The sequence below is a fragment of the Mercenaria mercenaria genome, chromosome 15 (assembly GCF_021730395.1).
Source record: "Mercenaria mercenaria strain notata chromosome 15, MADL_Memer_1, whole genome shotgun sequence".
NCBI lineage: Eukaryota > Metazoa > Mollusca > Bivalvia > Venerida > Veneridae > Mercenaria > Mercenaria mercenaria.
In genome coordinates this window covers 9,772,414-9,832,998 of record NC_069375.1, presented here as the reverse complement: position 1 = coordinate 9,832,998, position 60,585 = coordinate 9,772,414, and the positions used below count along the sequence as shown (strand labels likewise).

At 35.1% G+C, this 60,585-nt stretch overlaps 1 protein-coding gene across 1 annotated transcript; it reads left to right on the top strand.

Annotated features, from left to right (window-relative positions):
- Positions 1-19,203: 19,203 nt before the first annotated feature.
- LOC123546347 (uncharacterized) lies at positions 19,204-34,544 on the top strand. The gene is made up of 4 exons (XM_045332553.2): positions 19,204-19,655; positions 22,199-22,725; positions 25,831-26,028; positions 26,455-34,544. The coding sequence occupies exons 1-4, from the start codon at positions 19,288-19,290 to the stop codon at positions 26,646-26,648; spliced, it is 1,287 nt and encodes a 428-aa protein (XP_045188488.2). The 5' UTR covers positions 19,204-19,287; the 3' UTR covers positions 26,649-34,544.
- The last annotated feature ends 26,041 nt before the right edge of the window (positions 34,545-60,585 follow it).

The window sequence follows — 60,585 nt, the reverse complement described above, 5'->3', positions numbered from 1 at the left end:
AAAGCACTGTGGTGGCTGGAAGAAAAGAGTACTTATAGTAATTACAGGGAGTGAGTATCTGGGTATAGGAGTGGGGATGCACATGTCTTGTTAGACGAGATATGTGTGTGTGTGTGTGTGTGGGGGGGGGGGGGGGGGGGAGGCTGACATAAGGAGGAAGTGGTACAGCAACCAAACCAGTCACAATTTTCTAGAACATAAGGAGGCGGGAATCAGATCTCCTATTTTCGCTATTTTCAAGGGTACGCCATTCTTTAAGTTGATTTAGCATGTTTGTGACACTGCTGTAAGGGGAGTAGTCATATGATTTACCCGCCGCGCTGCCCTCCGCTGAATCATTTCGATCTGGTTGGTTGGATTTAACGTCGCACCGACACATGATAGGTCATATGGCGACTTTCCAGCTTTAATGGTGGAGGAAGATCCCAGGTGCCCCTCCGTGCATTATTTCATCACGAGCGGGCACCTGGGTAGAACCACCGACCTTCCGTAAGCCAGATGGATGGCTTCTTCACATGAAGAATTCAAAGCCCCGAGTGAGGGTCGAACCTACATCGATGGGGGGCAAGTGATTTGAAGTCAGCGACCTTAACCACTCGGCCACGGATGCCTCCCCCCCCCCCCCCCCATTTCGATCTGGTGAATGTTATGTTGGGTATATGGGCTCCAGACGCAGCTAGCATATTCCAGCTGTGGCCTGACTAGAGCTTTATAAGCTAATTCCCGAACCTTTGGGTTTTTGCATGGGATATTTCGCTTAATGAAGTTACGTGTTCGGGAAGCTTTGGAGGTGACTAAATTGATGTGTTTATTCCAGTTAAGATCTGAGGATATAGTGACCCCAAGATACTTTGCATCAGGAACTGTTTCCAAGACTTGGGCATGGAGTATATACTTTGATCTGAAAGGGTTTTTTGACCTTGTTATGTTCATAACTGTGCATTTTGAGGGATTGAACTCCACGTCCCACTTACATTCCAATAACTGTAATCTATTCAAGTCTTGCTGGAGGATGTTTTCTTGGGCAGAACTTTTTACAGTTAAATAGACAGCAGTGTCATCGGCGAATAATCGGACCTGTGAAATCAGATTTTCTGGCAGGTCATTTATGTAGAGTAAGAAATTAAGAGGGCCTAGGACGGAGCCCTGTGGGACTCTGGACGTTACTGGAACTTCGTCTGATGCTTCACTATTCACAAGGACGGATTGGCGCCTGCCAATCAAGAAAGACTTGATCCATAGCAACGTGGTGCCCTGAAGTTTGTACAGAAGTTTTAGATGGTTAACCTTGTCGAATGCTTTAGAGAAGTCCAGAAGGACTAAGTCCGTCTGGTGGCCTTGAATTAAATTTCGAGATAGGTCTTCTACAAGTTCGAGTAACTGAGTTTCGCATGACCTTTTCTCTCTGAACCCATGTTGTAGGTCATAGAGGATATTGTTAACCTGGGATTGCTTGGTAATATAATATTAGAGGCTATAATGTGTTCCAGTAACTTACAAAGAATACAAGTTCGGGAAATAGGCCCGTAATTTGCAGGATTGCTTTTGTAGCCCTTCTTAGATAGAGGAGTGACATTGGCCTTGGACCAGTCAGCTGGGATAGTGCCCGCGTCAAGGGACTTTGGAAGAGCTTAGTGACTGGTGGTGAGATTTATTCACTAAGATTCTTAAGAAGGATCGGCTTTAGACCATCGGGACCACATGATTTGTCTATTTTAAGGGAAGAGAGGAGTTTCTGAACACCAATTATGCCGATAGTGACCTTTGGCATTAGGGGATATTTTGGCTGGTAGTCAGTTGGTATAGAGAGTAGAGACCGCACTTTCATTTTACAGAGTTGGCCTAATTTGAGAGGTGACATAGGGGTGAATACAGACTGGAATTGACGATTGAGGATATTGGCCTTTTTTTTGTCATCAGTATGAAGTTGACCTTTTTCTAGAAGAGGAGGAATGCTGTGGGAATCCTGCTTGGCAGTTTTGGCAAGGGAGAAGAGTTTTTTGCGAGAGAAGTTTTGACCTTGTTTTTTTTTTTTTTTTGGGGGGGGGGGGGGGGGGGGAGGCATCCGGATAGTCTTGACATTCAAGGGCATAATCTATGTAGCTGTCATGGGCTTGTTTGATATTTTTCCTAACAAGATTTTTAAAATTTATGTAATGTTGTTTGACCTTTGGATTAGTGTTATTTTTGACCTTTTGGAACATCTTATTTCGTTTTTTTAATCCGGAAACTGTTTCAACACTGACTACATGTGAAGGTAATGTGTTCCACTGAACAATTATTCTGGGGAAGAATGGATTTTTTTATAATAATCAGCTGTAGCAGATGGTATCTGAAGTGCTAAATGATTTTAGTGTCTTGACTGTTTTGTGTAAGGTGTAACATATTGTTTAGGATCAACATCTCCAGTACATAAAAATAAACCATTTTGTGAAATAAAACTAATCTACTATATTGTCTTCAAAGTATTCCAATTTAAGTCTTTTATGATATTTGAGACTGTGTCCGGGGTCTTGCTATAATTGTTTGTTACAAATCATGCAGCTTGTCTTTGAATGTTCTCTTATTTATCTATATCCTTCTAATGGTAAGGATCCGATATACTAGAACAGTATTCTAAAGTTGGTCTTACAACAGCGTTATAAGCAGTTGCCCTGTAGGAACATTTGGAAGAATGAATGTACCGTTTGAAGAAACCTAAGCTCTGACTAGCATTGTTAGAAATTTTATTTACATGAGGAGGCCAAGATAAATTCGATGTTACTTCCACGCCTAAATAGGTGGCTTGACTGACAACAGACAGAGGCTGAATGTGCAAGGTGTAGACTGTATTTGAAGGCTTTCTAGACCTAGAGACACGCAATATGTGACATATGTTTCATTGAAAGACATCTTTCATTTCTGTTCTCACAATGCTAAATTGTCAAGGTCCCCTAGCAGCTGAGCTGAATCATTATGTGAATTTATAGTTCTATTAATTACTCAGTCATCTGCAAAAAAGACATACGCTGGAGGACACAGACGCAGGTAGTGAATTTATGTAAAGCTGAAACAAATGAGGTCCTAAGACTGACCCTTGAGGGGCGCCTGAAATGACAGCAGCCGAGCTGGATTTTGCCCCTTTGACCACAACTTTTTGAGTTCGATTTCCCAGAAATGCTTTTATCCAAGCCCTGATGCCATAATGGGCTAATTTTAAGAGCAGTCTGCCTCAAATATGGGTCTACTGTGAAATTATTTAATTTCTTTGTCAAGGAAGTTCGTGGTTTGCCCAAAACGACTATTTCGTGGGTATAAGAAGTCGTGGATTTCAAATGTTGATGATAAAATGAATGGGAATGTTATTTCATCCTTGAGATTTCATTTCGTAGTTTGATTCATCAATGAAATCCACTAAAATTGGTCCCCAAAAAATATTAATGATTTCACAGGATACGGAGAACGTCCGATAAAATGCACTTATACATCATATAACGATGTGTCGTATGTAAACATACCTAGCCAATCGAGCGTTGTGATCTTTGGAATGTTCAGCATTTGAGGTCAAAAGATTACATGGAAAATGGAACGCACTCGTTGTGTATAGTTTCAGCAAACAAAAGACATTTTGACTGTGAATATTAAAGGAATGAATTGCAGTTTAGTTGTTTTCATTTGCGTATGAGATACATGGGAGTTTTAAAGTATGTGCCATGTATTGGATGACATAACGTATGTTAAAAGCTTGGCTAACCGGATGTTGTGACCTCTAAAATATTCCGTTTTTGGAGACAATGCATTCCACATAATTCGATATACAATTTGTTATAATTTCATCGGAGGAAACGCATTTAGAATGTAGATATTATATCTTTAAAATAGCTTTTTAATCACCAGGAATAGGAACAAATAGTTTTTATATCTAATACAAAAAGGTTTATCAAAACTAGCTCATTGCTTCTAATAGTACTAAAGAGTCATTTCTCGATTTGATTATCGGTGGATTAAAAGTGTATTCTTTGTTGAGACTTTGAATGAATGGGTTAAGATAAACGGTCTTTACCAAAGTATGTTTATTTTTCAAATAAGTTATGAAAACAACCATGATTGATTTTATTACTTATGTTAGAAAATTGACAAAGTTGAAATAAGTATACTGATTAAACGACATCAGGATAATAAAATTGACGAAATACCCTGCCACACAGTTGAATAGTATACTGATTAAAAGAAATCAGAATACACAAAAATGACGAAATACCTCATTACAAAGCTGAAATCAGGATATAGTGAAACGACATCACAATATAACAGAAACAAGAGTGCCATGAAGGCCCTGTATCGCTCACCTGACCTATTGACCTAAAGATCATCAAGATTAACATTCTGACAAAGTTTCATGAAGATACAGTCATAAATGCGGCCTCTACAGTGTTAACAAGCTTTTCCTTTGATTTGAACTGGTGACATAGTTTTTAACCCCAGATAACCCAATATCGTACTCGTCTAAGACTTTATTGAGGATAATATTCTGACCAAGTTTCATTAAGATTGGGTCAAAATTGTGATCTCTAGAGTGTTAACAAGCTTTTCCTTTGATTTGACCTGGTGATCTAGTTTTTAACTCCAGATGACCCAATATCAAACTCATCCAAGATTTTATTGAGGATAACATTTTGACCAAGTTTCATTAAGATTGGGCCAAAATTGTGACCTCTAGAATGTTAACAAGCTTTTCCTTTGATTTGACCCGATGATCTAGTTTTTGACCCAACATGACCCAGATTTGAACTTGTCCTAAAGATCATCAAGTTTAACATTCTGACTAAGTTTCATGAAGAAACAGTCATAAATATGGCCTCTAGAGTGTTAACAAGCTTTTCCTTTTATTTGTCCTGGTGACTAGTTTTTGCCTCCACCAAACCCAAATTTGCACTTGAGCTATAGATCATCAAGATTAACATTTTGACCAAGTTTCATTAAGATTGGTCATAAATGTGGCCTCTACAGCGTAAACTAGCTTTTCCTTTGATTTGACCGGGTGACCTAGTTTTTATTTCCACATGACCTAGATTCAAACTTGACCTTAAGATCATCAATATTAACATTCTGACAAAGTTTCATGAAGATACAGTCATAAATACGGCCTCTACAGTGTTAACAAGCTTTTCCTTTGATTTGACCTGGTGACCTAGTTTGTGACTCCAGATAACCCAATATCGTACTCGTCTAAGACTTTATTGAGGATAACACTCTGATCAAGTTTCATTAAGATTGGGTCAAAATTGTGACCTCTAGAGTGTTAACAAGCTTTTCCTTTGATTTGACCTGGTGATCTAGTTTTTAACCCCAGATGATCCAATATCAAACTCTTCCAAGATTTTATTGAGGATAACATTTTGACCAAGTTTCATTAAGATTGGGCCAAAAATGTGACCTCTAGAGTGTTAACAAGCTTTTCCTTTGATTTGACCTGGTGACCTAGTTTGTGACTCCAGATAACCCAATATCGTACTCGTCTAAGACTTTATTGAGGATAACACTCTGATCAAGTTTCATTAAGATTGGGTCAAAATTGTGACCTCTAGAGTGTTAACAAGCTTTTCCTTTGATTTGACCTGGTGATCTAGTTTTTAACCCCAGATGATCCAATATCAAACTCTTCCAAGATTTTATTGAGGATAACATTTTGACCAAGTTTCATTAAGATTGGGCCAAAAATGTGACCTCTAGAGTGTTAACAAGCTTTTCCTTTGATTTGACCTGGTGACCTAGTTTTTGACCCCAGGTGACCCAAATAGCAAACTCGTCTAAGATTTTATTAAGGGTAACATTCTAATCAAGTTTCATAAGATTGGGCCAAAATTGTGACCTCTAGTGTTAACAAGCTTTTCCTTTGATTTGATTTGGTGACCTAATTTTTGACCCCAGTTTACCCAATATCAAACTCGTCCAAGATTTTATTGAGGGTGACATTCTGACCAAGTTTCATTAAGATTGGGCCAAAAATGTGACCTCTAGAGTGTTAACAGTCGAATTGTTGACGACGGACGGTCGACGGACGACGGACACAGGTCGGTCACAAAAGCTCACCTTTGAGCACTTCGTGCTCAGGTGAGCTAAAAACTGACTGCTAAAAAATTGAAACTAAAACAACTGGTTAAAACCACTGGAATCCAAGACAACAAAAGATGAAAGGTAAGGGTAGATTTCCTGGATGGACAGAACACCAAAACACAACCATAGAGCCATGCATCGCAAAGTAGGTCCACAACAAAAAGATGCTGTAACGGAAAAATACTGTAGACGGGTTGCTAAAAAATCCAACAAATACATTTTAATTATATGCAAAATACAGAAAAAAGGGGACAGGAAGGGGTAAGGGGTAGATAAAAGGGACGGATGTTGGGGGAAAGTGGAGCAAGGATGAATATTTAAAAATGAAAGTCACACTCCTTAAACGCAGTAACCCTAAAACGTAAACCACAGCAGCGCAGACATCCACATACAAAAGACAAACACAACTAACATACACACAAGTAAGAAAAAACAACACCGAGGGGCACCGCCAAAGACAAAAAATCACGCACGCACGCATGCACAAACAGACAAGCAGGAAAAAAACAACAGTCGGGCAGCGCCTACGAACGGCCGGCGGCCAAATTTATGTTGGGCACGATAACTTTGCTCATAGTAAAAGGAGAGGGGGTACAAATGCAAGGGAGCGAAAATGCAGACGGAGCGATGGGGTTGTGAGGAAAAAGAGGAAAGATACGCCAACAACAAAGGAGACAACATACGCAACACAAAATACGAGACAGACAGAAAACATGTTGAAAATAGGGGCACCGCCTTGGAACGGTCAATAACCTATATAAAGGAAACTGTTGGTTTAAACGCGTTTAGGGCATGTCAACCTGGCATTTGCCCTATTTTCAACAAGTTAGACAAGACAATGTTGATAAAATCACTCCCCACTGAGAAAGGCTCTAACATAGTGACAGAATACCAGATCATATCAAGTTAAACATAAAATAAAGGTCAATCTAAGGTATAATTACACCAATGTACTCATCAACTTGTCTGAAGTCAGAGCACTAAGAGCCTTACTTTTAAGGGCACGACTAAGCAAGCTGCAAGACAACATTCCACTCCCTCCGTCCGTTTGTTATAGGAATTAGGAGAAAAACACCAAGGAGTATTACACTTTATTAGTCATCGCACCATCAAATAGGAAAGCGTAGCGATCAAATGTAGAGGGGTCAGTCATCAAACATACACCGTGCTTAACGATTTTCGCATTGCATCCTCTTTTGATATTTTTTTAAAAACACTTTACAAATATTTGATTAAATAAGCATTATGTTTAGTTTTCCGAATTTTATAAATTACATCTCCATAGTATACTGGGTGTGTAAGACCAAGTTTTAAAAGTGTTTTAAGGTTAGTTTTGTATTTCTTTAAAAGTTCGGACGATCTGTAATAATTTAGCAAAAGCCTTCCGTAGTTTATGATATCGGTAACCCTGTTGTAATAATGTTTTGCTGATATGAAGATTTCTATCATTAAAATCCTCTAACTTTGAGCAAGGTCTTGCAAAACGCATACGTTGTGAAATATAAACACCGTATGTAGTCGCTCGAGGGACATCTCCATCAAGGTGGGGGAAGTTGACAATTTCAAAGTTAAAATCTTTTTTTTTTTTTAAACAAAACACAAACGAAATAGCCCAATGCAAAGTTGAAATTAAGATTCTTCTAATATGAACCTATACTCGCATTGTAATTTTCACAAAATACAAATGTATTCAACTGTACGGAGTACCGTCATATCAACTGTAACTGCTAAATAATAATGAAATGTGATCTTCTGGTAAATATTGATAAATATTTCAAACATTAGTATAATACAAAAATGTATACAATACATTTGTTTTATGGCGCCATGATATGATCACAATAACAGTTACTAACGTTAAAAGGGTCATGCCTCCAGACGCACATCACAATATCATGTTTAAAATATAATACAAAGCCCTGATCGGAGATTATAAGCTAACTTTCAGATTTTGACTGCATGTGTAACGCAGTATTGAGCACTTTTTCATATTCTACGGGCTACGCAAGTAGTTTCTTATATCGAAAAGAAATGACATAAATCTAGAGGCGTGTCCCAAGGGTAAATGAAGTGTAAAAAAGGTATTCTTTTAGGTTGGTCTGATATCATGTTATAGTCAGTAGCTGTTCGCTGTACAAGTGTTCCCTCTGAAAGACGAAGCAGTACGCTACTCGCCAAGTAACGGTCTTCTTCGCACATGACAATTACCTGTAAAAGGAAGGAGATAAATATCTGCAATTTACTACTTGGAAATCTGATAAATCAACGGAACCGTGAGTCGATAAAAGGAAACTGGATTGGAATTTGAAGGAAGTTTAATCCTATGTTAATTTGACATTTGTTTTATCGACTTCCTCGGTCGTCAAGTAATTGAAAAATGATGACTATAGTCTCTTACATAAATTCTAATTTTTCTTCCATCATTCTTATTTGGGTACTCAAGGAATAAAGCATAGTTACACATTTTCTTGGAAGCAAACATTGGTTAACAAAGATATCACTAGTCTTAACGTGTTATCGCAAATGGCAGTATGGTATGTGTTTCGGAAAAAAAGCAAAAATAAACCCACGGCGAGAACGTCGTTCCATAATTTAAACACAGTTACACAGACACATGAGTAGACAGAGACAATATGATTCAATCGCTAGACTAAATGTTTAATCACAAATCAAACAAGATGGTGGTATGATTTACGTTTCAAAAAACAAAACAAAAATTAATGGCGAGTACGTCCTTCCATACTTTAAACAAATACATTGTCTTTGAAGTAAACACGAGTAAACATGAGTGACCAAAAGAGATGCCATCACTAGACTTAGTTTGATCACAAAATGGCAATATCCAGACAAATAAAACATGGCGAGTATGTCGATCCATAATTTAAACACGGAACACGGATACACATTTTTTTTGGAAGTACACATAGTAAATCTGAGACATTATGATGTTGTCTCTAGCTAACATATACATTTTTATATCAGGCAGTTGACTGACATTCATTTCGTACTGACAGATGAAATTTGGGAAAAAAATGAAAAAATGACACTTTGTGTAATACAATGAATACGGTCAAAATTTAAAAAAAATTAATAAAAAAGAGTGTGTGATAACTATTTGGAAGAAATCCATGTATTAACAGATATGCTAGAGACCTGTTTAACCGGAAAAAGTAAAGCTAGACTTCTGCATATGACTTACAAGAAAAATACAACAACAATAACAACAAAACAAGTGTTCACAGAAGGTACTACATGGTGATAACTATTGTATGGCTATAGTATACTGTTCGCGTAAAGTTACGAGAGACCGTGGTTCATTCTGAATGATTCGACGTCGGCCCGAGATTCGAGTCTGTGGACAGATTGACTGTTTGTTTTTTACCGTTATAACGCCATCCTGTGTCCATACACCGCTTACAGACCTGTTTTTCAGCCATAAACGAGCTTGCGAAAACAGATCGGTGCGTGTCCTCGTGAGATTTTCGTTAATGAAAACTCTCCTGTAGCCGACATCTTTCAGTTTGGTTCTAAGTTTATAAACATTGTACCGACTTCGGTATGAGACAAACTTGACTATGATATCCCTCGGACGACTCGAAGACTGAGGTGCAGATTTCTGTCTGGGTCTACCCAGTCTGTGGCAACGATCGATGCCCTCCAGGGATACCTCGGCTTCAATTTTAGAAAATAAATCGAGGACAATTTCGTCAGTAGATTCGCTTTCGCCCTCAGGAACTCCGGTAATTCTCAAACAGTTTCGTCTGGAATACTGATTCGCCCGGTCTTGGTCAACAGACAAAGAATCAATTTTCCGCTCGAGGTGCACTACTTTTTCTTCTAGAGTGTGTACTTTTTCTCGAAGGGTTGAATTTTCGAGTTCCTGGGAAGAAACCTTTTCCTCGACGCCCTTCAGAACACCCGAAACGATGCTTCCAATCATAGACGAAATTTGGTTTTCAAACGACGATTTCAGAACTTCGCCGATCTGTGATATATGCTCAGGACTAAGCTGAATAATATTTTCATTATCACCAGTTTCACTATCGACAGAAAATGTGCGTGACATTTTTAAGTCTGCCTGGTCCAGTTCTTATCGCTGCAGGTTGGAGTATCTTTCGGCATGATGGACATGTAACGTTATTTATTACCTGTAGTATAGATTTGTCACCGTTTTGCGTGGGTGGCTTACCGGTCAGCTGATTTCAGTACTGAAGTTTATATATTGTTACAGGTATGTTAAGCCATCCGTAACACAGGTAAAGCTATGTCAAAAAAAGTATTCATAAAAGTCAGACCTGATTGAAACACTCCTCTAAAATGTTCCAATCATACTGCCGTACACATAGCTCAGAAGAGAAAGTTCCAGTGAAGCAATGCCGTATAAAATCAATTAGCACAAATCCTAATTCAAGTCCAAATTACAAAATTAACGTCCGAGAATTCAAACACGGCTAGTCCGCCATCACTGACCGGAAGTCCCGATATTGATTATATCTAATAAAGTTTTTCCTAATTTTATTTTCTCAAAAGGCACAGAAGATATTAATTTTTGTTTGTAACAACTTAGAAGACATACAGATCAAATTTATACAAAGTAGTGCACCTAAACATTAGATTTACTTGCGAGATACGTAATACACACACGTAGAGGGAAGTAGTCACAATACTAGTTACGGTTTATAAAGGTAGCAGGGTACACTTAGATGCAAAACTTTTGGGCACGGACGGTCTTACATGTAGCGAGTCGCAATATTGCACTTCCCTTATGAGCAGAATCAGGGTGGCCATTTTATAAATTGCGTGCAATTTTTGCACTTTTAATTAATGGCAAGATCAGGATTCTCATACAAGAATAAAGAAAGCTATCAAAACGAAAGTTTTACACCATCCATGAAAAATAGCATGCCAAAATCATCAATTCTGCACTTTTTGAACAGCCTGCAATGATCCCGCTGCAAGAACAATGTCCAATTTTATTGCATTTCTCAATTTAATAGTCCTTCCTGAACGTCAGGATATAAACGGAATGGGGGCCCATCCAGCTCGTTTTTTCACAAAATAGCGAAAATGTTCCAGAGTATCAATCAACAAGCACAGAACCCTTCCGTGATTTGAATTTTTCCGCGAAAAGGTGAATTTTACATGTATCGGCTGTATAAATGTTCTAAAGAATTAATAATCATTATCGCTCACCTTAATTTACAGACATTCAAAATCACTAAGTTCTATTTATAACAAATATTGACGGGGGGCCAAAATTCGAAGTGTACCCTGCTACCTAAAGTATGCGATAATAGAGTAATAGTGAATAAAGTCTAATACAACCCGCAAAGAAGGTAAAACAGAGTATAACGTTCATTTAAGAAATGAAACGATTTTTTCGGTGTTCATGCGAAATTCGCTGGCGCGATTCATGGATTTGACTATCCTATTCTGTCGTTCATTTCGCATGAACACCGAAAAAAATAGGATCGGCAAATCTATGAATCGCGCTAGCGATTCATGTTTAATTTGCCGATCCTATTCTGTCGTTCATTTCGCATGAACACCGAAAAATATAGTTTCATTTCTTATATTTACATTATATTTCCTTTCTATTTGTAAACTATATAATATTATAATTGCATATAATTTGTAGCATTTAACATTAAAATCAGCTTCCCGGCCATTCTGTTCACCAGACGGAACAACTGCGACGTCATCTAAGGAACGTTGTCCCTGACTATACGCGGACGTCGTCAAAACAGCGGTCGGTTATCACTAAGCAGCGATGACGTAACTTTCGCGCCTTTCCTTTTGCTGTTCATACGAAATGAACGTCAAAAATTTCAATGGAAAAGAATAGGGCGAATGTATATATTTATAGGTGTGCCTCCATGCCTTAGAAGTGAATTTCTGTCATGAAAGGAAGTAACACAATTAAATAAAATATAGATTGAATATGTCTGGCACGGAAAATTCCAGACAAATTTATCTTAAACAAAAATGTAAATTCATACAATATTTAAAAGACTAGAAACTAAAAGATTAGAACATAATACTGAATTGATGACAGAAAGTTAGACGGCAAAAAGTTAATACATTAAATAGATAAAAACAATAACATATAAATTAGAAAAAACCCTGGACGGTGGTGGGGTAGAAAAAGTTAAAATAGAAAAACTTCTCTTAAATTTGCATAACCTGGAATTCTTTGATCTGAGAAAGGGGCTAATTAACAATAAACGAAAAGGTATTTATCTACCGGTAAGTAGTAATATGCGGAAAGAGCGAAATGGCGCCCAACTCTTCATCCAGGGTAGTCTTGCATTCGATGTAACATGTTAATAACAAGTAGTAGTATTGCAAATATAAATAGCTTTATATGTTTCACTAAATAAAGTGTGTCTTTTATATCTGTGCCTCAAGTCCTTAGAAGTTAGTTTCTGTCATGAAAGGAAGTAACACAATCAACCAACCAAAAAGGCAGGGAGGCGACAAATTGAGACGGCATATCCAGGCAGTTTCAAAACAAAAATTAAACATATCACAATGCGTCTGACCTGTTGTTACAAACATTAAACTCTTAACTATTGATATATGTCACGAACAAGATCAGTACATCACAATACTAAACCTGAATGCAAATATACATGTTTAAATAAAAAGTGGAACATTCAATTCTCTAGAAGTAACAATAATTAACAGAGAACACACCCAAATGTTCTCAATTTAAAGTTCAACGATATATGTGATATCTAATAATACTAATAGACACAGAAACATCACGTCTAAAATAAGTAAAATTTACAAACATTATAAATGGGAAATATTCAGAACAATGAATGTCATTACTGATGTCAAAACGGTTACCCAAGACTAAATTGACGCCTTCAATATGGAGAAAATTACTTGAGATGGTGAACAATAAAAAATATAGTTAACATATAAAGTTATATACATAGTTAAACTCTTGCAACCATGTCAAATACGTAATAATGCCGGATAAGGAAATATTTACATGCAAAAGTGTTAAAGACAGTACATGACAATTATAAAAAGCATGAAAGTATTATTTGAGCATTCGGAAAAAGTACAAAACAAAATACTAAGCGATTTATCATTATTATTCAATATTAATTATATAGTAAATATTACACCGTACAATAATATTGTAAGGGGTAACAAGTAACGCTAACTTACAACTTTGATATAAATTTGGAGATTTATGGCCACTTCAGGTTTGGACAGGGAATGCCGGAGCAACTGTCCAAACGCAGTCGGCCGAGAGAAGAACCAGCGAGCCTAGTAGAACAGGGAGTGTTGCCTATCGAAGCAACTGTCCATAAAAAACGACCGAATCTGCAGTAGTACGACAGGGAATGGCGAAGCAACGGTCGGAACTTGCAGTAGGCAAATAAGGAAATGGCAGATCCTGTTGCGAATAAGGCAAGCTATTATTGTAATCTGCTAGCAAACACGCAACTTGACATGAAACCAGTCAAGTCAAAAACTTTGCAAGTGCAACAATAAACTACGTAACTAGGCAAATATGGCAAGCGCTAAAGTAAACTCAGCAAGCAAGGATTGCCAGATCACTTGATCTCTTGGGCAAAACCTAGAAACGCAAACAGAATTGCAGACTTACTGATTTATTCTTATACTGTTACGAACGAGATTTCATGCTTAGTTTATCCACTGAGACACAATTTGAAATTATTGAAGCTTTGAATGGAACCTCAAGGTATCTTGATGATATTTTAAATATGGACAACCAATATTTTTCAGAAATGATGAAACATATTTACTCAAAAGAGTTACAGCTTAATCAGGCTAATACTTCAGATTTAGAAGCGTCACGTTTGGATAAAACAAAACCAAAACAAAAACAATTGTGAATAATAACTTGGAAACGAAAATATTTGATAAAAGGGACGATTTTAATTTTGAAATTGTCAACTTGCCCCACCTTGATGGATATGTCCCTCGAGCAACATCATACGGTGTCTATATTTCACAAGTTATACGTTTTGCAAGAGCTTGGTCAAAGATAGAGAATTTTAATGATAGAAGTCTTCATATCACCAAGAAATTATTACAACAGGGTTACCGTTATCATAAGCTACGGAAAGCTTTCAGTAAATTTTACCACAGATCGTCGGAACTGTTAGAAAAATACAAAACCAGCCTAAAAACACTTTTAAAACTTGGACTTACACACCCGGGATACTATGGAGATGTAGTTGATAAAATTTGGACAATTAAACGTAGTCCTTATTTTAATCAAATATTAGTAAATGGGTTAAAAAGTTTATCAAAAGAAGCGATGCGAAAATCGTGAAGCACAGTGCATGTTTAGTGATTGACCCCTCTACTGTTAATCGCTACGCTTTCCTATTTGATGGTGCGATGACTAATAAAGTGTAAGACTCCATGATGCTTTTCTCCTAAATCCTACATACAACGAACGGAGGGAGTTAAATTTTGTCTTACAGTTTTCTTTGTCGTGCCCTTAAAAGTTAGGCTCTTGATGCTCTGACTTCAGACAAGTTGTTGAATTCATTGGTGTAATTATACCTTAGATTTACCTTAATTTTATGTTTAACTTAATTAATCCCGTATTTTTGCGCTAATATTAGAGCCTTTCTCAATCAGCGGGGATTTTATTTACATTGTGTTATCTAACTTGTTGAAAATAGGGTAAGTGCGAGGTTGGCATGCCCTAAAGGCGTTGAAACCACCAGTTTCCTTTATACAGGTTACTGACCGTTCCAAGGCGGTGCCCCTATTTTTTTAACTGGTTTTCTGTCTGTCTTGTATTGTTTGTTGCGTATGTTGTCTTGTTTGTTGTAACTCCTAACTCCACGTATCGCCTCCTGCCCCTTCCCCTTGCATTTTCTCTCCGTTTTGCATCCCCCTCCCCTTTACTTTGAGTTAGTTTTCATGGCTCCCCTTTATTTTGGCTACCGGATTCCTAATGCGGTACACGATTGATTTTTCCTGCTTATAGGGGTGCGTTTGTGTGCTTGTGAGTCTAAAGCGGTGCCCTACTGTGTTCTTGTATCTTAATTGTCTGTTTTTCTATGTTAGTTAGTTGGGTGTGATTGTTTGTTTATCTTTGGTATATGAATGTCTGCGCTATTGTTGTTTACGTTGTAGTGAATATCTGTGATTAAGGAACGTAGTATTCCCTTTGTATATCTATCCTTGTTCTACTTTCCCCTTTAACTTCCTTCCTCCCCCACCCCCACCCCCACCCCCTTTTTACCCCTTACCACTTCCCCCCACCCTCTATCTATATTTGGCATAAATTTATATGTACTTGTTAGATTTTTAAAACAACCCGTCTGTAATATTTTTCTATTACGGCTTCTTTTTGTTGTGGGCCTACTTTGCAAATGCGTGGCTCTGAGACTATGTTTTAGTGCTCTGTGCTTCCGAGAAATCTACCCTTACCTTTTATCTTTTACAGATAAAAATATATCTAACCACGATTTAAATTACGCCGTGTATAATTACTATAATTACACCGGTCGTAAATGTCCCTAAATCGACGGGAATGAGACCGGCCTCAACATCGATATAGGAGAAAATACGACAGGCAGATACAATACAAGACCAAATAATGAAATAATTTTTTGAACAAGCAATAAAGGTTAATGGCTCGCGTGTTCAACCCTCGGCCGACCGAATTTTTCCGGAAATGACATTTAATAAGATGAAGTGTTACAAATAAATATATAAACGATTTTGTTACCAGCCTAAAGTCTTATTTCTACACAATTTCTCAAAGACTGTTATGAACAGTTAAATCACATGAGAAGGTGTTTATCAGTTGTAGAGTCTTTATGCAAAATGCACATCACGAAGAATTCAGAATGACATGAAAGGGAATTCCTATAGTTTTTTATGCGCATCTTTCTGCGCAGCCGACACTTTCTATGGAAAACTGAAATGAAGTCAACATTTGTTGAAACATGTGACAGACAATCTTAAATATGAGGAATCTGGAATGAAATAACATTTTTGATAAGTTTTATCAGTAATCAAATGTTGATACTGGTTTATGTTGTATTGACAAGTATCATGCCTGACAGGTATCTTGCTATTTTTTTGGTTGTGTTTTCACATCGCATTTTAGTACAAAAACAGTGTTGTTCATATAATGTAAGATAATTGACTTAGTACTGATAAAACAATATCACCTTTCATATTATTTAGTATTCAATTATAGAAAGTATTAATAATTTTTAAACATTTTTTTTTAACTTCTAGCAGACATACATGTAATCAATTTGGCCAGGTTCGCGCCATTTTCCGTCCGAACAGGTGTTGTATTCTAGTGGTCTTAACATACAATTAAGCCTGGTGACCCATACATTTTTAGCCATTTTTATGCTCACAATACAATTCTCTATACACAAGAAAAACAGGAAAAAATTCTATGAAAGAGTTTTTGCAAAATTTAAAAAGATATTCTTCACTATGGGTATTTTTCATTGAAAAAAGGTCACAAAAGTGAATATGATACAATATTTATTTTTTATTTGAACCAATTATTGTAAGGATAGAGTATTACAAATATGACTATGATATCAAATAAATATATAATAAAATCTGTAAAAAGAAAAAAACCTTATTGTGCTGTCTTGATGTATATTTTGGTTGGTATTTATAAAAAAGCAGAAAATTATGAAAATGTTGAAAAATCGCTGGCAGTTTCAGCAACAGTGGGTGTGTTCAAAACAATTTTTCACAAAAACAAGCCTGGTGACCCATTGTTTTTATTTGTTCATTGTTTTCAGCACAAATTTTCATATATGTGAATTTAAAAAAATTCTATGAAAGGAAACAACTGTAGGAATTCTTTTTAAGTGCAAGTAAAATCAAAGTAATCCCAGCAGTAGCCCCGTCTCTGCAGTACAATGACTTGGAATGTTGGGTTTGGGAGCGAAAGTTATCATGAAAGGAAGGTTTCAGGATCGTAGAGTGGAGATATTTCTCTGTATGGATAGAACCCCAGAGAACGTTAGATGTCGTCTTAAGTTGGTGTAGTTTTCTGGACCAAACAATCCCATGGTTTGCCAAATTCTGTATAAGGGTCATGCACCTGAACATTGGTGGGCCTCAGATGGGTACTTAGTAGTGTAGACAGCTTCATATACTTGAAATGCATGTGTCCAGGTCAAAATATTATTAATCTGTATAAGGGCTGCCTTGTACAAGGTCTTTATGGTTGCGTTTTGAGTTTTCTTTATGGCTGTTGTTTCGGACATTGAGTGGTCAGCAAAGTATAATTCAGAAAGTTTTATAAATTTCCTACTTAGGATTTCGTTACGAAGGGATTTACTTAACATAGGATATGCAGAAGAAAATGTTCCCAGATCTACATGGTCTTTGCTTTCGTCAGTATCCACGGCAGTAGTTAGAGCCATAAAGGGAGGAAATTAAAACAATAGTTTCAATAAAACGTCGTAGTATGTTCAGCAATATTAATACCTTTGACAAATGTTAAAGAAAGTAATTATCAGAAACAGGATTTAACAAGAAATCAATGTGTTTTATGTTCATAACAGAAAATGTGACGGCCGCATTTTAAACAAAAGCAGTATGAGCCTCTAAGACCTGATTAGATTTATGAGCTCTCTGTTCAAAATATATAAAGATAAAAGGCTTATTAGACCCACGTGAAATTTGATGATCGAGCCGATTTCCAATTCCAGATTTATTTCAATCACACACAATCACACACCCAATCGACTGTCAATGTCTGATGGACTGCACACTTTCTAAACTAAAGTTTTTAAAATGTGTAACCTGTAAATGTAATTAGATTGTTATGTACCCTCATTAATACATTTTACTTGAACATAACAGTAAATGGTTACAGGAACTGTTCAGCAAATAAAAGGGCTCCTCTGACTGAAATACTAGCGCGGCAAACCCATTGCAGGATCCACATGGACACCGTCTCCAGCTACAAAGTCAGAAACAATTTTTTTTTTATTAAAGTTATTTCTGGAATGGGACCGGAAAATTAGATTTGGGTTGTTTGAACATCCACCACGTAGAAGGTGATTAGTAGCATCAGCATTCTGGTTGATAACTGGAAGGTTTTGCCTCTACAAGATCTCTGAAATTATAACAAAAACACAGGCTTTTGTGAGAATGGCCTCTGCCAGGGCAGTAATGTGCTGTGCCACTGCGCTTGGAGAAAGTCACTGATTTCATATATCATTGCTGCTTATATCTGTAAAAGTAACAGCAACACTTAAATCCGTTATTAAAGACAATCGAACCACAGAGCTTTATGGTGAGCTGGATAAGCCACCGTTGAACCTCCTGTACCATGCCAGAAAATATGAATTCTATTAGTATCTAAATTTAGATTATTCAAGCCATTTTGGAAGCACCATTCTTGTAACATTCTCGTAAAGGAATGCCCAATAATCTAAAATTGCCAACTATGATACAGTTGTAAATGACGAATGTATGACCTAAACTTCCTGAAAGACAAAATTCCTCTCGTTCAATTTGATTCAGTCGACATATCACTAATTTGATTTTGAAACAATAGACAAATATGAATTAAAATATCATGCGAGTATTAACAATTTAAAACGGGATGAACAGAAAATTGGGATAAAGTTCTTAAAAAATAAAGGAGCAATTTTGTCAGCCTTGATCTAATTGAGCACGTACAAGACATAAATTCGTCTATATTTTTCAAATTGTTAAAAAAAAACGTTGGCACCACTTGATCTGATAAAGCACTGCCAGTGTGATGACGCTCCCGTTATGCGTGTCGCCTTAGTAAAGGGATTCATGCCTAGGTGCCTCTGATGAGTCAATGCTTAAATTTACATAATGAAATCTATTATGGAAAGCATTACAAATATAATGATAATTAAGTAAATGCATCTTAGTACCCATAATCCGAAAATCGATCCGGTTAATAAACAATCGCTTACGCAGTGACCTCCCCTTTTCAAGTTTAAAATCAATCGCAAAAAGTAATAGATCTAATCTTTGTTCAATTGAAATGTAGATATACACTTTCTCAAACCCTAGTATCAAGATTATTCATTTTATACATATTTCATTTACTGTATTAATATATTACAACTTTCGTTTTAGTAGTATTTTACATTGAAAAAAAAGTTCTAGTTTCATTTTCTTAGTATGGTGAACAGTGCAGTTTAGGTTATTTCCATGAATGGAATGGCTACCAGTAAAATGTTTGGTAGATCACAAATTGATGCATCTGATGCGTTACATGAATTTTCATGCTCTCCATGTTCGGAAGATGGCAAAAACTCGGAGGCATGGTATCATTGCAGCATATGTCAGGCGTTTTATTGCCAAAGATGTGTTGATGTTCACAACAAGTTTACAAAGAATCACAGTGTCAGTGACAAAACTTCGGATACATTCGGACAAGAATTCGGAAAATCGGCGAAACAAAATTCCAACGATTTGCCAACAGATGTATGCGAGGAACACCATGGGGAGGTGGTGAAAATGTTTTGCGGACACCATAATCATGTGTGCTGTACCGTTTGTATCGCTGTGAAACACAGGTAATTATTCATCTTACACTGTTAACTTAAATCTAGAAAAAGAAAAGATCCGAACACATTAGTCATGGTCTTTATAAGTTGCTTCCCGTAAATTAGTTGATGAAAATGAGAACAATTCTAAATGTTGCATTATAACTGTGAACAAAAATTGCTGGTCAGTGAAAAGCAGCTCTGTTTTTATATTATTACAAGATATGCATGAAAGTTTTGATTGAAATGCTAGAAAATCGATAGATTTACAAGTGCGAGAATTTTGTGAGAATATCATCAAAGTGTAGTTTCCCTATTTAAGCCGTTTTTTTCCTTGAAAGTTTGAAAAACGAAGACGTAATTAAATTAGACTTTGATTCAGATCTTAACACGTACGTCGGTGCGTTTCATGAAAGTTTGATATCACTGAACAAAGTATGTCCTTTATGTAGTGTTAGCTAGTTTAAGTGAGGAAAGAAATAATCAGTATTTGTGAATACGAGATAAGCGGGTAAGAAATTGTCTGGCTTTTAATAATTTACGATCAGATTGTGATTCGTCACACGTAAATGGACTATTCCGTGTTTCTTAAAATACAATATTTCCCTTTAAGACTGAATATATTTTTCGCGTTTAACGGATTTAGTATTTATCACCAGTAAAAATGAACTGTAAATTTTCCAAGGTAGCACAAAACACATTACATGAATATATGCCAAGAAATAAATGCACGATTTCTTTTAATTATGATGTATTTTTAAGAATCACTGTTTAACATTACGTTCTTTCAGAAATAACGGCACACAAATCTTCTGTGCAAAATTCAAACCGGCACCTCGCATTAAAGAATAATATCAAAACGTTTTCAAAACCTTGCAGGCCTTTGCAACATAGATAAGCTAAGAAAGGACAGATAATTCACGTGTCCTTTATGTAGCGTTCAGATGGTTAATGTGCTAATGCATTGTTTTCACATTGAACATTCCATCAACAATAGATGTATTTTTTCAAATATCAAATGGTTTAATAATTAATTTACAATATTCTTTTAACGAATATTCTGTTTTAATAGACAATTATTAAATGTTGTTAATTAACTTGAATTTAAAAGGTGTTTCATATTAAAGGGCAATAATATGATTTATTTTGCATTTAACCACTCTTCAGTGAAATGTACCAGTGATACTTTAATGAAATGTTATGGTTTTTTGAGTCGGCTAAAGGCTGAAAGCCTTTTGACGAGTCCTTGCTATCCAACGATTTTCTAAATGGACCAAATAACACAGTGAAGGGATGTAGTTCCATTAGAGTTCTCAAACTTCAAACAGTTCACTGCATGAATGAAGTTAAGTTGTGTCAATTCCCTTTGCTATGACCAATATACGATGTAATCTGTCATATTTATGACTTGTAATTGTGCAATTCTCGAATGTATCTCATTAAGCATAAATGTGCATTTTAAGAATTGCGCAGGCTTACAAAGCTTGGGTATCATCCAGCGAAAGACAAAAAATAGTTCCAGCAGGGCTCCAGATAAGATGCGTATTAGCGTAAATTACGTATAGAAATAATGCAAATACGCATGTCTAGTAATTTCTAAGCGTATAAAAACGTATATAAAATTACAGAAACGCACACAATGCTTTTTTAAAAACAAAATCTGAATCGTCTGGAAGCGTTAGGTAACATAGCCGATCAGCCTTAATTCTCCCACATTGAACGTAAACACGCATCGTATGATTTCTATAAACTTTGCGTGGGTTGAATTTTGCAGTCAGTAAACGGATAAATTATCGGAAGAAGAAGCTCTTACTGGTTTGTTTAGTTACTACTGATATTAAAAATGATTTTAATTCTTATTTTTCGAGAAATAAACAAATCGGCGAAACATTAAATTGTATTTTCTTGTAGTTTTTGAAATCGAAAGTAGATCGTCTATGTCTGGCGAAACGAAACAACTTTTTTTATGAAAAGATTTAAATAAGAGGTAATTTAACCGTAAACTTCAATGTCAGATACTGCCAATTGCTGCTAAAAGTCTTCGTATCATCACAATTTATAAAATATATTGTTCAAACTGGAGAAAAGTGTAATCGTATCCGGATATATAATATTTTGGGTAAATATCGAGCTGTGTTATGAAATTTTAAGAAAAAAAACTAAAAACAAACTGAAACTGGTAGACTATACTGTCAGTACATCAATCATTAGCCGACTCAGGCCATTCAGGCCTTTGATTTGTAAATGTAAAGGCGGAATTTTCTTATTATTCCAGCGCAAACTACAATGTTATTCCACAGGCATATAATCATAGTGTCTGTTTTATTAGAAGTAATATGATTTTAGTCTGGGTGCTTATTTTGAAGTCCATAAAACACGAAAACACGAAATCAGTTATAAAAAACATAAGAGAAAGGTATCCTCTGCAATAAGTATAAGCGAGTTAAAAGTGGCCGATTAGAATTTTTTAAGGGCATTTAACAAACTAATGATAGATTTATATGTCATCTTACACGAATGAATGAATCTAAATATCAAAACTCTTTACAAAATTCATCCATTACATATTGCAGGTCATGCGATGGAGTAGAATACATTCCAAATATTGCAAGTGGATTGATTAAGAGTCAGGAAAAGGATAATATCAAAATTTCTCTTCAAAAAGTAAAGGCCGATCTGAAAAACCTGAAATCCAAAGTGGAGAATGACATAAAACGCTTAGATAAGCAGCGGGATGATATCATTGATAACATACAAGAGTTTAAGAAACGTATTATCGCTAGAGTCGAAGAATTGGAGAGAAAGTCATTACACGAGTTAGAGTCTAAACACAAAGAGCTAACAGAGAACATAAACGCATACAACAAGCAGATTGGTGGCCTTCTGAAAGTTATTGATGTACGACTGCACAAACTCACACATGCTAAGGACGACAATAAAGCCCAGACCTTTGTTGACGTGAAGAATGGAGAGAAAGAGTTATCGGAAGGAAATGATCTCGCGAAACAAACTGCGAGAGATGCGAAATCCATGGCATTTAAGATGAATACAGACATTGAGGAGTACCTAAGTAAGAATCAATCCCTTGGGACCCTACAAGGTAAGCTTATGATGAAATTATACATGCTTATGTGTAATTACAGTTTCCCTATTCATGTAGAGGTTAACTGTTTACGTGTCAAAGACATCCTGTTTGAAAATCATAAATATATACGTGTCAAAGACATCATGTCAAAGACATCCTGTTTGAAAATCATAAATATATACGTGTCAAAGACATCCTGTTTGAAAATCATAGATATACGAGGGGAACTAAGAAAGTACCTATATTTGAACCATGTTTAATGTGAGACATATACACATCCACATGATATATCTGAAAGTGGTGTGTTAACATCGGACATGTTATTTAAAAATTAGAGCTTTTCTCTGTGGCTATCAAGTTAACATTGACATCAGTTGCATTAAAAATCCTTCATCTCTGAAAACAGATAAAATTACATGAGAATATTTTAAGGTAGTTCTGCACGTTTTGACCGAAATTGTTTCTACAATGTAGAATTTGATTAAACTCTGATTTTTCAAAACTTCAGAATATACCTAGAAAAGTCAGCAAATAAAAAAGATAGGGGCGTGTGTTTGATTTTTTGCTAGACTGATTTGAAAAATAGGGACCTCACGCGATACTTCATAACGGGAGTCTATGGGAAAATTATAACATTCATAACATTTTCGTGTATAGAAATTTTTCTACAATGTAGATTTTGATGAAACTTCTCACAATTGTAAATAAAGACATGGCCTATGATTTGATGAAATAAAATGTATAGGTCCATGTGCTTATTTTTGAGATATTTGACCATGATTAAAGTAAACCGGGCATTTCACGCTAATTTTAAGACATTATTTTGAATTATTTGACGAGTGATATGTTTTAATATCATATTTCGACTTTAGAAATATAGCAACAGAACCACTGTAATAAATTTACTCACAGGTTGCGATTAATCCATAAAATGATTTTCATTTCCGTACGCAAAATCCAGTCTTTATCCTACGTTTTCCGGAAAAATGACGTTACGCCATCACTTCCGGTTTATCAAACGTGCAGAAAAACCTTAATCTAAACAAAGTGATGCGAATAATTATAAATATTAATAAATAGTCTCTGACAATTTGAAAAAGCCATGGTTTCACTACATTTACAAGTACCTTACTTAAAGTATCACAAGATGCTAAAAAGAAAATTGGAGGGATGTGTTTAGCTGAACGTGAACATTTAGGATCGTTTAGTGTCCGTCGTCTGTCCGTCGTCCACAATTTCTTCGAAGAACCGCAGGTCCGATTTTATTATAACTTTACAGCAATGTTCTTTGATTAACCATTTAAAATATTTTTGAAGCTGTTGTGATTTGTTGAAAAAACAGGACGAGTGATATGTTTTAATATCATATTTCGACTTTAGAAATATAGCAACAGAACCACTGTAATAAATTTACTCACAGGTTGCGATTAATCCATAAAATGATTTTCATTTCCGTACGCAAAATCCAGTCTTTATCCTACGTTTTCCGGAAAAATGACGTTACGCCATCACTTCCGGTTTATCAAACGTGCAGAAAAACCTTAATCTAAACAAAGTGATGCGAATAATTATAAATATTAATAAATAGTCTCTGACAATTTGAAAAAGCCATGGTTTCACTACATTTACAAGTACCTTACTTAAAGTATCACAAGATGCTAAAAAGAAAATTGGAGGGATGTGTTTAGCTGAACGTGAACATTTAGGATCGTTTAGTGTCCGTCGTCTGTCCGTCGTCCACAATTTCTTCGAAGAACCGCAGGTCCGATTTTATTATAACTTTACAGCAATGTTCTTTGATTAACCATTTAAAATATTTTTGAAGCTGTTGTGATTTGTTGAAAAAACAGGACATCAGGGCTTGGGCTAGTTATCTACGTATGGTTTTATAGGAAACTTTGAATTTTGTCCTGAAACACGCTGGCCAGTTTGTGAAATAATTTGACACAAATGTTGCTTAGATTACCTTCCAAATTCTTTCATGTTGTGCATAACATGGCCACAAGGAAGCGGGTCTATTGCTCTGTGTGTGGCTATATGGAACATTATAAAAATCTGGTTCTTTGTAATCGTTTGCCTCATTTTAAAATAATTTCACACAATAAGTGGGTGACCTTTTTTCAAATCCATTCAGATGAATTTTCTTTATCAAAAAAATATTGCCGCAGGGTGGTGGGGTAGCTTTTACTTATATGGCTATAGTGGTCACTGTGCTTGATTTTAAAATCAACTGAGACAAATGTTCCTTGATTTACCATTCACCAATATTGTTTGAATATTTCCGATTCGATGGAAAACACGGTCACCGGAGCTAAAAGCAGAAAAATATCAAAGAAAGTCTCCTCGTTTAACACCTGATATGATTTAAAAATAATTTTACAGAAATGTTCATTAGATGATTTACCATAACGATCGTTCAAATTAGTTTGATTTCGCCAAAAACATGGCAACCAGACCTAAATCTTTTAAACTGCTGGTCCGATTTTAAAATATTTTCGCAGAATGTTCACCCGGTTGCCTCCACCACGTTTTTTCATATCATTCCAGTTCGTCAAGTGTTTCCTCTTTTTATATTGTAGTTCGTAGACGTATATAGTGGAAAAATCTTTATGTAAAAAAACCACTGGCTCATTTTTAAACTGATTTCACGTATATTTTCCTTACGTGACTCTCAACTAAAATTGTTCAACCCAGCTGTAGAACTGAGGTAAGCGATCTAGGGTCATAATGACCCTCTTTTTATAGGACGTCGGTTTGTTAGAAGTACTTATGGTGAACTCGTAGTATCGTTTTATGTTCGTCGTTTGTCTACACTTTCTTAAAAGAACATTTCTTCCAAGCCAGTTTTAACCAAACTTTACAGGAATGTAACCTAGGTAGACCACTCTTAGAATTCTTCAAATATAGGTCATCCATGCAGAATTCTTGATGCCATGGCAACCACAAGTGGAGACTTTAAAAATCTCCTGGTCCGATTTACGCACTAATTTCACAGGAATGTTTCTTAGGTGAAATTCCTTCAAAGCGTTCTTTTCTTTTTATTGGGTGAAACAATACAAATAGATACATACTAACTATAAAATATATTTAATATGTTTTAACGTAGCTGTTTTGTTTTAGAATACACCAGTGGTGTTAATATTGTATGTCCTGTTGAAACAAGGATAACGAGCGCATTTATAAGTGAGCTTCAATCACAGTTGCAGAGCTATGATATACAGTCAGAATGCACCAAGGCTTCAGAGATAGTTGCAGATCGTTACACAATTGTACTATGTGAGCATGACTCCTCCGATGCAGCAATAAAACATACTACAGGTAAACATTACTTATTTTGAGTTACAATATATGTGGACTTCAAGAACATACAATAGAAATAAAATTGTAAAATACTGGATTGCCTATATATAAACTAGTCATAGGAAGGGCTAATTTGATGAAAGGTATACATTATGTTTAATAGAATATGTTAGAGTCATTTCTTATAATGTACAAGTAAAAACCTTTTAACTGATTTCGTAAACAAGATGCTGCAGAAATAATGTAAGCTTTCCGTAATATAAAATATTTGACCAATGTTAAAGTAGTAACTGATTTGAAGTTCCAAAAACTGTGAAAGGAAATAGATGTTTTGTGGTATTAATTGTAGAATATTTTACTACGTAATACACTGGCAAACATATTTAAAGACAAACATATATCCAGCAGGAAAATGTGATATTAATATTTGCGTGATGTTTTCAGGTATCCAGGAAAATACAATTATACTGATGAGACTGTGTAAAGAATATGTTCCTTATTTATTAACTTGTCTGAAGGCAAAAGTTAAAGGAAACTTTCGGATTGAATATGTAGATAACAAATCTTCTATTTCATTTGCTGAACGCAACAAACGAATATACGAATCAATTTCAAATATTGTGATGGGCCATGATTAAAAACTATTTTTTTTTCAAAATACTTTTTCTGTTTTACAACATACTTTCTATCTGAACATGTAATCATGCAATTCAAAACAAGTAAATACAGAAACGTTACCGTTGGTTTAGTTTTCAAGCTGAACTGGACACGAAATACTTAAAACATCTTTATGAAGACATTAATCGCTACATGTATTACAACTTTTTCATGTTTTTGTACGTAGTATATGCACTGTACAATATTGTCAATATTGTGAATATCAAACTTGAAAAACAATCAAAAATTGGCCAACATGAATTACAAAAACGTCAGGAGACACTAATTGCAAGGCAAGAAACACTGATTGCACGAAAAGCCAGGAAAGCCAGGAAACATCAATTGCACGACAAGCCAGGAAACAGTAATTGCACGGCAATTCAGGAAATAATTATTGCACGATGTGACAAAGTAACCATTTTATTATGGACAGCTAAATGCAGTTGAACGTCATTTTTTAAATGAAATAGAAAATGTTATTGATTAATTCAGGCGCGTCTGACCGAATGTAAGATATGTTTGACTGCTGGACTCCGAGTTTATTAGCTCACCTGAGCCAAAGGCTCAGGGTGAGCTATTGTGATCGCTCACCTTCCGGCGTCCGTCCACACTTTCCGTTAAACACATCTCCTAAACCACCAGTTCAGTTTTGATGAAACTTCAAAATTGTTCAAATAATTAATTCCACACAGTAAAGAAAAACTTAAAAAAATTCTTGTCCAAAACGGCAAGGTGTAGAACCTCGATATTTGGCATGTACATCATCTAATGGTCCACTATGAAAATTATTCAAACTATGCCTCTGGAATGAAAGGATGTCCCGCCCTGGGCAGTGATTTGTTTTGAAAAAAATAATGGTGCCTATGCCCGCTGAATTGGGAAAATAAGCGCGATAATGCCCAAAATTTGGAAAAACAGAAAATTTAATATGTTTAATTTCCATACTAAGTGATATAAATCTCTACATTTCCTAACTGAATGTTGTTTGAAGGGTTTACAATTTTTCAAAACCTTTTTTGGACTTAAAATCGTGAAATTTAAGGGTAGTAAACTTAATTAAGACACCAATACAACTTATAAAAATTGTATTTTTCAATTTTCAGTTCATGTCCTTGAAATTTGAAAACGTCCGAAATCACTGCTGGGGTCCCAGATTTTACATAGACTTGTATAGGAAAAAAACCTTATAAAAATCTTATTGTTTGAAACCACATGACCTAGGCCTTTGATATCTGTTATGTAGCATTGTCTAGTAGTCCTGTACCAAGATTGTTTAAATTATCACCCGGGGGCGAGGGGGGTGGGGGCGCCCTGCCCCGGGGATCCCAAGTGTAACATAGACTTATATAGGAAAACCTTTAAAAATATTCTTGTCTGAAACTGCAAGGCCTAGGCTTTTGAAATTTGGTATGTTGCATTGCCTAGTGGTCTTCTACCAAGATTATTCAAATTATGACCCTGATTTGAAAAGAGGCCCCCACCCAGTGGGTCCGAAGTTTAACATAGGCTTATATAGGAAATAAAATTTAAAAATCTTATTGCCTGAAACTGCAAGGCATAGGCTTTTGATATTTGGTATGTTGCATTGCCTGGTGGTCTTCTACTAAGATTGTTCAAATTATGCCCCTGGGGTGAAAAGAGGCCCTGCCCTGGGGGGTCACAAGTTTTACATAGACTTATATAGGAAACATTTTTAAAAGCCTTGTCTGAAACTTAAAGACCTAGGTCTTTGATATTTGGTATGCAGCATTGCCTAGTGGCTCTCTAACAAGATTGTTCAAATTATGCGCTTTAAATGAAAAGAGGCCCCGCCCCGACGGTCAGGTTTTTATGAGTTATACAGGAAAAAAGTACAAAAATGTACTTCAAAAATTATCAGATCATATTTCCTAGACTGTTTTTTTTTAAGGTACAGCCTCGAAATTTGGATGTCATGTACAGTTTTGCACACCGATCTTAAAACTTACTTTCGGTGACCATGAATGTGACCTACTGGCCTACTTTCTTAATATTTTAGCATCAGTTTGACATTTGAAACATGTAGCTCATATTACTTAGGTGAGCGATCCAGGGTCATCATGACCCTCTTGTAATTGTGTATAGTGTTTATGTTTAATTTATTATCAAGATGTCAACGTTTTCAGTTCTACACGATAATATATGGTGTACCATTTGGGTCGAAAGTGTGCTTTGCGTGCGTGCACATTTTAAATTATACGTGCACGTATGACAATATGCGTGCACGGGTAAATATATATGTCTACCTGTCAATTTTGATACGTGCACGCGTTTATATGTAACTGAACGCTTATATGTACGTGCGCGTGTATATATACGTGCACTTGTAATTACGCGTGCATGTATAGATTTATGCGTGCACGTCCAAATATGCGTGCACCTACATATTTACACGTGCAGGTATTAAAATATACACGTGGACGTATAAATTTACACGTGCACACACATTCTAGTCGCACTTAAAGACACTGATTCTGATATGCGAGCTATGTCGCCTGTGGGGATGATACAGTCTGCGTATTGGCGGTAAGGGCCAATATACAAGACTGGACCATTGATAGACTAGCTTCTGTTCATCATAATAAGCTACTGTATAGCTACTGTATATAGAGTGCATGTGATATTTCTCACCTTTATAGCAAACCAGGGCCCATATTCATAAAACATCTTAAGTATAAGTCTTGACTTAAGTTGAAGATTTTACTCAAGTTTGTGGTGATTTCAGCATAAGTCTAAGTCAAAAACTTAAATCTTATTCATAAAACAGCTTAAAATTAAGATACGTAAAAGTGACGGGCGTGGACGGTAGCATGCATTTTAACTACCGTCCATGAACAGGCTCAATCAAACCGAGCCTGCAACATTTTCGTTTTTGTTGTGTTGAGCGACCTGTGGAGTTTCCACTTTTTCTATTTCAGTAGGGTCAATTGTTTGCTTAAAGTTAAGTCACCTAGCACTCTGTCTTATCTTTTTTAGCTAAGAATTACTTAAGTTGTTTTATAAATAACAAATATACTTAAGTAAAATAAATTTCTTACCTAAGAAATACTTAAGTAAATAATCAATAACTTATACTTATACTTAAGATGCTTTATGAATACGGGTCCAGTTCTCACCTTTATAGAAAGCCTGATTAAATTAGGGCTAAACAAACAAAGTGATAAGATACAATAGTATTTTTTTTAATAAATCAAGTTTTATTACAATAATATCTCATTATTGATGATAGATATAACAACTACGACTTTCTGATTATATCTCTATTCAAACTCTGATCATAAACAAAACATACGGATATGACGTCGCAGACGTTACGTAGAAAATGGCGTCAAAGTATACATAGCGTTAACGTGAATCATTGTACTATAAATTTCCGACACTGGGGGCCTTAAAATGAATACTTACTATGAAATGTAATGATTAAATTATTTCAAAAAACGCAGTTAATAGTAATGTTAATTACTTGAATATCAAAACATTGAGAAATTTCTTCAAATAACATTAAAGTGTCTTTGCATTCCATTTCTGATATGCTTGTTTAGCACAGATCAAATTGACTGAAATTTCATGTTAAAATCTACTTATTTCCCGTCCATGAATAATATCACTAATGAAAATCACTGACTAGTCTCTAAATTTCGCAGATTGTCACACGAAAAAGTCTTTATTTCAGAATTATCTCATTGTGAAATATTAGTCTTTAAATATGTTTGAATGCACGATGAAGTGTCTATTGATTGTCTCTCATTAATCTCGAGTGGGTAAAATTTTACTATTTGTCTGGTAGTAGGCCCATAACTGGTACGGATCTTCGCAGCTCGCACACGCCCATTTCCACCAGGAATAAGTTCCTTAACAACTGCGAGTTTCCACCGTACTCTGGGAACGTCATCATGCACCTGCACAACATCGCCTGCTCGTATCATCTGCTGATTGCTGCCGGTTTGCGTATACATGTCGTTCTCGTAGTGACGTCAAATAATCGTTTCTCCATCTCGACCAGAATCTCTGGAGTAGCTCCTGCTGGATTCGAACCCGTATCTCTGAATGTCTATGGCTGCTTGAACATTCGCCACTGTATGGATACTTTGTTTATCTTTGACAGGGTTTGTCATTGCCATGGTTTCTGCCATCATTGTTAAAACCTTCGTGTCTTGTTTCCAGATAGGCCACTGGTCTTCATTGGTGATCCATGTAGGTCCTGTAAACCACAGCATAATTTCTTGAAATTTTGTAGCCGGTATGCCTCTGGTTAGATGATCTGTTTGATTCTCATGCGTGGGATAATATCGCCATGTTGCAGTTCCGGTTAATTTGTTGATCTCCGTTTCACGTGCACTAACAAATCTGTTGGTAGCTTCTTTAGATTCGAGCCAATGTAAGACAATCTGGCTGTCGGACCAGTAATATGACTTCTGCTGTATACTTTCCAAAGCCCAAAGCTTGACGAAGATGTTGTGACATTGGTGCTCCTGTAACAGCTGCCATCAGTTCGAGTTTGGGCAAGGTAAGTTGTTTAAGCGGAGCAACTCGGTTCTTCGCCGCTATCAGCATTGATTGGTTTCCTTTACATATGTATGCTGTAATACCGTATGTCTTGGTGCTAGAGTCTACGAAGATATGTAGACGGTAAGTGTCGTCTGCAACTATGCTTTTGTCGTCTGCACAAGTGAAAAACCATCTAGGAATCTGTATTTGTGTTGCGCTATCTAAATCTGATGTTATGGTAATCCACTTCTGTTGTAATTCTGTGGGAAGTGGTGTATCCCAGTCATATTTCCGTATCTCTTGCAGAAATATCTTTGCCTTGACCGTCACAGGGCTAAGCAGACCAAGTGAGTCGTAGATTCGGGATGTATTTTCAAAATTAAGCGTTTTGTAAGCATAATCGGGGTTTTGTCTATTGGTTTCTCTGGATACGTTAGAATACCTGCGTCTGGTTTCCATCTCATACCAAGTAATTTCGTAACCTTGTCTTGATCGAGTATGTTTAGATGCATAGCTTCTTGTCGTAGTTTCTGACTGTTCGAAGTCTATGACCTGAGTGTGAATCCCGCTTGTTACATCGTCTCTCTTGATTCACGGAAATATCTAAAAATGTCTGATTCTTGTTCAAAACTTGATGGAAAGTTGTCTACGTACAAATCGTTTCTCAAACTGTTGCTGACCCATTGATTTCTATGTGTTTCAAGAGTGTGGCATTCAGTATAAATGGTGAACACACTGCACCAAAGAGAACCGATTTGAAACGATAGGTTTTCAGCGAACTATCTGGATCACTTGGGTCGGATAGCCACATGAATTTTGTAATATCACGGTCATTCTCATGAAGGCCAATATGAAGAAAGGCTTTTTCTGTGTCTGTTACAACTGCAAATTTCCTGAGTCGGAATCGGACCAATATGGCTGTTAAGTCATTCACTTCCGGTGGCGTTGCCAAGAGACATTCTTTGAGACTCGGATGATAACGCGACATGCGACAGCTACAATCGAACACGATGCGTATCGGTGTAGGAGACGAGTCCTTTTTTCACTGAATGGTGAGGAATGTGATGGATTCTATTGTCTGATAGTAACTGTTTGTATTTTTTGGATTAATTTGTTTTGGGTTGCTTGGTAACTGTTGCTCGTGTACCTCTTCTATGAATCCGCTGCGTTCTTGCTCTTTAATAATTTTTCCATACTGTTCCAGAGATGCTGGTTCCTGGCGTAACCTGTGCACTAAATTCTGAGTTCGACGTAAAACTGTTTCATAGTTTGTCGTAGCTCTGGATGATCTGGTTTCCAAGGTAACTTACCTTTCACCGGCATACGTGATTGATTGTTCTTGGTACTCTTTCATATAGCTTTTCTCTTCTGGTTCAACTTCACTGGATTGGATACCCATGCTTTCTAGATTTCAAAATCTTTCAAGGTCGTTGTCTTGCGATAAGGAAGTTATGACGTTCAGGGTAAAATCTGTCACATGATTTCCTGCTGCTGGTGCTCGGACCGGGCCGGAAAGCAGATATTCAATTTTCGATTTAACTGCTGAGGGACCTGAATCTCGAATAACTTTATCTTCTACGATTTTCCAGTAGAAATCTGCGCCGATCAAGAGTTCAACTTCAAAGGTAATGTCACCAGTTACCAAATGCGCCAATCTAAGGCCTCTGAGGTAAGGTAACTGTGTAACATTGTGACTATAGTTTTGTAAGGGAACTGCTATCGTCGGGACTATGAGTTCATTCACAGGAACTTTACTTCCGGATGTGGTTACTATGGAAACGGTGGCTGTTTCTAAGTGATGTACTTGGTTGCTCTGACTTCCAAATGAGGCTAGATAAATAATGTCTGTTCCAGTAGGGGTAATGTCTAATTTCTCTGCTAAGCTGTACATAATGAATGATCTTTGCGAACCTTCATCAAACAAAATATTCGTATCTACCGTCTGGTTACCTGAAGTGACTGAAGCTATCGCTGTCTTCAACAGTACAGTACACGTGAGGAATGCTGCACAGATAAAGAATTCAGTACTGATGTAGAACTGGAATCATTATAGGTTTATAGAGCTGCAGTGTTTTCTGTATAATGTGCGTTTTCTGTACTTTGGCCGGAATTGTTATCACTGGGAGGAGTTTTACATATACTCGTGTGGAGTTTTTGGTGACAATTTCTGTATCTGTTACTGGATTTGCAACAATTGAAGCATAGGCGTTTGGTCTTCACAACAGCCTTTATAGATTCATAGTCTTTGATTACGTTACAGTTGGTGGACATGTGGGACTGGCTAGAACAGAAAACACACACCTTTGCAATAGCTTTCCTGCCTTGTCCTACCTGGGGTAGTGCGTTGCCTTGTCGTCTTGACTGTCGATTATTTCGGGTACCAGAACCAACCCTCGGCGATATATGACCATTTTGTGTCGATTCGCCGTAAAACCCAACTCACTCACACAAAACCGGAATCCGTTAAAAGTGAAAATCGCCGGTCTTTCATAGTCAGTAACGTCGGTGATCTGGCCGGCTTCCATAATGGTGAGTTCCTCGGCGATCGCTTTGCGTAATTCTTGCAGTTGAATTGTCTTCCCCTTGTACTCTCTAGTAAGATTCTTTCGCATTTCGGTAGGCAATTTGTCAAATATCACAGGTACAAACAGTGTTCCATAACTTTTCTGACATTCACCAAATGATTCAAGACCCCGGATGTAATTTTCAAGTTTGTCATAATAACTTCGTAAACTTTGGAGTGTGTTAGTGGGTGCAGGAAGTTGTAGTAAGGCTTGCATATACGAATGAGTAATCTTATGCACCTGACCAAAACGTTCCTGGAGCAAGTCTATTGCCTTTGCATAATTAGCGTTGATGAGTGCGAATCCCTCTATTGTACTTGCGGCATCTCCTTCTAGCTGGCACTTGAGGTAATTAAATTTTTGTACATCGGTAAGACTCTGGTTTGTATGCACTGTAGAGTTAAATGAGTCCCAGAATGTTTGCAAGTGTAAAAGCTTACCATCGAACGTCGGTAATGATAATTTCGAGGTCTGTGAAAATTGGACGAATGTGCAGAAAATGAACTGACCTTAGTCCATTCCTGCCGGCAGAATGTTGACAAATACGATTCTTATAGTCTTTGCTGGATACTCGAAGCATTCTCCACAGGCTTGTCAGATCTCCGTCAGGGTGTTTCTCAAGATCAGTAGTCTTCCCCTCACGAGTTTCACTGTAAGCACGTAATTCTCGAATCTTGATTTCAACTGTCACTGTATATCCCTGACTGCTTACTATTTCTTCCTCGATATCAGCAATTTCAGTCTGCTCCAATATCTTGTCATTCAGCGACTCTAGCGTCTCTAATTTCTTCATGATGGAGTTAAGAATTGTGTTGCGTTTTCCTTCGAATGTTTAATCTTCTCCAGTTGATTTTCTATGCATTTACGCTCACCGTCTCCAGTTGTACGCAATTTGTCAAGCTTCATTATGTTTTTGTCAACGGCACCAAAAATGTGGAGATTTATGCGGGTTTTCTGTGATAGATATAACAACTACGACGTTTTGATTATATCTCTATTCAAACATTGATTATAAACAAAAAACACGGATATGACGTCGCAGACGTCACATAGAAAAATGGCTTCAAATTATACATAGCGTTAACGTGAATCATTATACATTTGTACTATAAATTCCCGACAAAAGATACGCGTGCACCTATATATTTACGCATTAACGCGTAAATATATACGTAGACGTATAATTCTACGCGCGAATGCGTTATTCTGGATGTTCGTATATATACGCATGTACCTTTTTATTTACAAGTAAATATATGCATGGACGTAAAATTTTACGCGTGCACGCGTAATTCTGGGTGCTCGTATATATACGCGTGCAAGCATATATGGACGAGAACGCGGAAAATTATACATGCACATGTAATAACAAGAGCACGTACATATAAGCGTGCACTTACATATTTACGCGTGCATGTATAAAAGTATACAGGTAGACGTATATATTTACGCGTGCTCGCATATTTTTATACGTGCACGTATATTTTGAAATGTGCGGGCACGCAAAGCACACTTCCGACCCAAAGGGTACACCAGAATAATGTAAGGGACAACAAACTGTTGGGAAATTCAAATTAACTTCTTTAAGATAAGAAACATGCTAATACGTAAGCGCATCATGCGAAACAAAAATCGTAAAGTTATATTCACCTCCTGCAGTGTATGTTAGAAATATGAAATATTTGACAACATATCTTGTTTCATTTGATTTTTTTAAAAGTCTTTTTTGCTTTTATATTATAGTTTTTGAATGTTTGTGGTGCTTTCAAATAATTATTTTAACGTCTGTTTTGCTTTCATATTATTGAAGCTGAAAATATGTGTTGCTTAACAGTATTGACTTTGAAAGTTTGTTTTGCTTTTATATCATTTCGAAAAACTGTGTGTCTGTCGAAAGTCGGTTTTGCTTTCATATAACTGTGTTTGACAATCTGTGCTGCTTTCATGTATTTGTTTGTGAAAGTGTATGAAACTAATTTCCAAATCCTTTTATAACAAAATGATATCAATATTAGTAAGAATTAAGAAGCTATCATTTGTTTTGTATGTAATGTATTAAATGTAATTTGAACCGATGATTTTAACGAAAAGTACAATGAAAGTTAACTAAATAAATAGCCATAAAATTGAAATGAAGATATGTTTATTTATTAGTTATTTATTTATTTCCATCATATAATGAATTTTGAAAGGGCATTGAATATATTTTATATTTGATTAGCATTATCTATTGTTTCGTGGTCAAACGATGTACATATGAAAAGAAATGTAACGTGCTTTTATATATAATGTAGTTTTGAATACCATAAAAATGTGTTAAACACTTCCTATTCTAAATATCATTCAAGAACAATTGCAAAGATAGTGCTTTGAACTGGAGATGTTCTCAAAATTAATCTTTGTTACTTTGTAGTTCTTTTTGTAAATTTGACATTAAACATAGATACGTTGTGGTTTCATTTACTTTAGATAATGAAAACCAATATGAATCAATATTAAAGCAACATTTGCTTTCAAGAAAAAATATGTTAAAGCAAGACAGAATGTCAAAACATATTGATATCATTGTTTAGAACAAATGGGACCAAATCGGATTTGATAAAAATAGAAATTTTACAGAAAAGAATTGCATTGTACCTTCGCATCTCGGCATCATTCTGTTTCCCTCCAAAAATATGAAATGAAAGTGAGAGAAAACGGTGACCAGTAAGAACAACAGATAAACAGGTCATAGAAGGTGACACTTCGAATATGTGCCTTAAATGTTTGATCCTGTTTCAAACCCCTTTAAGAAAGCTGTAACAAATCATGTACAATACATAATCGTGTATGGAACATGGCATTCCCTGTTTAATATATGTCCTTGTTTTTTACACTACAAAATATGTCTTAACATAAGAGAAATAGAGAACGGAAATAAGGAAAGGTAAATTATTCTGCAAACATTACATATAACATGAATTTCTGAAGAAATTATGATGGGAAAGATAATGAACTTGAACGTCGGCAGATGAAATGTTTCTTTTTAACCAGAATGATAGCAGACAACATAATTATCTATTTGCTAATTTGTAGCTTATACGTATATTTTATCCTTATCAACAGTTGCTTCTTGATATCTCGAACTCGTTAAGCAAACTGATAATTTGACTGATTTTGCATTTTTGTCTAACATTGTTAATCGTGTTACAGACATATGTTGTTTTGTTATTTTGTTAGAAGTATTCAAATTGCTTGTTTCTGCGAACATATTATAGATTTATTAAACATGATCAAGGATTTACTGTTTTCCTTGTCTCGACCGTGGTTTTAGTGGTGAGGATGATAAATTATTGATGAGATGATAAAAGATAATTAGATAACAACATATAACGAAACGAATAATTATCTTCAAGTTTGAGGTTTCAGCTTCCCAAGTTCTACTCTTAACGATCAGTAAAACTTCTTAACTTTAGCGTTGGTCCTACTTGTAGGCACCGAGAAAACAATAATTGTCGCGTTTGAAACGACATCACTTCAGATCAAAGCCTACAGTAACTGCAATCAAATTCTGTTGCTGCAAGATGATCATCGTATAAACATGAGGAATGAACTTCAGCTGCAGCATGTGTCTACATACTCTGCCAGATGTGGTGATAAACGTCGACGGAATAATAATAAATATAGCATTGGCACAAAGATGTTCCACCACCTTATCCTAAATGGAAAAAAAATAAATAGCCTAGGTCTGTTCATTTCACTTCCTTTAGATTGACATTCATTAGGATCTGTGTTGGGACACGCCTGTGAACTCTCTTGGCTGATATGTTGACGGTCTGATGTTGTTTGACATTCAATAATACATAACATCTAGAATCATTTAAGGATGTTGGATCATTTTTTTCTATAGTTAAGATTTTTTTATACTCTGTGAGCTTGAAGAACATTAGTTTCTAAGACATATAAGAGCAGAAAAAGCATAGGACATCAGACTCGGTTTTCATTTAATAGAGCATTTTATCACATGTTTGACGCCGCGGGAGTGTAATAAAGCCATTAAATAAAAATGATAGTACACTAGTGTAATAAATTTTGACGTCCACGTCATTTATAGTATAGGTAACGTCGGTCAAATTGTCATGTTTATATAGTAAAAGAAAGCCGATTTTTGATGTTTCGACAAGGAAGGCTAACATGTGATAAAAAGAATATTACATTTGTGACTTTCCACATTGAATTTATTAAACTCGTTGAATAAAATTGATAAAATGCTCGTTTAATAAATTCAATATGGAAAGACACTCATGTAATATCCTCTATTTCTTCTTCAACTGTTTATGCATTTCTGAAATTACGTAAAGTTGAAAAAATGGGGGTACTTTATAAAACATATATCCCACATAATGTTATAGGGATTTCAGGTCTTACAGGTTACTTTGAATACATGGCGATATCAGTATTACATAAGCGTAAATGTCACAAACAAATCTCTTTCATTTTTACATGTTGACATAATTACCATACCCACATGTTTTCCAATCGTCAAACGTATCTAAATCTAAACAAAAACCTGTAGCTAAGATTTTGAAAATATTTTGTTGCTTTAACCTTTAGCCTGCTGGCGGCAAGTGATTCTGCCTTTGCGGCCTGTGCAGACCAAGATCAGGATCATGGTCTGCACTGTTCGCTTTTCAGTCAGTAAATGTTCAGGGAACATCCCTTTGATAAACAAGTGGCACTACCCAAATTGAATGATGGACTGGTCCATTTTAGAAATTTAGCAGGGTAAATATTAATGACACATAAAAATGCTCCAAAATGGAAAACAAAATATTAGGGTCACCTTGCATCTAAGAGATACATTTTTCTTATTTATTGTTAAAATATACCTTATTAGCTATATGTTGAGGATAAAGCATTTATTTTCGGCATTAATTTTGTTAGGAAAATATATCCAAAGATACATTTTTCAAAATGGCTGATATCCTTAAAAACGCTCGTACATCCTTAAGAATTAAAACACACATTTTCAGGACAATAGCATTGAAGGGATTTCTTGAATTCAGTGTTGCTTATTATTATATTTTAGTTGATACCAGGACCTACTTATATACTGAATTTTGAAATCAGAAAAAAATCTTGGGAAATCTTCAGATAAAAAAAAAATTACTTCCTGATATACAATTTTAAACATTTGTGAAACACATCTGCAATCCAGTCAGTTGCAACTAATCATGAAAATGTCCAAATAAATTATATCAGAATGTTAACGCATGTGTGCAATTTGCAAAATCGCCTGCAGAGTCGTTTCTGGAATGAATAAATAAACATTTTGTAAAAGCTTTGTTGAAATGTTATATAAATAATACAGTGGAACCTCCCTAATCCGAACCCCTCTAATCCGAAAACATTTTTAAACTGAACGTATTATTTGGTCCAATTTTTTCTTATTCATTCTCTATTATAAAAATACCCTTCTAATCCGAAACCTCTCTACTCCGAAAACCGAACAAACTTTTGCGATTTTTATATCCTATAACATTAAAATCTACCCTTCTAAACCGAACCTGGTTAGTCAATGTATCTGATGTAAATCTTGCTCACATTTTGACATTTTTCAGTCCGTTTACAATTTCAGCTATTACTTTTTATAAAGGTGTCAACATCAATAGGCCCCAACACTGGTAATTAAAAGTCATGTCAGAGTTTTGCTTTGTGGATCCATGTAATAAGCACAGGTGTGAAAGAAGCAAGTTCAAATAGTTTGTTTGAACAGAAATAATGTAAGAATTATAGACATATGTGCAACAAGTACTGCCAATGTAATAGATCCTTATTAATCTGTACCTTCCTCAAAATTTTTTGTGCAATTTGTTTATTTAAACACTGAAAGTGGTACTAAATCGGATCATTACAATAACCGGTCAAGTAAAATATTCCTCTTTAAGCTACATTCTGTGAATGTAGGAGTGGTGAAAAAATGTTTACAAGTGATATTGAGAAGTTGAATTAACATGAAATTTACATTACACTGAAGCAATCTACATGCTGCTTATAATTTGATTATTTTTATTAGTCTGTACACAAAAATAAATTTACTCTTCATGTGTAACAAACAACATAATTTTTGGTTCTAAAATAGAAACCTTTCTAATCCGAAAACCCCTCTAATCCGAACTTTTTTCTGGTCCGAGCATGTCGGTTTAGACAGGTTCCACTGTACACAGAAGTTACATTAGTACATGCTATAGTGTGGGTACTCACTGCGATAGTTCTATAGTATAATACGAGAAAGCGTATGTGTTAAGCTGAAGTTTGTAATAACATAAACAAGTAATATTCAACGTGAAACACAACGTGAATATACAAACGTGACTTGTTTGTCAGTTACCAATAAACAAAGACGGAATTGAAGCGTTTTTTTTCTGCTAAAAACAACAAAAAACCCCAGCAAACAAACAAAAAAGGAACAAATAGAACAAACAAAAAAAAAGAAAAACGAAAAACAACAAAAACAACAACAACAACAACAAACAAACAAAAAACGATTGCAGCGCAGACAAGAGAGAGAATATTATAGCGTCAATTATTACCTAAAATTTTATATTATTGATTATTTACTATATTTTATTGCCGGCATGCTTTCCGGTTCAATGCTTCTGAATTTATATTTCAGTGAGCATTTCAAAAATGAAAATAATCAAGACGTTCAAGTAGTTTAACGTCTGAATAACACCATTTCACCGTTAAGAAGTTAACCCTGGTAAATCAGACAGTAAACAACGCAAAGGCCTTGTTTTGTGACAAATATAACATATCGTAAAATCTGACCACGTTGATTCCATACCTTTATTTAAAAATAACAAATATAATTATTTTATAGAAAGTGATATTTCCAAATATTATTCTAGAGGGCATGGACGGTAGCTTGCATTTCCGCCGAGCCTGCAACATCTTCATTTATATTGTGTTGGGCGACCTGTGGTTTTTCTTTATTTTTTTTCTATCTTGATATATGCACATCCAAAAAGTATAAAGAAAGTTTTAGTTTTTTTTACTGCAGGCCAGACTGACACAGGCAAAAATATCCATGTATGTTTATTTTTACACATTTTGTTATGGATAGCAGTGTATATTGTCAATTGCATAATAGACAGGTTTTAATTTCATGAGGCATGAAAAGTGCTATGTCCTTCACTAAGATTAAGATGTTGAGGTATAACAAGTGATTGTTTTTGTTTTTGTTTTGTTTTAACGTAATAAATTAAGTCTAAGAGTTTCTGTTGGAATTACTTCTCACATCCAAACGTAAATTTGAAAAGAGTGTTGAATAAGATGTTTATTAACATTTAGATAGATATTACACAGAGGGTAAAAACTTAACTATAGACAGACATAACCTCGAAATTGAATAAAAGCAATATCAATGTTCACACATTTGTCACTAAGAACAGATGATCTTTTAATTAATCAGAACGGTTTGGTATCTCGCCGGATACTTTGTCTTTATCTTACAAGCTCACCCCGCTGTGACCATACTGAGCGATATACAGACGTGTAAGTGCAAGGTAAATTTACGTTAAACCCGTATCAAGTTTTGCTTTTTAGGAGTACGACCTAATTTCACGCAGCTGTTCCGAAGTTTGTAATGATACAGATTGAACTTCATTAGTAATGATGCAATACAGACATGTATCTGTTGCCGAGAAGCAACATCTTTTTCAATGTTGATCGTACTTAAATATACAGAAATTATATAAAAACAAACATGTCTTCACATCAAGTTAACCCATTAAAATTACCAAAGAATTCATCACGGGTGCAATGGCATTACACATTAAAATGTGATAGAAATAGAATAAAGTTCGAATTTGATTATGTAAATTTGTTATAAATACACAGTGTTCTTGGTAACTTTAATGCCTATTTATCCACACAGGGAGCATCATAAAACAATAGAAAGCACTTAAACTGCATTTTCTTTCATCTGTTTCCGAAATGTTGTAATTTCATAGCTGAACTTCCGGTAATAAGCCAGCGAGGAAGTGTCCTAATCTCTGATATTTATTTATCGTCAACTTGTAAATTCAGGATACAGTTCTCATATCATTTGTTCAAGGAAAGTTAGATAATAAGTTAGATTAAATTAATGGAACATATTCTTGTCTCAAATATCATGTCCTACTTTGACAGAAATAATCTCCTTAGCCAGTATCAAAATGGCTTCAGGTCAAAGCATAGCTGGGAAACACAACTTATTAGTTTCACACAAGAGATATTTGACAACCTTGAGAATGGCCAACAAACTGACATCATCGTTATGGACTTCAGTAAAGCCTTTGACAAGGGTGACCGCCATAAATTGATTCATAAGCTCGATACCCTGGGCGTCCACCCATTAGTATCCCAGTGGATCAAGTCATTTCACAAGGACCAGTCCCAAAGAGTATAAACTGTTGTGGATGGTTTCACCTCAAATGAACTTCCTGTTCTTTCTGTGGTTCCACAAGAATCAGTTATTGGCCCCTGTCTCTCCCAGAGTCCATCAAAAGTCACGACCTTTTGCAGATGACACGACACTATTGTTGGACGGTTTAATCCTCCCTTGATTCCCAATCGCTTCAAAATGATCTCCATTTCTTAGAAGCCTGGGAAAAGTACTGGTCAATGGAGTTCAATCTGGATAAAGAAAAACCCTATCATCTACAATTATACACTCCATAATATAGCACCAAAAACTACAGAAGCTGCTAAATACCTGGGCGTCACACTAAGTAAAGATCTCAGTTGGTCAAAACATATTGATATCATCACATCAAAAGCAAATAATTCAATTAGATTCATCAAAAGAAATGTCAAAACAAACAACAGAAAAGTAAAAGAAATACGTCCAACCACAGCTTGAATATTGCTCTTCTATATGGTACCCCTGGCAAAAGTCCCTCACAAAGTAAATTAAACGAGTACAAAGATCTGCAGCTCGATACGTATGTAACAACTATGGTAAAAAAGCAGTGTCACCCAAATGCTTAAAGATCCCTAAACAACGCCGCATCAAAAATTCCCTTATTATATTATATGAAATAAAGTAGAGTCTTATTGCAGTTGACCATAACCATCTCGCACCTACAAGGAACCTGAACTAATTGATCCCACAATATCATACGCATTACCATTCTAACCCCCTTTTCTCAAGAACAATTCATTCCTGGAATGGTCCCCCACCCCTTACACATACAGTCCAGCCCCAGTTTGATTCTATTCAGTGAGAGGCTGGCATCTGTAACCATCTAATCTTATATCTATGTTTATAATCTTAGTAATTGTAGTTCTTTTTAACTTTTCACCTAATGAGCTTGCTCATCTTTTAATAGTCTGTCCCTGACAAGCGCCGAGTCATATTCAGAACTGATTGTTTGGTAGTACACTGTAGATGTAGATGTAGAGATGTATTATGTGCCGCCATAAGGTCTTTACAGTTTTTCCTACACATATTAAAAAGTTAATAATTGTAACCTTTTTTAAAAAAGAAGAACCAAACTAGTGGTTTTGATGAAAAAAGGAAAGAATGCTAAAATGCATCTCGATAAATTTCTCCCTTCGCGTTTTCAAAAGCGAAACCCAAATTAAAAAAAAACAAATAAATAAGTATGAAATTATAACCTTTTTTTTCAGTACGCAAGTTTTATTAGATAAGTAACGCTATTTAAAATGTATTTTGTAACTTTGAATAAGAATCAGCCTCAATTTCCTTGTGTCTACCATGTTTAAAGGGTATATTTTGTATTATAAGGCGTTTATTCCTATCAGCCTGGAAGTTCCAGAAGAACACTCTTCGGACTAAATTGGTCCTAATATAGATATAGGAAGGTAGTCTGGACAGTCGACGAAATGGTAAAATCTAATATGATAATTAAGAAATATTCTGTTAAGGCATATTTTAGTTCAGATGAAAAAGGGACACTTTAGCAATATCTCGGTCTGTTTATGTTTTCAAATACATGTTTTTGTAAGTGTATTTAATGTCTGTTATCCAATACTAAATAAACATACCAGAATTCTCCTATATTATTCATAAAATCTATAATTTTCATTGGCTTTCAGAGGCCTTGCAAGGGTTATATTCTCAATAAAAAGGAATTGCTCAAACGGCTGTAAAACAGGAAGAATTCGCTAAATCTTAAAGTTGCATTTAATTTCATTCGAAAACGTAATTCGTTACTGTATTTGCTTTGTATATTTTTATCAAAAATTAACAGGGACTTGTGTGCGGTAAACGTACAATCCATTTTTGTCTGTATGTGCATTTTTCTTTGTCTTTGTAGTGAATATGGATACTGTTCAAATTAGGTACATATATTCGTATATTTTCAGGTATATGTAATGAACAATCTAAGTCTTGCAAATACACACAGTAAATCTGGTTTTTAATGCAGAGCGGATATACAACTCAAGTAACCACGCTTGATCTCAATGACTTTTTCCTGTACTTCCGATCAGTACTCACACCTATTTAAAGGTTGTTGGAAACAGCGGTGAAAATTGCATCAACCGGGATTCGAACAAGCGAACTCCAAATTAGGAGTCTAATTCTATACCTTATATAAAACTGCGTCTCCCTTGCAGTATTTTCAACTACTCTATGTGGTCTGAGAAGTTTATTTAATAACAATAATATAATCACATTAATACAGAGCTTACAGAGCTTAATATTCTCCTGATTCAATATCTGTATCCACAGGAATATAGGAACTGACTAAGCTTAAAAAACTTGCAAGAAAACGCATTTGCATTCAAGATAAATTGCTTCAAGCAGCCTTATAATGTAAAGAATTTGCAAACTCTGGAGCAAACAATGACATATTTAATGGGTTTGAAAACACGGCCGAACTTTCCTTTTATTTGTGCATATACGGAACTCTTTATTACCTACTTAACAGGACAGACAGGTGTTAGGTAAACGTACTGTTCATTTTGTCTGATGGGAGGTTAAACCGGTTCATACATGTTAGTTTCGAGTTGCCAGTGAAATGTTCTACGCAAAAAAAAACGGCATATCAAACAATTATGAAATAAATATGTCTTTAAATTATCTCTTGAATAAATGACTTGTAGTTTCTTGGGATCTATTCAAGGCATCGACATTTAATAATTTCATATCTGTCTAAGAAACAAAGAACATAATTTTATATGAAAACATGCGATAAAATTGATAATAGAATTAACGGGTTTCTTTCAAGGAGCCAACTATTTGTCTAATCTTAAAATGATTTAAAACGTTAGACCTTAATGCACGTCTTTTGCAACCAGTACTAAACCGATAATAAAACGGATTCTTGATGTTTCAGCCAAGTGATAAAATTCTATTATGTTATTTACCACATTGTCAATATGATAATGCTATAACAGATCTGAAAAGCGTCTAAAAGTACCACACCCCCATATAACTATTGTAGGTACGTTTATTTACATCACCCAAAAATCAACAAAAATGGAAGAAACAAAAAAATCAGCAACAACAACCACAAAAATATATGAAATTAAATAAAAACAGAATCACCAAAACAAAAACAACCCCAGAGTAATTCAGAAATGCAACAATTGTATTTCTAGTGAACACAAACAAAAGGCAGGTACGGAATTACCAGCTCAGATAAGCATCAAAATGGCACAAATGATTTACATTTGATTTATTGTTTTCCTCCGTATTCCAAGAAAAAGGAAATAATTAAAAATTATATAAAATAATGATGAAAGTGTTACTAAGCTTTTGTCGTACATACATCTATTAAACAAGTTTTTTACACTTAACTTTATAATGGCATATAGAACGCTTACTACAAAGAAGTTATTGAAAGCTGAACTCAAATCAGTTTTATCTCAACACATCAGCATACATCTCGCATTTAAAAGGGCTAATGATGTTCACGTAAGGATGACATACGTTAGGCGAAAATAGTGAAATATTACTTCACGTAATGCTCCAAATGAACGTCCTATGATAACCATGATTCCAATTTGTCTAGATGTCCTCATTTTATCCTTTTAATCCAATCCAATCCAATATCGGGTTATCTAGTGAAAAATATGTGACTTGAAATAGTGCTATCATTTCGCTCTAAGTTCAAATAAATTTGAATGTTGATAATCAGGTCGCAGTTAGATTTCGAAATAAACAAACTGATAATGTTCAAGACATTTCTTTTACTCTGAAATGGCATTGCAACTCAGATATTTTTAGTTGAGTTTCAAATGTTGGTTATTTGTATACTATACATACGTAGTTTAATAGCACGGCTTACTTATTTTGGTTTTATAAGATGTAATGAAAAATTCATTTCCCTTTAAGAGAGTCGATAATATGCCATTATATACAAATGTAAGATTTCGTTTCCCATCTTCTCTTTCCCAAGAGTTTACACCATTTCTCAGACACCTTACATATGGGAAACATAGGTTATTTGTTTTTGAGCAAACCAAGGCACCGCACAAACAGTTGTTGTCACATTTAATGAGTGCAATAAAAACTTCTTTGTCGTATCCCGGTAATACAATTTTGGTCAGAAACATTTGCAATCCTGTCAGTCAAACAAAATTATGAAACTGTCAAAATGCTCTGCGGCATAATTTTCGGAAGGAATGGATTAAGAGTGCATTGTCAAACTATTACATATTTTCTTGCAGACTGCGTAGTACTTGGCTAGCAGCATAGACGATATTTTTGTGTCCATTTGAACAGAGAGTTCTGTATCCAAAACAGTTACATCTGATATTTTCAACAAATGTCTCCAAGGAAAATGTAAATTTTATGCAAAAGGAAATTTTATTTTGGAAAAGTGTTTTGATGTTTTCTAATGTTCATTAAAGTTGCTTGTAATTCAAGATTTGCTTAAAGAATGCGTGATATCATGTCACATGTGGCTTAGAACGTTCAAAATCGATATAATATTAAAATGCACAGAAGTGAGTGTAGGTCTCAATTATTGCAAATTCTATATGTGTATTTTGTAAAAATTTATTAACTATCAATTCGATAAAGAAGTATTGAAGAATCGTCAATATAAGTGATCGATAGGGCCTGTATATCAATATTGATAATATTTCTTTACATTTTGCAGAAAGAAAGAAGATATTGCTGTGATAGCTGACCTGAAGGCGTCACTACTCAGCTGAACCTTGACTGTCTGCCTTTATGCCATGAATCACATTGACATGAACTGGACACAGCTTCAGTTGATGTCACTTTCACGTTTTAACTTTATTATGGATATCATTGGAAAACTGACACGAGGCCGGTGTCATCAAATGACTATACAAGTCCAAAACCAAACTTTTGCTACTGTAGCATTTTGTCTCTACCTTATGACGATGCCAAATCCCTAAAGATATTTGCCTCAGTAAATCGATTTTTTCTTTGTATTTGATTATAGATTCTTTAATCAAGCAGAAGATTTTGGATATACTTAAAATGTTTGCTATTTCTTGTTCAAAGTTTCAAAGTTACTTATGGAAACAGGCAAAAACTTAACTGTGCGAACCTATATTAAAGTGCATGGTATTATCTTTCAGCCTTTAATAAAGCAAGTTCACCGGTCATTTATTCGTTATTACCGGGTTTGAAACTTTAAATGCTTGCAGAAACAACATTCAATATAAATTAAAATTATGGTGGGTTTATCGAGAAATCAAACTGTAGGTCAGCACTGGGAAGACGAGGTCTCATGAAATTAAATTTCAGACCGTTAATATATGAAGACATTTTAGAGTATTGTAAATGTAAATTATATTCGTGCATAATTGTGACAAGGATTTTCACCAGTGTGACTTGAAAAGGAAGTCTGAAAACAAAAGGTAAGAAATTTAGATATCTGCTACTGAATTGTCTTTTGCTTATAAACACAATAATTGAACGGTTAAGTTGTGATTTTGTATTATTGCACTATAGTATTCTTGCCATTAATTTAGTCTTATTCCATTTCAAAGCAATATCTAAGCGAGATAAGACGCTGAAGATAGTTTCTCTACGAGACGCCTGCAAACCTGGACGTATATTTCGAGTTCTGTGGAATGAGCAGTTAGTTTATACTAATTAAATTTAGCTCGATTGTGATAAAAGCTTCAAGCTTATTTGAACCACTCTCGATTCCGCTTCCTGGAAAAACCAGTACTGGTGTCATATGAGAGGTAGTGGCTCGAACCAACGACCCCCGGGTTGAGCGGCCGACACCTTAACCACTAGACCACCGCTTATTTGCACTTGGTACCATTCGTTTAGGCTACAAGATCTTTTAAACCTATGGAATTCTTATTCATATGGGTACGGACTGAAGACAGCAAGACGATACCTCGCGGCAAGGCGATAGCTTTTGCAACATATCTCGCAAAACAGACGCATCATTTTTTAGCAGTAACACTCTTTGCGGTAGTTAACCTACGGTTAGCAAATCAACCATTAACGCGCGATTAAAATCTAGAGATGTGAAAAGTCGTATTTCCCTTTAGAAGCCCTAGTTAACAAGAACACAGAACTCGAAACATAATGAATGGGCGAAACGTTACACTGTACAGTAAGTGACTTAGTATTCTGAATTTAATCTCACGATTAACCTAACTTATTTTATGTTTTTCGGTGGTTTATCGAAATATAACGGTGAATTATATCCTGATAAACTCACTGGCCACTCAGTGAAAATTATCAAATCTGATACCCGGATTAACGTCAAAAAGTTTACCGAGCGTATTGAAAGCCGGAAACAATATGACGATGACGTCGTTAAAATGACGTCATCTTTGCGATGCTTCCTGATAAAATTTCCCGCAAATTTCGACATTTTATTGAAATAAACACAACAAAAGTAGAGTTTTAGACATAAAATAAACAGAAAAATTGTTGGTATCGATGTAATATCACGGTAATTTCACTCGTGAACACCAAAAGTTGTTATTTTCACTCGTGGCTGCGCCACTCGTGAAAATATCACTTTTGGTGCCCACTCGGTGAAATTATAACGTGATATTACACCGAAACCAACAATTATCCTCTATATAATTTCAGTTCACATTAAATGTTGTATCAGTAAGCATTAGAAGTTTCAAAATCAATTACATCAAAAAGATTCAAACAGCACCAAATCATAGAAGGAAAGGGTTGTTTCACATGAAAAAACATGTATATTACTCTACAAAACAATTGTCAGTATACTTAAAAACATTGAATTCCAGAAAAGGACTGTATAAAGGGGTCACACATTCGGATAGTTCAATGCCTTTAAAACTCACCATTTTCAAAGAACTGTTACATATCCTCGTTTTGCTGCATTTGCAATAATGTACCAGTGCTAACGTTTCACAGAACTAGGCGAATGTAGTTTTCAGCAATTGTTTACATTTTTTATTCTTTACAATTTTCATTTTTAAAGGGGACAACTTTTTCAGAATATTCTAAGTATGCATCGTACGGGACAGTACGACAGAACATGTAATAGTCGGGTAGATTGTGTTGCTAATGATTTTTTTTTATCAAATATAAAGTGTTCTAAACCTTAAATGACCATTACACTTCATTTTGATAACAGCTGTATATGATCATACCATGAGCCTGAAGATGTGTTAGCACAATTAAGTGTTTGCCTGTTTCATTACGTAAATTCAAACAAAGAATATCCAACAATTTAAGTAAATCTAAAATTTTCTGTCTGTAAGCACATACAAACAACACGTGATAAACTAGGCAAATATCTTAAGGGACTTTGGCACCCCTTCTAAAGCTGCAAAAAGGAATCTAAAATTTTCTGTCTGTAAGCACATACAAACAACACGTGATAAACTAGGCAAATATCTAAGGACTTTGGCACCCCTTCTAATGATGTTTAAATTACGAAAGCTGCAGAAAGAACGATTACTTTGATAACTCTTTGATAACAGAAAATGTTTGAATCGTTTTGTTTTTGCACTATTTATTTAGCAGATGCTTATCACTTTCCTATAGCCAGAAATAAATGTGCAAATCTTATATTAAGAAAATGAGGAATTTCTTGGTCATGAAGAATGAGTAAATATTTCTTGGTTTCAACCAACAGACGAACCAGCGAATTTTTCTTAACAAACACATTCGTAAAGGTTTAAATGTTCTTGTCTTACTTTTCGTCATATATGTCATAACACAAGAAACTGGCAAGAAGACTTTTCAAATTGCCTTGAATGCGACTGTATCGCCACCTCATGGTACAAAAGTTGCGCATAAAAGTACCACATTTAGTTTGCGTATGCTCCAATTTTCTATGTAGCAATGCGTTTTAAAGTTAAAAAACTATTAAAGTCTTTTGAACGAACTCAATTAAAACGAGTGAATTACACTTCATTAATTTGCGTTCTTCGCCTCTTTATGATCTTCTTATAGACTTTATCAACCATCACAACAGCAGTCCTTAAATAGCGTTTGGAGGTCGTAAAATGTCTCATCGTACATGGACAGAGTGCTTTTACATCTTCTGGTCTTTTGAGATCATGGAGTTCGTCAATAGAATGCTGCTATTAAGTCGATGGGAAAATATGTAGTCAAGCCACAACATTTCCTCGATATTAAAAACTAGACATAAAAAGGAATGCAAGTATGAATATTTTCATTTTTATTTGTATTGTTTTATTATGAATTAAGTTTAAGTATGTTTCACCTGATAACCTTAGGACGGCCAGCACATATTTATGCAATCTCGCCAGGCATATGTATGTTTTGACAACACAGAAAATGACGTCACTCGACCTTCAGCTATTTCCGGAAGTAAATAAAATGAAAGTAGAAATGCTAAACTTGAAAACGAAACCCGCATTTTGATTCGTAGATAGTCAGGGGTCACGCGCAGGGGTCACCCAGTCTAAATGTATGCGCGTGGACTTCTTTCCTTTTTTTTGCTATTGGGGAGCCAATTTTCAGCACTTTCAGCACTTTATTACGAATTGAAATTACCTGGGCTTTAGTACAGCATGTCAGCTTTTAATCTATGAAAAAATATTTGAGCTCTGGATAAACAGAAATCCCACAGGGGTTCGTAACGGACCAAGGGTACATTGATAATTTTGGAACTTCATCAAATCGCTCAAAATGTCATTTTTGATGTTGTCTAAGAGTGTCAGTATATGCCTCAGATGTAAGATATAACCATATTTGAAAAAGCTGCAGACCTAGACATTTCAGAAATATTTTCAAAATAAGTTTCGTGTAATAAATGTTGTTTCTACGGAAGCGTGAAAGGGCCATCAGACGCTAATACGTTTTAGTACGTTAAGGTTGTGGAAAGGATAAATACTACAGTCAAATGTTGTTAAATTCAGGTATATACACGCAAGATGCAACTGTCTTGTAAGAAAAAAAATCAGATAAATGCCATAAGGTTGTTGGTTATAAAAAGGTTTTTATTATAAATTAAGTAATTTACATCTGCTTTGCTATTTTCTGCCTGTTTAAATATGAAACATGTGTTTCGTGGCTTTTTATCACACGCCTGTGTGAAGAAAGATGTTGTAAATACAAAAGTTACTTATTATGTTTTTTTTCCTGACCGGTGGGTATACTTTTTGAAAAATAATAGGAGAACTAAACGTAGATTCAGTTTTGTATGGCACATAATCACTAGAGACAATTTGTCAGTCTTCAACTGGTGCCTACAGTAATTATTTTTTTATGCTTGTCGGTGAAACACTGGAAATCATTGTTGAAACAAATTAATACTTTTACTTTTTCAAACCAGTGAAAATGCGTAATAGTATGATCTAGATCTAAGTGGTAGGATATGACATTTAGTATATTTTACACAAAATAGTGGCATAAAGGCCATCTTGTAATCTCTACCAACTTTATGAATGCGGTAGGTCTCACTGGAAGTTACGAATGAACACTTTACCACCTGCACGTACGCTGTGTTACATGCAACGAACGACGGTATCTATTTGATGCGAATACTTCAGCAATAAAAGAAATTAATATTTAAGAAACTGTAATTTCAACTATAATATGACCATCTTTCAGAAAACTTATAGGATCTCTGTAAATTGATAAGAGCAATATTCTCTACGTTTTAAAAAATGCCACCCGGGAATTGTTCAGCTGAACTTAAACAAACAGATGTTAATTTACAGAATGAACAATTCCTGCCTCAGTTGTTTAATCTATTTCTTGATACAGCTGTAATTCTGACTCAGCACTACTTTTCAAACGATTTTTCTCAGTTGTCTTGATTGACTTTTCCCCCATTTTTGCATGCATATGTAAATATAATTTCATTTCCGCTGGTCATTGGTATATTCCGTGGTAGAATCAAGTTACCTTGCAAATATTAGTTTTAATTACTATAATTACCATTATTATTATTATTATTTATTTTCATTATTAAATCTATATGTATAATCCTTTCCATTGGTCTATACACAGTCATGTGATTAATTGCACCTCATTGGCGGGGCCAAAACACGTATTGACCTTTAACTTTGACATCTTGATATAAACTTTCCAGATATTGATTTAAATAATTAAACAATTTCTTTTGCCTTTAAGGTCGGCATGAAGACTTATTAAATCACAAATACGGGTAAATATGGGGAGAAATAAAAATGATGAGTGTTCCAAAGTCAAACTATGACAAAAATATTCCACCGGTTTCAGTATCCTAACAGACCTTCGTGTGTGTGTATGTGTGTGTGTGCTTGTGTGTGTGTCCGGGTTATATGGGCGGCGGTTACCGCCAAACTTAGTAAATATAAAATCCATTCATAAACAAGTCAGTCAGTGCAGTGCATTTCAACGCCATCTAGTCTAAAACTCCATCCCGTCCAATAAATTTGCATTTAACGCATTGTATTTTGAAACCATTTAACACAAAACTTTATCCCATCCATCTAAACATGGAACGATGCATTGAAAAACTTGTTGCGATGCACCGTACTATGAAATCATCCAACAAAACATGATACCATCCAGCTCAATGTGAAGCCGTTTAACACAACATGAGTACGTGCAGTGTAAAATGAAATGATTTATTACAACTTGACGCCGTCTAATGCATATTGAAACCGCTTTGTGTAATTAAGAGCGGTGAATAATAACTTGATGCCATGCAGTCCAATGTGAAGACGTTTAATGCAACGTAAGTTCGTGCAGTGTAAAATGAAACGATTCATTAAAGCTTGGCGCCGTCTGATGCATACTGAAACCGTGTTGTGTGATTTGGAGCGACGTATCAAAATTTGATGCCATGCAGCAAAATGTGAAGCCGTTTAACGGAACTCGAGTACGTGCATTGTAAAGGGTTAATAATAATAATAATAGGGTTAATTTGTTCTAAAAACCGACCTTGTGGTAAAATTCTAATATTTATTCTAACACGATCCTGTTCATTTTCCTATTAAACAAAGAAGACAGAAAACAGTGAATTATTATACAACAAATCACTGTTCTGACGTCACAATTATTACGTCATGGCGTCAAACGGCATAGCGGCGCGCTGGAAATAGTCTGCCTATATATCTAAAAAACAAGCCTAGAAATTGCCTTTGATGGCATTTTTTGTTAATGCCCGACAGCCATATTCATTTTTAACTTTATAAAAATTGGAAACTTTTCAGGGGGGGCTGTCGCCTTCTAAGGTTCACAGTAAGGTCACAGCTCAATAAGTGCATTTATTGTTATAAACTTCAGATTTTCGCCATTTTTATACATTCTAATACAAACTTGTAATTTTCCGGTAATAATTATGAATCTGAGAAGTAAAATAAATTACTTCAAATAGATTTATTGCATTTGAGACTGGCAAAATTCAAAACGACTGAAGTTATTTCTGTAGAATAAGCTTAACTTTTCGTACGCTCTGATATTTTGTTCATTTATGGAAGTTATCTTTCTCATGTTTCTAAAATTTCCGTTTTCAGGCTAACAATTTCCATAAAGGCTGGTTGGTTTCCTGTATGATTGTCTGTATGAACAGAACAGGTAGAAAAAAATCTATGGCGCGTATTTTATAAAGACTAGTACAGTCAAACTTCGTTTGCTCGAATTCGGATTATCCTATTACTACTTTTGGCTCGAACTCAGCGCCAGGTCTGTATAATGTATACTTCACGTTTGCTTGTACTACTGATATCTCGAACACACTTTGCTTGTCCGGTCGAGCTCTAGCGAACATAGTTTGGCTGTACTAACTGTTGACAGATCTAAAGATTCCTTCGGAAGCATAGAACTCAAGGACGTAAAAATAGCAAACTCGATTCGATTAAGTCTGTTTGTGTGATAGTATGAAATGTACACATTATCTAAAATGGTCTATCCTGTCAATCAAAACTCTATTCCAGTGGTTTACGCATGCGCTGTAGCAATTTCATGAATGTGCGGGCGTTTAGAAATATTTCTTTGCACATAAACATTAGGCTATTATAAGAACAGGTAACCACTCTTCAGGTGTTTTCAATATCTACAATTTTGTAACTATTTGTTTATGTTGGTCATATAGATGTCTTAACTTCAAAAATGCTTGATAATGTCAGTGAATTTGATAGTATATCGAATGTTATTAGTATGATCTTTATGACTGTGAATATAGAGGCAAAGCATGTTTGTTTTCCTGTCACAACACCTTTAGATTTCCAAGTGATTAGTTGGTGATAGAACCGAGTAGAGCAAACTTACCAATGTATCACGAAGGAATCTACTGATGTTATAAAATAAACAAATGTGGGCTTACGCTATTGTAGCCTTAAACGTGTAAAAATGAATACCGGTATACTGTCCATTAAATTCAGTGCGGAATACTAGAATGAACTACCCTTATATGGAAATAACTTCTTACCCCTATATAAAAAAATGAATAAACCCCATAACACTTCACAAGCTATAGACGTCTTAACCTGACATATTCAATGGGCATTATTTGTTTATTATAAATCCATCGTTTTGAATTTCAAATCTCTTCTACATGCTCTTCTCATCCTGCAGGAAGTTATTTTTACTCATTGCATATATCTCTTGGTAAATATCGAACCACCATATTTCATCATTTTGATTAGCTGAGCCATCATCTCAGATCTGTCAGTAATTTTGAAAATATCGGCGGGTATAACTTCAATACTTCATTGAATGAGCCTCAATGTTACTATTATAAAAAATTCTAAAGCAACCTTCTGATATATTTATACCTTTATTTTTTACAATTTTATTTGTAAAACATCTTAATGACTAAAGTTTCAGTGACAAGTTACAAGCTTTGTTTTCACAAAGTTACCTGAAACCAAGTGTCAGATCTGTGAATTGTTACGACCTGATTCGTTTTCAACAGAAAGTGAGTGTAGAAGCAAAGCCAAAGACAAAAATGATCGAAACAGAAATAGCGTGCTTAATTTTCAGAATAAAATGATGCAAATATCGCATTAAGAGCTTCGGTGATAGAAAATCTAGTTCTTGAAATGTGCTACTTAATTGCAAATACATAAAATATGATGATTAATGCCTGACCGATAGTAAAAAAGACCTATATTACAGCAAATCAAGGGAATAGTGTGTAGATTAACTAGTTGAAATCCTACCGATCTGTTCTGTTTAGTTCATTAACGTATATGTACTGTGTACACCTATGTTGTGACCAATATTTCAGTCATTCTTTTAAAATGGTCCTATTTAACCATCACCGCGTGGACAAATTAACATAAATACATATCATATAACGAATCATCACTAGATTTGAAATCATTTATTTAGGGGCTGGAGAAGGATTCCATATAATATTATATATGTCACTTTCAACAGTATTTCTGTCATTTAACGGCGATCAATTAACCTAATCAGTGTTCTGGGGTCGCTACAAGTAGTAGCCTTTTACCAACAAACTAACTGCCAACTTATGATTAAGTTGATATGATTAAGAAGAAGAGGATGAAATTATTCCTGACAATGTCTATTATCAAATCGTCATGGAGAACACCTCTCCCGGGGATCGAACTCACGACCCCGCTATCCTTAGATCTGCGCTCTACTGATTGAGCTAAAAATACTTGTTTGTATACATGACAGTAAAGTGATTTTAACTATTTACGTGAGAATTTTGTACATTTATATGTAATTCATTTTCCGCTGTAGTCTTCTTCCTCAAAACCTATCATATTTTCTCTTTCACACACATTTCTCAAAAGGTGTACAATATGTAAATATTCTTTTTATAGTCAGTTCAAAGCTTAAATTCAAATTTTATTGCTGCCTGCAATGCAAGAAATGCATTTGCAGTGTCATTTTATAATCATCTGCTCAACAATTTTTCTAACTCTACACCTGACTTTCTTTTTTATTTCTGCCAAATTTTGACAGATTTGAATGAAAATTAGACACATTGTTTGATGACCAGTTCAATCAAATATGCGTTATCAATTGTGCGTACATTCATTGTGTCATGACAGTTCAAATAAGGTACACCCCCTCCCTCCAAAAAAAAATGTGATTTGGAATTTACTAATTATGTGACTTTTAATTTAAGGGATACCTTATTGTCACCTTTACAGTTATAATAAATGAATTTACATCAGGTTATGATCTTTTTTTTATGTTATATTATTACAAAATAATCATTTAACGTTGTGTAAAACAGTCATTCAAATCTGTCAAAATTTGGCGATATAGGGAAAAAACGGATGTGGAGTTAGAAAAGTTGTTGAGTATATTATTAATATACGCACCATTTTGCTACCTTTAATAACTTAGTAGTCATTTTTTTAAAATTCAGATTTGACCTTGACATGTCTGTGACCTTGAAATTACATTGAAGTAACCCTTGGATACGACAGTTCCAGAAAAAATTATCTAGTTCATCCACATATAAAGGTTAGCAAACATGCCAAGTAAAACACGCTTTGCCATCGTATGCCACTTTTCCCAGATATATATTATTCTATATAATATTATAAATATTTTTTATATTATCATTAGTTTTATTTACAAAATACTAAAGGGCGTTGAGACACAAAATTTAAACCAATTTAGATGGTATATGAAAATAAAACGAGTGCACAGCGGCATAGTTTATTTGTAAATGCATTTATTTGACCTTTGACCCCATTGTACTGTAATGAGGAACACTAGCAGGCGGCAGCCCCTTTTAAATTTCATGTTCGATCCTAAGGAACACTTTTATACTAATATCTGAGCATTAACAAAAAATGCCATCAGAAGTCACATTTTCCCAAGATATTGGCAGACTAAAAAGAAACCGATTGAAAACGGGAAAATATTTAATGAATGTCGCCAAGGATGTACTTAAAAATCCTTGGTAACGTGTTAGAATCGAAATAATATATCTCATTTAGTGATTCGCCCTCGTGATATAATTCCTTCGCATCTGAACTCCAAACAATGATTTATTCAACGACAAATCACTGGATGAGATATATTATTTCTTAAATTTGACACTGTTCCTGCGATTTATTTTACTTATTTTCGTGAAACACCTTTCTTCTTAGTTTTAGCTTTGTCAGAAGTATGCTTCGTGAAACAGACTCAGTAATAGAAATAATAATGACAAAATTAACAAACACTAAAGATCTCCCGATTTAATTATTAATCATATAAAATAAATGTTAACATGTTTATGTTTTTAGACAGTATGTATAAATTACATGTACTTCACTGTGCAATGTTTTGTCAATTTTTGTTTGTTTGTTTCTTTTTTCGGTGATGGGTTGTGGCGGAAGATCTTATGCCGTTTCTAAACAGTATTTCATTTAAGTTAGACAGTCAGTTTCCTGGATTTCATACAAGTGTTAACTTTATCTCCACAAGAATCTGAACGCTCGCTCGGTTCACAAAGCCCCTTTCAGGTCGTATGAAATCCAGGAAACTGACTGTCCACCTTAAATGAAATACTGTTTAGAAATGGCATAAGATCTTCCGTCCAACTATATAGTGCTGCCTCACTGGAATATCACGCCGTAGACATTATACTAACACCGGACTGACCAGTCCTAGCACTATCCTCGTAAAGCTGAGCGCCAAGCGAGGAAGCTACTAGTACCATCTTTTACGTCTTTGGTATGACGCGGCCGTGGATCGAACCCACGACCTCCCGCACTTGAAGCGGACGCTCTACCACTAGGCTACCGAGGCACCTTCTTGAATTACGTTTCTAGGTTGCTTAATAATGAATGACGTTACTGACATTAAGGAGGTAGTAAACCGTAATATTTTTATGTGCGTATGCCCAACTGGAAGCTAACGTGAGGATTTACGACAACGTTTACGACAGACTAAATGTGTTTGCATATTTATTTTTCTGAAAGAAAACCATTAACCTGTCTCTGATGTGATGCTTAATAGTTTGATAATGCTGAAATAATGAATATATTATTGCAGAAACCCTACAAAACATTGTTGCCTTAAACTGACGCCATCGACGTCGTGACGTTACATGTCAATAGCTTTTATCTTGAAAGTAGGTAATTGGTAGCATTATTTTTTATTTGAGATATTTGTAAAGAGCCATTATTTGCCGAAATATTTGTATGAGTCTTTCGCTTTTGATAATGATCAATATTTAACCGCTTTTATGTACTTATGTTGAAATGTTATGCGGAATGTAAGAAATGGATGATGGAAACTGATGTTATTGGGAAAGAAAGGTTACTTATTACGGCCGCTTTCAAACAAAAATTGGGCAGTTGATTTATAATACCTATTTTTCCATTTTCATTGATAATTTTGTACTTGTATACTTTAACTATGCTCTGATATTGTTCAGATTTCAGTAGAAAATACTGATTTCTTTAATTAAATTAACGTTACCATGGAAACAAACCCTGTACGTTGTAAAGGTTTTAATACTCATATTTTTGTTGGGAATATGGACTATTATAAATCTGAACTTGGGAAGCGAAATTTGAAATCATACAGATCTTGGGAAATTCTTCACTCCGGGATATACAGTCTTTCATTTTAGCAAGCGATTCATTTGCAAATAATCAAGAAAATGTCCAAATAAATCATATCAAAATGTAAACGCATGTCTGCAATTTGCAAATTCGTCTGCAGATTCGTTTCCGGAATGAATATAAAACAATTCATAAAATCTGTATTGACATGTAATACAAATAATATACAGAAGTACATGCTATATACTGGATAATATTCGTGATAATTCTGTAGCATAATGCAATGCCTATGTATTAAAATGCGTTCTGTAACATAATACTCCAAGCACATAAAATTTCACACATCAAGTCAAACAATGGACATTTCGAAATTTTACAAAAGCAATAGTACTACTATTTAACTATATGTATTTATTTTAGGCTAACTAATGAAATACTGTATTCTATCAGTTAAATATTTTCATATCTCATCACTCACACTGTGAAAATATGAAATCTATATTTTCACACTGTGAGAGATATAGCTCCGCCCCCTCATTACATTGTGTATGAATTTTAAATTATTTGCTTAAAACAGGATGAAAATTGTAGACGCACTTTGTTCTTTATAGTATATTTCTCGATTCAAATTATTTTACTTAAAGAGAATTTCATACCGTTATGCAGCAAAATCTAAAACAAAATGGAACTTTATGTTGCATGCGTCTTTATAACGTCACAGCACGTCTGACGTCATGTCTGTTTACGCGCGTCTGTTTCCCGCGCTGACATTAAAACAGTTGCAAAATGCACATCTCAACGTAATTGAGCATAAAATAAAAAGAAAATTTGTTTGTTTTTCGTGAATGTGGAATATATCTCACCTCGAAGTGAGAAAATTTTCACATTTTCACTCGCGCTACGCGCTCGTGAAAATATTTGAAATTTTCTCACTTCGAGGTGAGATATATTCCATATTCACGAAAAACAAACAAATATCCCCTCTCTCTCTCTATCTCTCTCTATATATAAAGGCAGAAATTCATTGTCATCAACTAGGACAGATTAAGATCTCGCCGGATACAATGCTTTTATCTCTCAACCTCAACGTGCTGCGATTTTATCAAATTGAGCGTTATCCAGGTAAAGTGTATGTAAGCCCTTAACAGAGGTTGTACTTAGGTGCATGACTGTAATTCTAACAGCTGTTCAAAACTTGAAATGGTAGGTACTTCTGTTGTAAGTTCTTTTGTAGATTTTTCGTATAGAAATCGAAATATCTCAAAAAGAAATGCATACAATTTTCGTATTTCCCCGTCTTTTAAATATTATTACAAAGATTGACGTTTTAGTTATATCCAGCAAAAATTTCACCAGAAATCGAACTATAAATAACTTTGTTTTGGGTACTATCATATTCACTAGCATTAAAATATATTTTGATTTGCCAGCTTATTTGGTGCAAAGGCTTTGTATGGATACCTATAAAATTGAAATCAAACTGCACAATATAAGAAAAGAAAGTGGGAATTTGTAAATGTGTCTCTGTATTTTATTTCTGGCATTGTCTGTATAATCCACTCGACGCTGACACTGAGTCACTAAGTGTAGGCTTCTCGTAGTATGACCTGAACAGGAGTTTCGTAGGCTGAAAAACGTTTGGAATGGGAAAACATTGATATTTACATAATTTGAAAAGAAAACTGCTGATTTTTGTCTATCATTTTGAAAATCCATGAAGGCTGAAGATTTAGGTTTAGAACTTGAACCGACAATACTGAAATACAAATTAATGCAATAAATAGTGTAATAAACACCATCAAAAATAGTTTAAAAAGAAGAAGGATACCTTAACAGAAACTTGATTGAAAATGACAAAGTCCTCACCATAGAATTTTTGAGAAAAAAAATCATGTTTTTTCTGAATGTTTAGTTATACCCAAAATATGGGCGATAAATGCTTCCATTGCTAACGATGAGAGGCCAAATTATTTAGTCA

Bases quoted from the DNA above. Each gene is read 5' to 3' on its own strand.
- LOC123546347 (XM_045332553.2), top strand. From the start codon at position 19,288: ATGAATGGAATGGCTACCAGTAAAATGTTTGGTAGATCACAAATTGAT. The intron at 22,726-25,830 runs GTAAGCTTATGA...GTTTTGTTTTAG, and splicing joins ATCCCTTGGGACCCTACAAG to AATACACCAGTGGTGTTAAT. The intron at 26,029-26,454 runs GTAAACATTACT...TGATGTTTTCAG, and splicing joins AGCAATAAAACATACTACAG to GTATCCAGGAAAATACAATT.